This window comes from Erithacus rubecula, assembly GCF_903797595.1.
Source record: "Erithacus rubecula genome assembly, chromosome: 1".
NCBI classification, from domain to species: Eukaryota; Metazoa; Chordata; class Aves; order Passeriformes; family Muscicapidae; genus Erithacus; species Erithacus rubecula.
Window position 1 is genome coordinate 77,386,083 of NC_136658.1, and position 64,803 is coordinate 77,450,885.

At 36.6% G+C, this 64,803-nt stretch overlaps 1 protein-coding gene across 3 annotated transcripts; it reads right to left on the reverse strand.

Annotated features, from left to right (window-relative positions):
- Positions 1-637: 637 nt before the first annotated feature.
- TNFRSF19 (TNF receptor superfamily member 19) lies at positions 638-55,918 on the reverse strand. 3 transcript variants are annotated; one of them, XM_079309439.1, is made up of 11 exons: positions 55,613-55,918; positions 55,313-55,396; positions 44,192-44,280; positions 43,532-43,642; positions 34,125-34,303; positions 31,445-31,530; positions 9,322-9,486; positions 7,945-8,070; positions 7,119-7,221; positions 4,688-5,088; positions 638-2,859 (listed from the first exon to the last, which is right to left on the reverse strand). In XM_079309439.1, exons 3-10 carry the CDS (start codon positions 44,255-44,257, stop codon positions 4,695-4,697), a joined length of 1,230 nt encoding a protein of 409 aa, XP_079165565.1. In that variant the 5' UTR covers positions 44,258-44,280; positions 55,313-55,396; positions 55,613-55,918; the 3' UTR covers positions 638-2,859; positions 4,688-4,694. The 3 variants fall into 3 exon arrangements, with proteins under 3 accessions (XP_079165565.1, XP_079165567.1, XP_079165566.1); XM_079309441.1 differs by lacking the exons at positions 55,313-55,396; positions 55,613-55,918 and adding an exon at positions 50,284-50,497; XM_079309440.1 differs by lacking the exons at positions 55,313-55,396; positions 55,613-55,918 and adding an exon at positions 50,361-50,414.
- Positions 55,919-64,803: the final 8,885 nt, after the last annotated feature.

Consider the following 64,803-nt stretch of genomic DNA (forward strand, 5'->3'; position numbering starts at 1 on the left):
TGTGCCCCAAACTTTCCACCCAAAAATCAAGAGTGCTATCACACTCCAGCATAAGCACTCTGGTTTTATGTTATCTGCAATCCCTATCTGGATTCAGTTTCCAGTCATTGCTTATGGCTTTATCAAAATGACCAATTTTATGCAATTACCAAATTACTCTTTCTTCTCAGTCTTCTACTCTTGTCAGTCAGACTGTGCCACTCCTTTCTTAATCATTTAAATTGGGACCATGACTCCAATCCTGCTTCAAAAATACAGCTCCTCTCATTATTTGCTTATCTGTCTTGTCTGAAACAACCCTAGTGGTGTAGAGCACCAGGTTCTCTTTTCCAAGACATTGTAAGGACAGCAATCTGTCTTTTTTTCCCTCAGCTTTCCCCCACCCCTTTCTTGAGAAGCAGAATTTTTAAACAGGTTTGAAGTACTATGATTTTAAGCATGGATGTTTTCTTACTGCTTCTTCAGGGTCCTGAATGATGTTACTGCTAAACCTCAAACATCTCAAGACAAAGATGCTCCAAATTCTACCATAACCTTAATATAATTACACCATCATGGAATTCTAAAAGAATTAAAAGAATTCATCATTAAATTTGTACAGAAAGCTATTATTAATTTGAGGTCAACAAACCAAGACTGGTTCATGTAACATTTTATTCACAAGTAGAAAAAGTATTACAAAACAATTTATACAAGATTTTAATTTACATTTGTTAAAGGAGTATTTAAAATAGCACTGTAAGTCCCTAGACATGACATGTGGGCAGTCTAAATGCAGTGATAGTGGAGGTTTTCTATTGGCATGTACAACATTGCTTGCCACAGGCAATATACAAAAGACCAATTTGGTTAAATTAACAAAAAAAGTATATACAAAATATACACATATATTTAAAAAACACCCTCTTAATTTTTTTCATTCCAATTGCTCTCAAGCTTTCACTCATTAGAAAAAAAAAAAAAGAAATATCTTTCTCTAGAGTTGCTGGATAAGAAAATACAAAGTTTAAATTCCAATGGGAAAACATACTGTGGCAGATGCTGGCAAAATTTTTGAACATTGCTTTTCCAAGAACTTTATTAGTGAAAAGTTAAATTTCCATATGTTCTAAAACATTTTGCCATATACTGAAATGCACATTGGATTCATTTTCTATTTACAAACTATGTACAAAAAGCACCTCTATATGCACATGTAGTGAAAAATAATGTTTTGTAACTTCTTAAATTTATGAAAGTATACAAAGAAATTACTCAAAATTACTCATATTTAAACATTTATGTGAAAGAATTTATCTGAGTAATTGTACTGCATAACTGCTTATTATTTCATCAGTGATCAAAAGGTGTTATCTACTACTTTAAAACACCAAACCAAGCAACAGCAAAAAATTACTTGGGTAACTTGTTCACTTTGGTTTGGATTGGGGACTTGCTTTTGCACAAATGAATTATGTCAGTGGTGAAGAGCTGGAGCATCTCTCTGCCATGGCTGCCTGTACAGTTTTTAGCTATTTCTGTGCAGGTCCAACCTTCTTCTGTATGCTCCAAAGCAAAAGTCTTTTTCCATAATGGATTCTGAATACTGTCTCAACATTTCCATTGCCACACAAACCATCTGTGGAAAGTTGAGTAATATTTATTACCAATTTGCATGTTTCACTGATTGCTTTGCTTTAGTCAAGGCACATTGGGTACTTTAAGGAATAATTGCTAGAGTTCATCACAGACAAGTGTGAGCTTGTTGAATGTAATGAATCAGTAGAGGTTACTGGGATTATCCACAGAAGGAAACAATATTTTAGGCATGAAAATGGCTGAAAAAATATATTAAGGGATGGTGATAAGGCAAACCACTTTTTAAATTTTGTGTGGAAAATATGGATTGAGAGAATACTGTAGTGAGAAGGACAGTGTCCTGAATGAGACAACTAAACAAAGGAATTAGTTCCTCACAGAGCTTGACCCTTAAAAATAATGCATCAATAAGAAACCTTGGTAACAGTCTCACTGTGTAAATACTTTCATGGCACACCTGCTGTAATCTGACATTTTGATTTGACAGGTGATTACAATTATTTCAACATTCAAAATTATATGCTATAAAAAGAAGTGCTGTATTTCAATACTGAGACTACTGATTAAACACAACGTTCTTATCTATATGTCTGACCTTCATTAAACTAAATCTAATTTACAGCTAATCTCCTGCTACACTTATCAGAACAATGCCACCTCCCACAAATGCAATAATTGGATGGAGGGGACTTCAACCACACATACTGTAACATACTAATTCTCTAACTCCCCAAACTAGCTTATTGACTATAGTGTAATACATAGTAAGAGCTTCAGTTTATTAATAGGTGATCCTTTTATAAACAGAAATGGATTTTTTACGTCCTTCAATAGCAGGAATATTATTTAAAACTAGAACCAGCAGAAAAAAAATCCTAATGTATGCACAAATCTGCAGGCAAAGTAACTGGCCCCATGTTGTCCCACATCTTCTGACACCTGTAGCCATATTTGTAGCCCCTAAATACAGTGAAGTATTCTTATTTCTCACTGTATAAACTATTAAACTCACTCCATTAGACATTTTGAGATTGAGGAAATAGAGAGATTGAAAAGGTCATAAATCCACTTTCAGGGTCTTCATAGGATGCTCCTTGAAGTTTAACTCCACAGCTGTTACAGCTCAGACACAACTGCTCAGAAGGTGTGAAATGATGCCATTTTTTCCCAGCTGGTTTGAAAACCATGCAACACTGAAGACCAGACTATGTTTGATGAGAATCAGCAGGGGAGTGTAAGGGAAGCATTCAGCTTTAGTGCTGAGACAAATAGCTCCAGTCCCTAAAAAAAGTGACAGAAGAGTGGTTACATAAATTCATAAGAAATGTGCATGTACTTCTATATTTGACTAAACATTAAAAGAGTAGAGGTATACTTATTGCTTGAAGCAAAATTCACCTAAACTGAACATTAAACCTGCATTAAAACCCACATTAAAAAGCTTAGATTTGTGTGTATGTATATAAAAATATGCTCTATTCTGGTTTTATGTTATTCTTTTGAAATACAATAATAAAACATTAACCTGTAATACATTCACAGGCAGTACAAAGACTATCCCTTGCCTCAAAAATATTTCAGAAAGACATGAAAGATAAAGAGCAGGTGGGAAAAAATGCTATAGACTGAGATGAAATAATTGTCCTGGAGTTGTACAGCTGGCCAGTGTTCATTCTGAAAATACATGTCAAGCAAGCCTAGGCCTTGTCCTGTCCCATGAACACTACTGATATTTCTCTGCCAAAAATGCACACTTAATGATGCACCTTAGAGGCTGAATGGGGAGAAATTGTACAAAATGAATCAGTAGGGTCTATTACAGGAAAAAAAATGAAGAAAAACTTAACCCTCCTGAAAACCTTGATTATTCAAAATTATTCACAAATCTCAGTAGTAATAGATGACAGCAAAAAACTATCAAACCATACAGGATTTTGAGATGCTAGAAAAGCTGTCTCCATACACATAGGAATCAATAAGGAAATTTACAATTCAAATACCATAACAAGTATAGTGAAATAAAAGCTAATTCTGTAGTCATATTTTGAAATTCTATAGTTTTTTTGATCTAAGAAAACACTTAAATAATATTAATCACATACCTCTGAAGTTGAAGCATGGTGGGAAAACACCCACAAACATCTGATTTTTAAAATCTTGTTAGTATGGAAATGCATTCCCTTAAAACATCAAAAACTGCTGAGAACTAGCAGTGTTGAGATCTGAAGTCATATCAATGTCACTGTCCCTTCCTACATACATCTACAGAGTACAACTGTCACCAAATGATATTAGGCACAGGGAGAAATAACTTGCCATCAGCACACAAGCCATAATTTGGGATCCTTTAATAAATTAGTTACTTGGGGGTCCAGATTACTTCTAAAAGTAGAAAATTCCATTTTAAAAATATGAAGCAGTTAATACTAAAAATATATATAATGATGAAGCAGTTATCAGAGTGACTTTTTGCAACATTTCCTCTGTTACATAGTTGAGACAATGGTTTATCACATCTTTGCATTTTGACCCCAGACCTGCATTTCCCCCAAGCTTTTATAGATAATGTTGCATTTTATGGACTGAGTTTTGTTTTATCTGATGACATGGGAATATAAATGGCATTATAAGTCATTTGAGATTCTCTTGTGTTTCTACTACTACTGCAGTAGCCCACAGAAGGGCTTTGTACATATTTTTAGATGAACACTTGTACGTCCTTTATGTTTTGTTTGTAGTAAGCAAAGTTCTCACTCATAAACAAAGGCTAGCCTTACACAATGGTTTGGTCATAAGGCTATTAAGCTGAATTTTTCCCTTGAAATTGAATTAAAAAATTCTTTGATTAAGGCTGACTGATGTACAGACTTACCCCTGTATTCTGGTTAATATTATTTCAACACCACAGTTTGCATAATTACACCTTTCAAATTCAGTTAATGATTTAAAAATGTGAAACTGCTGGATCTCTTGTAGAGGTTTAATTTCAGCAATAGCTAGGTGTAACCTATAGAGAAATATCACCCTACAACTTCTTACAATTCTATTTTTATCTAGCTCTACATGCCTGGAGCACTCATTCTCATTCCTTTGTAGTTATGTTTTTTACCTCTTTATCAGTCTGTAGAGTCATTTGTTGTTCCATTACACTTTGTCTTTGGCTGGCATTCAGCAGTCACCGAGTTCTGAAGTGATGAAGCTTCTGTGCATGTTCTATGTTCGGAGATTTCAAAGGACTTTGCAACATTTCCATCAAGAGACTTAGCTGAAATAAGTATTTCACTTAGTTCCTGGTTACTATCCAATTCAACAGCAGCTGCATTTTCAGTCTCAGGGCTGCAGGATTTTGCAGATCCTCCAGCCAGTTCTGAATATGATTCACAGATAGAAATGCTGTCACAACAAGCTGAGTTTTGCATAAGAGGCCAAGCATCTGGAATGTCTCCACAGGTAGAGTGTGAAAGAGAACCAAGGAAAGCAGGAATCATTTCTCCAACAGAATCAGAAGCTCTGCAGAAAGACAAAAAGTACATGGTATACAAAGCATTCCAGAAAACATTATCAGTACTTTAATTACTTATCATTTGTAATTATAGGTATTTCAAGAAGGTTTAACAGTGTTATATTAATACTCTAGAGACATCCTGTACAAACAAATTCTATTGGGAAGGAATACAGTTTGTTCCTTGGCTTGTAATGACAAAAGCTCTGGTGAGCACCACTTTGGACAGTGAATCTGGGATGCCACTAAACATGAACTACAGCTGGGGTTATTTAGGGTCATACATGACAAAAAATACTATAGTAGTGTTCAGATATAAACACTGTCACAAAGAAAAAGGAATTTTTTTTCTCAGTGCATGGAGAGGGGAGTATTAAGATGTAGCAGATTAAACTGCAGCAACAAAGATGGTTGGGCAGAGTCTAAAATCTTCAGGACCAGGGAGGTTTGGTTGGTTTGGGCTTTTTTCTCTTCCAAACTGTAGATAGACAAATATCTAATGGAAGTAAAAGAAGTAAATTGGCTTCAAACTGGGATAATGGAATAGGCAACAAGCCTTCTTGAAACCTTGTGTTTGCTTTAAACCTGAAAACACATTCATTTTAGATTTTTCAGTTTGTTCTGTCTAGCCTTCAGAATGTGAGAAGTTTTTCTTCTATTCTCTTTTACATGGAAAGGACATAATATTAAAGAAGTGCAAGCATTATTTTTATTTTATGGAAAATGGAAGAAAGTAGAAGTGGAAACTCAGTATTATCTACTTCAAGTGTATTTAAAGTGCATGATAATAATGACATGTGCCAAACACTGTTGAAAGTCCAGCAGTGTTTTTCACTATATAAACAGCAAAATAAGTACTAAGAAAACCAGGAAGTTATATCAATGTGTCTCATTTCCAAAACTGTCTTCAGATTTTTAAAAATGCAGAGGCTATATTAAGTCTGATATGCAGTGTGAAAAAACTTGTCCCACATTTACACTCCTATAGGAGTTTTTAGTTAGCCTTACTAATTTCCAAAACATGATGCTTTAATAGCTTTGATGTACACACAAAGCATTTTCAGAGATGAGGCCAAAAGTCAGGACATTGCACCACAATTGAAGGAAATACATTATTCTGGCAAAGGAAATTGGCACAAGCTCCATTTCTACTGGAAGGAACCACAGGATCTTTGATGTCCCCATAGTATGGATATTACAGTTATTTTTAAAGCCTTAACCAAAAGATTCCTCAAAAAGTACACAACTCAATTTGCCAGCCTTGGTGGTATACAAGGATGAGTTGATCTTGTTGGTGTTTAAACAAGTTGTTAGAGAAAACTCAGATATTTGTACTTAGGTCACTAAGTCACCTTGCACAAACAACATTCATGAAGAAGCTGCCTCTACATTTTTAGTTACATGTGGCCATAAGAACAAAACAGCTGAAGATCAATTTACAACTCATATGGAAAATTATTCTAGCCAAAAGAAATAAATACATCCTGTGTTAAAATCTGTAACCAGGAAACTCTGAAGGACACCATAAATTTTATATATTTAGCTCATGCCCCTGCTGTAAAAATAACTACCCTACTACTGCACTTATACTCAGCTGATTGGGATAAAATAAAGATTAAAACCTGCTAGAAATTCAGAAATAATAGATATTTCTAATCTTGAAGTCCTAAAGAGTTTCTTAAAAAATCTCCTTGTCACTTGTGAACTGCACCTCACTCTCCCCAGATTCATGGGTTTATACAGCAACTTCCTAATCTCTAGCAGATGAGGAGGCCAAAGTCTCTAAGGTGCCACAGAATGAAAGGAACATTATTTGCTTGTGAGAGCAGCCACTTCTTCAGAGAAACCCATGAGTCAAGTCAGCATTTACTAAGTTATACTGAATTTTTTCCCCATGAACCTATTATTGCACAACATGGGATGATATGGATACAGTTCATCAAAATCCACTTCAAGCAGCTGTTGTCTTTGTATAAATATGGATGTGACTGCATTAAAAATACTTCATGTTTAATACACATTTGAAAAACTAAGTTACCTTTCATTGAGTGTGGTCTGTGAGTGGAAAGCACAACTGTGACTGCTGTGCTCCATGCTACAGGTCTCATCACAGCACAGTGAGGGAATCAAGTGAACTGGTCCTATGGAATGAAAGTTAATTTAATAGTGTTAAAACTGTCAAAGCTCTGTATAAACTTAGTCTCTGTTCTTTTTCAAACTTGAATATTAGTTTGCCAGTGACATTATAATACATGGATTGAGAAAAGAGTTTTCTTGCTGTAAAAATATTTTTTAAAAACATCTTTATTCCTTTGAAATTGAAATATTTATAAAAGCCAAGCCTTTCCTCCAGGAGCAATAGAGAAGTCAGTCATGAGTACCTATTTTTAAAATTAATTTTCTTCTCAGTTAAATACACTTAAGTGGAAGCATTCTCAAGCTATCAGGATGATATTTATATCTGTGCTTTTGAGTTAAATTATGTATTTCTTAATGTCATAACTGCATGTGTTCTGATATGACTTCACAAAATGGCAATAATTTGAATTGTCCAGGTTGTTAATGGCAAATTCTCTGGTAAATCCTTCACACTAATTTAAGTCTCAAAGTCAGATGCAGTACTATTTACATCAGAAATAAACAAGATAGACATCTTAATTTTTTTTTCAAGTGAAGTCACTAAAATGAATATAAGGAAAAAAAAAAAACCCAACCCAAATAGCTACTTAAAAACTCTTTCATCTTATTAAGAAATTAGCCTAGGATAAGAGCTAGTTTGACAGTGTTAGCTCTGCAGTTAAGTTTAATTGTCACAACTCTAGTGTTGGATAAAATAAAGTGACCTTTCAGTAGACCTAGCATACCACATGTCTGTGATGCACTTCTTTGGCACTGGCAGCATGTTCTGTGGTCATATTCACTGAGCTGTGGTCTATCGAAGCATGATAACTCAGAGCCATTGTAGTGAATGTCTTGTGATCTCAGGGACCCTTCAAACAGAGTGAATAAAAATCTGTGTCAGTAAGTGTTACACTTTCTCCTGCTCAGAACCCTCTCTTCACAGAATATGTAATTGTCATGCTATAAAGTATGCCCATACTTTTCCCAACTGAAAGATCCACAGTGACTATGTGGCTTCCAATAATGTAAACCACAGATTTTACAACAAATCTTAGAACAGCTGTTCAACTACAGCCTCTTCTAGGAAGACATCTGCTCTCATTTGGATGATTTGAGAGTATATCTTATTCACTGTTACATTTTTGCAGTGTTTAATGATTCTCAGTGATTCCCATCTGAAATTTTCCAGAGTCAGCTTTCAGCCACTGCGATTTTGTTTATATTATCTTAAAGAGCTTTATATTAACAGCAGACTTCCTTTAATCTCTATAATTGTAGGCCAAGGCAAACAAGTTACTGCACTTCACTAAATGAAGTCTGAATTCACTGTGTCAGATCTCTCAAAACTCATGTGTAAAGCAAATTCTACCTTAGGAACAATTCTTACAATGCTTCAGTAAAGCTTTTAATTTCTGCTTGTGCTGAAAGCAGCAGTAACATCAATTCATTCTATACAGTATTTTTGTTTAGCATCCGGGGTTCATTAGATGCTACAAACATATTTTAATAGAAGTTTTATAATACTATAAAAGGAACAAGAGTGCTTTTCACTTTCTTCTTCCTTAATTTAAATTAAGAGGCAGAAAAATGTTTATTACAAACCAATTGTGTTGAAGAGCCGTTATGGATTTTAAATAAAATTACAAATCTTAGTCATTTAATTAATCTTGATTATGGCCATAAAACCAAAACTGTTAAAGACAAATCTCTCATCTACACTGGCCACATTCATTATCTTGATGACCTAATCTGTGTTTCACAATAGCATTTGATGCAGAGGTGTTCCAAACTGGTATTTCCACATTGACATTGCAATTCTGTAATGCCCCATCTTGGATTGTGAACAGTCCAAATGTATCTGTGCAGCATCTAGCAGAGAATGGCATGGAATTGATGCAACTGGAGTATTTCTGGGCATTTACATAGCATTCTCTCAGTAGCAGCTGAAACTTCCACACTGAGCTGGCCAACATGGATGGGGTCCTGGGCTCTGCTACATCGACCATCTCATTGCTAAATTTGCTTAAAAAGACACTTCACTTCTTTATCTACCGAGAGATCTTCCAAACTAAAACCACTCTATAAATATTACCAAGAAACAGTGATAATTGGAAACTCACAGCTTGGTTTCTTCTCCATGAACTGCCTCTTGCAATAGATAACACAAAGGATGAGAAGAGCCAAGAGCACTGTTGCAAGTGCACTGCAGATAACAGCTGCTAGAGCAGTGTCTCGAGGACTGGAAGCAGTTGAAGGGATCTTCACAAGATTTACCTTGGTGGTACCTGAAATATAATCAAATAATAATTAAGGCAAACTGCAGCCATTTCCAGAATATAGGAATATAGGAATGTAAAGGAAAGTATGGGAAACAGAAGAGGTTTGTGGCACAGGGAAAAAAAAAAAAAAAAAAGAATGTATTTATTAGTTGCATGTATAGACAGATATGATTATCAGTACCCTCAGTAGGAAAAGCAATTTTAGAAAAGATAAATTGCAGAATGCACGATAATGAGCAGAGATGCACACAAACACTTTCACACTGTCCATGAGAATGGAATCAGATCCTCACCATGAAAACAAAGACATCTGAATGCTTAATATCACATGAACTTAATATGGAGAATGTTTCCTAGTGTAGAGTTGAGTGATCCACTAGAGGGAGTCACAAATACATGAACTTCCCTTAATAAGGAAACTTTCTGGGTACTAAGACACCCACAGAAGTTCAAATGCTGTCAAAATTATGATCCTGCTTTGTTGCATGTGTCATGACACCTTGGTCATTTCCAAGATCAAACCCAGGATTTTAACTCTGCCAATTCTTTTTCTTCAGAGATTTTTTTAAAATACTAGATAATACCTCTAGTCAACATTTAGAAGATTGACTTTATTCCCAAATTAGTGAAGACTTAACCAATGTTTCCAGCTACAAACATTTTTACCTTTAAGTGGAAAATGAAAAATACTTTTAAAGGATCAAAACTTTAACTACAACCGTTGAAATGGTCTTAAATTATGTATTTTTAAATTAAATTATTTTTAAACAACCTATGAATTTTGACAGCCCACCTATTTCAATCTACTTTGAAGTCCTCCTAAATTCAATGAGAAAAAGGAATAAAACATAGAGTACTTCTATGGCAACAAAATTTTAAGAAACCACAAATCATATTTTACTAACTTACAAAAATAAGTGGCTGTGCCTATTTGCCCCAGAAGACGTTTGGTTAAAGCCTAAAGACTATAATATCCTAAGAAATGGTCCATGCAGTCATAAGTTTAAATTGTGAGATAAATGTCTGCCAGAGTATATGAAAACCTCTAATCAAATTGTACATAAATACAATTGTTCAATATCGTTACTGCAATTTCATAATGGCAGGAGACAACTTCCAAGCTTAGTTAGTGCAATCAGTGGAATTGTATTACTCAGGAATAATTTTCTGCAATAGTTATGGTATTTCCTCTACACACATCAAATATGGGCACCAAATGATTTCTGGTACCTTATTGCTTTGTTACAATGCCTATAGGGATTGACAAAACCTAGGCACTTTGAAAAATCTACTTAATTCTAAGATTTTAGACCACTTTATGCCAAAGAAAACACCATATTCTATGAAATAAAGGATCCAGAAAATTAAAGAAATAACCCACCAAATGTATTGAATAAAAACAGAGAGAGAGATCAGATCATGGCCATTATTAAGAAGAAAGAAAGTTTAGTTGTTCATTTCCTGATTTCAGCATGAAGAGAAACAAGTGTTACTGCATTTGCATCTGCTTAAATATTTCCATTTACCTTCAATTTGTACTATTATGTTCCACTGCCACATCAAAATCTGAAGAGCAAATTTACAGCAGATCTTTTTCACATGCTTTCAACTCACCCAATTGCACTGAGTGGAGCAACTGCAGAAAGTGCAACAGAGAGCCACAAAAATGACTGAGGAACTGGAGATTCTCTCTCATGTGATCAAAGCTTCAGAGAGCTGGGATGGCTCAAGATCAAGAAGGCTCAATTTGTATAAATTTGTATAAATCCTTGGAGGGAGTGCAGAGAGGACAGAGCCAGGCTCTTTCCTCAGACCAGAGGTGATGGGCACAAACTAAACGCAGAGGGACCCTCTGAACATCAGGACACACTTTAATAACTCTGAGACTGGCACAGATACATTTCCTCTTACACAGTTATTACCTACCCTTCTCCTCATGGTCTCCTGTAATCCCTACTAGCCCCAGAGCTAAGTTCTATGGCCTCTTTTGCCAATCTCCAATGTTATTTTTAAAGAAAATGCAGTAAGTGTCACAATCATTTTGCTACAACTAGAATGCTCTTGGCAGAAGCACCTCAATTGTCCACAGAGAAAACTTTTCACTCAGTTATTAGGATCCTTGCAGCTGAAGTTTTAAGTTTACAGTTTTAGCAGACTGAAGAAATTTCTGCATGAAGTTCCAGGATATCTGTGAGAAGCAGTAAATCTGTATAAAAGCCTGTCTATATAGCAATGTGTGCTGGCTTTGGTGTGAAAGTTAAACTGTGCTTTGGTATCAGGTTTTCAATTTTAGTCAACTGCCTGGTTTAGTTTTTTTGAAGGTTAAGGACAGATTGGACAAGTATTTAAAAACCAGACAATAAAATCCTGATCAGAACATCTTCAAATATTTTTCATCTCAATACACATCTTTGCATTAATGTACATAAGAGCACAGTTCTTAATAATTAGGCCTTCATAATTTGTAGAAAAAAGAACTGTCAATTTTTTAGGACAAAAAAAGAAATAAAGCACTGGAGATGAAGCTTCTATACTTTTGTCCTATTTTCAAGTATGGCTACATGTTACATATTCTAGGGAAATATAAATTATATATTTATTTAATGCCAATGAGTTATATGCAAACTGGAAATACAGTGACTTCATTTTAAATAGGGATGGCAAAATTGAAAGTTTTTTTACCCATCTAGCTATTTAAGATTTATTTGGTTTTGTTTTTTTTTTTTTTTCACTTGAGAAAGCAATTTTCTATTCCTGAGAATGCCTACCACTCATCTTCACCTTCAAAGAACTTTTTGGAATAGCTGCTCTGAGCAGTCCATTGTAGTCTAGCTCTAATTATAATGATAGTGATCTTCCCTGCAGAGACCAACATTTCAGAAGTGGATTGCTATTGTGGAAGTGGCCCGTTGGGCATTGCTGAACTCTGCTTTCAGTGTTACTCAGACATGTATGCATTTTCATAAACTCTTTCTTTTCACAGACTTAATGGTCCCACTTCAGTAAAGCAAGGAGTTGCATTTTAAATTTAAACTTGTACTTACATCTATTAGATGATTACATGATTAAATTTAAATATGCAATTAAACACTTTGTGAACAAGATGAGATACATTCAGAAAGGAGGGAGAAGGTGCACACTCTTTTCTGATTCTGGAAAGCATGTGCATATTACCCATATTTCATTTAAGAAACTGATTTCCTTTTTTAAGTCTTAGTTCTAACATATTCTGAAAATGTGCTGATGTTGAAGAAGAATTACCCAAAAATTACCCAAACTGTCTCCTGCATAATTTTGAGCAGTAAACCTAAATACACATTCTTCCCTTAATTAACCAATATTACATTATAATGGCAGTATATGCAAAGGTGTGGTCCTTAAAAGCAAGTAAAATTTCTGTTAATCCAAGACAGTTAAACAGCAGTAACTCAGATAATATGGAACACACAAATCCCTGCAGTATCACTAAAATTTCTGCCAATAAGCAGAATAGCTGAATTTTTGGCCTATTATACCATACAACAAGAGGCAGGGCAAAATTTAAAAACACTTCCTTTGTCACTGATTTCATGTTTATTTGTTTATTTTATCCTTTTAGAACCATATTTAATTACACTCACTATTGGAATCAGCACACCTAAAAGAAAGCTTTTTATGGTAGATCTGCCATATGAAAACAGAACTTACAACACTGTGTTTTCTGCTATGCATGCAGGAAATATATACTAGCTGGTAAAGATGAGGAGAAAAAAATGTGGAATATTATGTTTGGGTTTCTCTCTTAACATGTCAAGTCCATGTTAACCTGAAGAGAGTTTACTCAAAATAACTGAACTAATCCAAACTGGGCTTCAAAAGCAGTAACATGGTAACATTGGACAGAATGCCATCTGTTACCATCAGGATTGGAAGTAAAATGAAAAGATTAACATGTTGCTAACTACTGGAATATGGGTATTCCTGGTCCACAGGGGAAAGGAATATTTGCCTATTACAAAAACTGTTTGCCCATTACCTTTACGTTGAATGGTCCGACTCAGTGGTATCAACTTTAATTTGACAAGAATTAAGGGCTCAGACATACCCTCAAGTTATGTAATTTAACAAGTTCCTGCCTGTCAGCAGAACTGCAGTGGCTATTTTTCTGTGTGCTCTTGATCCTCAGACAAAGCAAGCCAGTCTAAGGCAATGTGGCTCACTTTGAAATTCCTTCATTTTGAGGAAAAAGCAAAACAAAAAAAAAAATTTATATTAATTTAAAAGTAAGAAGGCAGTTTGTTTATCTAGCCCCACAGAAGCAAAAGCATGTATTATATATCCTTATATATGATATAGACAATTCAGATACCACATGTATAAGATCTGTATATATAGATACTTATGTTTTTTATACTACTGAGCATTAACACAGATGGAAAGCAAGCTTCCCCAAATATTTTTGAGTCTTTGCAAAGCAGCAGATTGTCTCCCTTCTCCTGATCATTCAAGTAGGTGGTAAGAAACTTTATTAAACATTACTGTTGGAGACTGTGGTAAACAGTGAGGACAGAGTCTCCCAACATCTGTAAAAAGCCTTTTGCATGCACAGCCTACACCCAAAAGTTCATTGTGTCAAACCACATTTTTCAAATGTGCTCCAAGTGCTGACTATAAAGGCTTTAGTTAATGGCCCACAATTTTTTTTTTCTTTTTGTTTGTTTTATTTTGCTGGTTTTGTCATTTTTAAAATAAATGTACCAAAAAGCCCTAGGGAAGAAAATGACTGTTCAAGTATTTATCCATTGTTTGGAAATCCTGAGAAATAAGCTTATAAATTAAAACCTTTGCAATTTGATTTATTCATTTCCAAGACTATTTCTCTTGCACTGTGTATTTTCACAAACTCCAGCTGCTGACAGCCTTTTATGTTTAAAATGGTAGAACAATTGCACTGTGTATGTGAATTTAAAATATATATGAACTCCACAGTACTGGGGACATACCACACTGTCTGTAAGGCATAGACAACCTCTGCTACACATTTTTCTTTTAGCAGTTCAGAGATGTGAAATCTTGGTATTACCATGGTCATCTAAATTGAACCACTATAGGAGCACAAAAATAACATTGTTTCATACACAAAACTTCCAACTTGGAGAACTGTCTAGCCTGTGAAAACAGAAGTCCATGAGAGTAAGGGTTCAGATCACTGCTACCCTCAAATAACCTGAAAAAACCTAAGAGGAAGAAAAAAAATAAAAATCAGAGGAAGTGGGATAAAATCTGTGTCACCACTGAACTACACATTCTACCTCCAACATAACTGGTTATCATTAAGAAAAGACAGATCTCTCCCCCATAAACTGGAAATACCCATTGTGATCTGATGGTACCAAGTCTATGTTGATATTAATGACTGTGGTGCTGTCAGCAAATGCCTTTCTGACTTTTGCTTCTATAAGCCAAGTTTACATCTCTGACAGTTTAGGGTGGGCAGCACCTATTTTCTTGAAAATTCAACTTCATTTTTAGGTGTTCCCATGTGTTAAAACAATGTCCCATAAAGCTTATGTCAGAACATATAAGATCGCTGGACACAGCAGAAAAATCTATTTTCTTACATCACCACTAACTTGTACTTTTAACCACATTCTTTGCCTGACATGTTCTGTGAAATAGAACACTATTTTAGGCTATTCTCTTGTTCAAGTCCAACTTTAGAATGCATCCATCCCACACAGGCTATGAAAGCTGTTTCATCCTTTCAACAGAAAATGAAAGCAGGAAGTGTTTTTTGTATTGTACTTGTATTCAGTATGTGCAGTCCCATTTAATCTTTAGGATTACCCAGTTAGAGAACAAAAATGTCCCTGTACAGAATTTGAGTCAGTTTGGTTTATGCCATTTTCTGCTCTATTCAGTCTCTGTACACACTGTATTGTTCTCAGTCCCAAAACACACACAAGACACCACCCACATAAGCAGAGGAGGAGCTTGCATTGCTGAGAAGCAAAGCATGTCCATGTGGGCAACTACTGCCATCCCCCATTTGCTAAGGGAGGAGAGGGGGCCTGAGCCCTTCAGAATCTACCTGTGTACTCACTAGTTGAATGACAATGGCATGCAGGCAAATGGAAGAACAGATATGTCTGAAGGTTGTCTCTTTCTCAATAGAGAGAAACCCACTTTCATTAATCAAAACTGTGAACATTGTGAATCCCATGCATACAGGTTGCAGATCTGTTCCAAAAGATTCAAACAAGCCCTTATAGATGATGTGTGATGAGGTTGCAGACTGGTGCATGGATTGGTTTTCAGTAGGTTGAAATATGACAGTGTGGAATGCTCTATCCTGTGACCATGACAGAGGGCTGGTAGAGCAGCTGAGCCTGCCCCTAGGCAGGGAACATACATGCCCTTCCATATATATCTATGTATTTATTTGTAAAAATCCCAGTAAGGCAAGAAATTAAATGTAAATCAGTCATAAAAGAATTTTTGTCCCTGTCTGATTCAACAAGAAGTAATTCCTAACAATTCACTTTCTAACACTTCACTTTCTAACCCAAATATTACTCTCCTTATTCTGGTTCAGCTGTGGTAACATCTAGGGAGTAAAGGAAAATATTTCATAATGATTGACAGCCTGTGTCCTAAGTTTCCTGAGACAAATTTCCATAAACATCACTAATAGTCTATGCAATAGATTTTCAAGAACTATGGTTTTGTCCTTGCTTTAAAAAAGCTTTGTAAATGTAACAGCACTCAGCTATGTCACTTCTGTTTGTAAGCTGTTTTGTAATCAGAATAACAGAGTATACTCTGATAGATTTCATTCATAAAGTATCTAAGGTTTTAGAAAATAGTGACTGTATATTCAAAACCAAATATATCAGTAAGTGATACATTAAGAAAAAACTACTCTATTTGAATATCAAATTAGGTGCAGGAATAATTTCCTTATTTTGCTCAAAATGCAACTTCTTGAATTGGCCAAATAACTTATCTAGTCCAGACAGCTAGATGTTGCAGCAGAAAATTCTATAAAGTTTTAGTACATTTCCCTTATTGCCTCCTGGCCTAAAATTAAAATCTGAAATAACAGGGGAAGGAAAATGAAATCTGGATAGTTAGAAACGTCTTCACTCTTCAAATTCTCTGTAGTGAACTAATACTTTTTATTACTGAACATGAAAAATATAAATGCTAAGCAAATTCTTCCAAGTATTAGAAATCCCATACAGAAAGATCTTTTATTAGATCAGTACTCAAAGAGATCTGGAAATACATGTGTGCATGCATGTGTGTTCAACACTGGACAATTTATTATGTTAAATTTTAAGCAGGTTATTTCCAAATTGAGAGAATATACAAGAAACAAAATACAGAAGACCCACAACTTTCAGATTGCAGATAACCCAGAGTAATGTAAAAATCAATATACATAAAATATTGATGCCATTGGTATCCATTTTGAAAAGTGACAAAGGGACAAGACTTAAGTACAAAAAAGTTAAGCTGTGAAATCTGCAATTTTAAAATCCAAACCTATCTGGCAAGCTAGAGGCCAGGTCACATATTTACTATTCAGAGTGAAGAAAAGGTAAAATACAGAACAGAATCTGAAATACCTGTCATATGAGTAACACATTTCCTTATGTCACCATGCTCAGCTTATAGATACAAAAACCTGGAGAAAGATAACATATTTTGCTCTTCTCACAAGTTACTCAGAGACAGAGAGGAGCTTCCACTTCTGTCTTGTTCTCTATGGAGAATAAAAATCTATGCTCTTATTTTAAAATTAAGAGACAAATCCCAAGCATGGCTTGTAATGCCTTTCGGATGCACCTCTTGAAAGAAGAGGTAGTGATGGGGTTTCTGCCTTCTGAGAAAGGTTAAGAGCTCTTTGCCAAGAGGTATGAAATGAAAACTCTTCTACACCTTCATGGAGATTGTTTTAGCCACTAGGCTAGAACCTGAGCTTGGTAAAAGCTTATTTCTTCTCTCCAGTTGAATTTACCCAGTTGTAAAGTTTGGGCAGAAGTAGTAAGATATGTAGACTGGAACAAAAGTAAATAAACTAGACCTAGGCTTGCTCAGCACTTATGCTTTTCCTGTTTACAATTATATTTAAATACCACTAAGTTACCTTAAATTCTCCACACAAGGCACATGTTGGGGGGAGAAATAAGTCTGCACTAGGGAAAACAAAAAGTATGTTTATGTAATTAAGACAGTTTCATAATACACTCTGCTGAGCTGAATTGCAATTCTGAATTAGGGTTAAAAGTTGCACAAGCAACACTGCAAAGTTAAAAACTTAAAAAATACTAGTAATCTCAGGACCTTTTAAAAACACTCTTTTTTGGATGGGGTAAGTAATATGAAATACATGGGATTAAATATAAATTTTCAAAATTTTGTATCATAGAGGTTAACACCTTTAGAAGTTGGCCATGCATCCCCAGCTTGTTCTATTACTGCAGATATCATAATGTTGTGATTTACTGCAAAGAAGTTACCTACAGTGAGTGTGCATTCACATGCAAACTGTATTACAAATGAAACAGCTGTAACTTTGACATCAGAAATAACAATAACTTATGTAATGCAGTTGTTAATTCACCACTTCAAGCTGCAGGGATAAAGTCAAGCTATACAGAACAAAAGGCTGCTGTATAAAAGATCCCTGCTCACTTATATAACTTAATCTGAACCAATAACATCTCCCGTCTTTAACAGAAGTCAGTAGGAATTAGGCATAGAATACAGAAGACATTCTGAAAAGTTATCTCTGAAAAGTCAAGCTCTGCAAGTGAGTTTCATCTGACCAAAGCAAAGATCTCCTTTGGGGGGAATCACCTGTACTTTTTCTACAGGAGATGGGGAGGGGGGAAGGAGAAAGTCTCTTTTAGGGTGTAATTAGTCTGATTTGTTTTGAGCACCATCCTTGATCTCTCCACTGAATATAGAATGTACTTCAGATCACCAGCTCACAGATGTAGCCATTACACATATTCACAGTCAATAAGGTTTCATCCCACTCTGGTTTTGGCAAGAAACAATGAAGGGTTTTGAGGGCCTTTTACTTCCTCTGTTTCAGTTTGTTAACAGATGTTGAACATTTTATGCCACTTTCATTGAGAGATAAAAGCCAGTCAGAACTGCAAAATCTGTAACAACTTCTTTACAGTGGCAGAGCCCCAGGAAAGTCCAGCAGTATTTAATACCTCACATTCTGCATGGGATATAAAATAGTATGCAGCAAATAAAGTGAGACTTAGAGAATTATAGGTTTTGCCTATCCTGTGCTTTAAATGAACAAAGGCCCAGTGAGAAATAATATGGAGCAACGTAAATAACTCTGTGTTAGAGAAACTGTACATGAGGAAATCTCATTATGGCTGCAGGCCTCGATTCTGGCATATTCTAACTCCAGCAAGTTCTCTTAGAATATGGGCTTTGGTTTGGAAGAGACTTTCTATCAAAAAGTAAGAAAAATATTTTTCTAAATTTTTTTATTTGTGTTTTTATTTATATAGCAGGAGTGAAAAAAATATACACTCTGAAAATTAATTTTCGCCTTAAAATTTATTAAAAAGAAAAAGGAATAGGGTTCACTTAATGTTGAATTGCAGTTTTCATCTAACCTGATATTAGCATCTAAGTGAGATTCATACCTATAGAAGTCTGAAGGTCTGAAGACAAAGCCAGAGCTAGACACCTTAGGCTCTATTTCTAAAGCAAAGCCAGGAACAGAATCTCCTGAGAAGTAATTATTATGAAAAGGCTTGAAAGACTGTTTAGTGTTAGTCACTGAAGCTTACCTTATCTGGCTTGCCTAAACCCTTGAGATACCTAATTCTCACCCCTGATTGGGAGTTTGGGCTGACAACTTCAGGGCTAAGCATTAACTTTTAGATGCCCAAATTAGGGTGCATTAATTCCATCTTAAATTTCCACATGTAGACGGGGTAACTATAATCACATTCAGTAATAGGCACATAGAACCATACCACTGGAGTGAAATGAAACTTTTTAAAAACTGTTGGACACTACCCTTTAGTTAAAAAAGCTCTAACAAAAAGCTCATGTTTTTAGGAAACAGTCACAGACTGTACCTTAAAGGCCCAAAATAACATGTGAGATTTTTCTATGATCTTTGTAAGAGAGGAGTTTGGCAGTACAAACTGCTTTAGCACAAGTGAACCAGTAAGACTGAGAATGTGTGAGGTCTATCACCCAAAAAATTAAAGGTGAGCAAAGTAGAGGACAATCCTGGGAATATAAGTGATCTGCAGGAACATTAGGCCCTTCTTCTACAAGGTTGCTCCCAGCTCAAAAGGTGTTGGTTTATAATGAATCATTACTGCTAAGGTCCCCAGCACAAAACCCTTGTTACAAGGCTATTGCATTTTACCCTACTTCCAATACATTCCAGTCCTCCAGGTAATTCCAGTCCTCTGGTGTGGTATTTTAGTGTTCTTTTGCTTGACAATGATTTTCTTAATAGAAAGTTGGCAGTATGGAAAGTTTGAGCCTAGACGGATTCCACGTTTTCTACTGTATTTTCTTAAAACTAAGAAATTTAAGTGGAAAACAGCCAAAGAATTTTGTAGCTTAGCAACTTAGATTCATAGAATCCTCAGAAGTTGAAAAAGACCTTTAAGATCATTGAGTCACTAAGTACCTACCAGCACCAAGTAGAACAAAAATTCCCAACACACTACTGGGCACTTGTTTAATAGTATTTTATATTCACATGCCAGTCACTGCTTGCACTCTGTACCCCAAGTCACAGCAGTCAGCATGGATTTATACCAGAGGTACCAAAACTCAGTGCTTCTGGAGTGGTGTTAGTGGAACCATTCCCTGTGTGATTATGAGAGCTAAATTTGAACTGGTATTTTCTGTCTGAATGCAGCTTAAAAGCATGCTATTAAATTAATACATTCAGAACAGTCTAATGCTTCTGCAATTGGAAATTGTTTTAAAAAGCACTGAAAAGTTGTAACCACTACTTATTTTTTTCAGATTACCCCTAAAAACAACAAAGTAAAAGTTTACTGAAAAAAAACCCAACATCTTGCAACTTTACTGCAATGCATGCAGTCCTGGAATAATTTTGAATAACCTAATGGTCAAGTTAAATAAGAACCTTGCAAATCCACTCCAAACAGAAAATAGATAATTGCTTATAGCCACTGCAAGCCTGGGCTGAAGGGCTGCCCACATTAGTAAGTGCACATAAGGAAAAAACCATAGGAAATAGTACTTATTCTCTACAGGTCACAGATTAGCCCCTTCTCTGAAACTCAGGAATTTCAAGTTCACTTTAATCTAGTGTAATTGAGCTAACCAGCTCTTACATTAAAAAGTAATGATTAAGTTAAATTTCTTGCAGACTTTCTGTACCTAAAACAAACATGCAGTATGCCTCTGGCAAAGAAGGATACTAATTATAGGATTGACTCATAAGATGAAAGGTTGCACAAGTTACTACTAGAAACTGAAGTATGGTAAGCTGCTTTGAAAAAACACATTGAAATTCTCATACTCTGCAGTTGAGAATTTAATGTTCTAACTGTACTTCAGAGTGTCAAGAAACAAAACTAAATGTGCTTGTAAAATGCTTGTTCATATTTTAGATGAACAAGCAAGAAGTGAATACAGTGATTACTTCATCATTCTATAATAAGGATTTTTTAAATGTAATAAAGAAGTGAGCTCTACAGTGAATTTTTATTACACGTAAACATGCAAAATTAAGTATTTTTGGTCATTCTTAACTTTCTTTTGTTATATAAAACATGGTCTTACAGTGGATATTTGAGGATTCATTGCTTGACTTCATTCTTAATACAACAATTAATTCCCTAATTTACAGGAATCATAAAAGAAACATATCTCCAAGGCTTCAGACATCTCTGGGGCAGAATATGCAAGTTCAAAAGTAGTTTTGCATTTCCAGCTGCAGCTTTCACTGGGATTAGCAGAGAGAGCTGCCAGCTGTGAGTTAGAACAAAGATGCAAAATAAGCCCTGTTTGTTGTCATGAGTTGATCAGATACAACCTGCTGAACACCAGATGGGCTCTGCTCATGTGAACTCCTATTATCAGCTGCATGAGCTTGTGATGGGAATTCAGGAAAGAAATGAAATTCGATTCAATTTATTTTAAAAATCACATGTTGACATTTCTGCTTTCATTTTAAGATATATACTTTCCATCATATTCTAGCAAGGAACATGGGAAGTATTTTCAAAGAACACTGTGAAATACTGTGTGCTCTCCAAAATGCATTAATACATGCTTTAGTAGATAAAAATGGATTATATATAATTAGTGCAATTCTCATGCTGAAACTAGACAGCTAAGGCTCTCTGTCCAATTCAGCTTGGTCAAACATCACATCAACTTATCCTACTTTAAATTTTACTGGATTATGACCATATATATTTTATATTTTACATTTCCAGAGATTATGAACAAGTAGTGTTAAAAAAAGACATTTCTATTCCTAATTTATTCTATGATTCCCATCTGTATTATGGAGCCATTTATATCTGCTCACTCTGAAATAATTTAATATTTATATTGCTAACAGCTTACTAAGTAGGAACTGCTAATACTAATCTAGATTTTATATTAGAGTAGATGCTTAAAGTTTCAAACTTTAGTATTCAAATTTTTCTGTTCTTTCCCCCCAATCATAGTAAATTAACAGTTCCAAGAGGCTCAGAAATTGTAATTTGTTTTCCATTATTTTCTTTTCTGTACATTTTCTGCCATCAACAAATGTGGTAGGAGCTTATGCCACAACCTTCTCATCTCAGTAAGTGCACTAACGTGGCACTTTCTTTATTACTCATTCATTTGTTTTTTGTAAAATTTGAAAATTCTTTGTCTGAGATCTGTGTTGGTCAGCACAGACAGAAATTAGTTGTCATGGTCAAAAGGGATAAATGACAACATTATGGATACACTGTGTTGACCTAGGAAAGCAAACTGAAATAAACCAATTCTATTCTTATCATGTATGTTAAAAAGTTTACAATAACACTTAAATTTACAATTCTGAAATTATAAAAATGACAACTGTCAAATCTATGGGCCACTGGCAACATCCATCACGCTCCAAATACACAACAGTTAAAAGCAATGGAAGTCAAATTCCCTTTTCTCAAAAATCTAACCTTCCATGGCAAGGAATAAAAAAAGCAGTTTCCACCTAAGGATACACAAGTGGCAAGAAGGAAAATTCTTGTACGGATCCAGAAATTGGTGTGATGCAGGCATTCAAGAATTGATCCATGTCCTCAATAATAACCACCAAGTGCTCTGATAGGTGTTCAATCAAAAAAGCCAACTCGGTTCTTAACTCAGAACTTGAAAGAGACTGATGTAGAACGACAGAGGAGAGGTTTGACTGTGAGCAGGAAAGCTTTTTATAACTGCAGGATGTCTGTGGGAGACAATCAGCACAAGTGTGGGACACAAGCTCTTCCAGTTCTGGAAGAGAAAACCTTATAGCTGCATCCCATTTGTTACCTCACAAGCCTGCACAAAGTAGCAGCAGGAAAGAACTAGGGAAGAACTAGGCTTTTCCAGTTTGGAGTTTTTCCTCTGTTGCAAGAGCTACAGCATTCCTTCATATATAAAAACTCTTCAGTATGAAACATTTAAAGTATATTTTGATCCAGAATATATCACAATCCATGTCACATGGAAATCTGTATGAAATCAATCTAACAAACCATATTTTGTCAAAAGAAAAATCATATATTATAATTATCATGGTTAGTTAGGAAAGGTTTAACAATTTGCTTGGAAAATGACACATAGAAAAGGGGGATTCAGAGCAAGTTCTCTAAAGCCCCCCAAAAGAAAAATTACCAAAATATATCTTTTAAAATCCAAATTTTGTTTGGCTTTGTATTCCTGCTGCAAACTCTGTTACTGGACCATTCCCTGGTATTGCAGACTTCACAGAAATATTTTCTGTGTATATCAAGTGTATTTTTTATTTTTACACAGAAAATATTTGCATTTCAGAAGTGTAAATACAATTATAATGAAGGAAAGGCAAGAACTTATGAATTAAAAGAGGCTAAACCCACAGCAATTAACACAGCAGAATGTCTTCTAGTGATTCTTTTGTGCAGGTTTATTCTCTGATGTAAAGGATTACTCATTATAGTGATGAAGCAATGCATTAAACCTTTGCAGAGCCTTTACAGTGCCATATTCAGCTTTTTAAGTTTCCATTGGATGTTATCAACAGACTTCCTTTATGATTTCCTGATCGGTCTCAATGCATCTGATAATACCAAGGTGATGACAACCGAAACAGAGAACTTCCCATTATTTGAGATTAAAGAGCGAAATAATTGAAAAAGAAAGTCTGACCCAATCACCTGTACCTTACACACATAAAGCAGAAAGTAGGGAATAGAGTTAACTAGTCAGATAATAATTTAAATGGAAATTCACTAATTTTTAGCCTGAACATTACTCCAAAAAGACAACTCAAATTCTTAACAATTTGAACAATTTCTATTCAAGAAAAGAATAGTCTTACTGGTATACCTTCATCAGGATATCCAAACAGGAAACATAGCAGATATGATTTTCCCTCACTTTTGAAGAGTTGTGAGTAGTAAATTAGACTCTATCATTTAACCAAGACTGGGTTGCAGTCAGAATGTGAAAACTATAAACAGTGCAATTATCTCAAAAAGCAATCTCAGAGCCATTGAGCTGTATTGCCACTTGCTGATTTGAGAAGGCATGAGAAACCAGGATCACAAAGGGGCCTGGGCCCTGCAGTGCCAGGCACAGCAACACCTGGGCTGCATCCTCAGGGAACCCATTCAGGGAACACAGGAACACTTGTGGTGGAACAATCAGAGCAACAGCAGGGAGCCAACACACAACAGTCAGCACACGTGGCAAGGGAAGGATTCCAGACTCAAGGAAGGCACCAAGAAAAGGACTCCCAGACATTATCCCAACCAGCTCTGCAGTTTTGGCATCAGGAGGCACCACAGAACCCTGGTTAGGGATGAGCAGCAGAGCACTTGGCTCATGGATCCTGATGGCTTCAGTGCCAGCTGCACAAGCAGCTGCTCAGGGCTGCAAAAGGCTTTGGATGGCCACTGAAGGGTACAGAGAAATTTGGAGGTGCCTCCTTAACCTCCAATTCCATTAGCTCTGGATCAACTGTGATAGAGAAAGGAGTCAGTATTGTCCATGTATACACCTGGGCAGAGCACCCTGCCCAGTCCAGGCTTATGTGCTTCCTTCCAGAGCAGTCAGGGCAAAGCAGGTGAATCACAAACTTTTGGCCTAAACTAAAGCTGCAACACATCCAAGCCACCTGGATCCAGGATTAGTGGAATACTCCTGGAGACCAAAGGAAATGTTGTAAATCCCTTGAATTTTCACATGTTTGTACAGTTAGGTACCTGTCAAACAGGACAGTTGATGAAATTTTGGAGTCAGAATCCTGGGTCTGTTTGAATATTTACACCTTACATACCCCTGGATTCTTGACAGGGTTAATGTTACCTATACCAAGATAGCCCCTAAAGAATTCACTACTAGCCTGGTTCTTTCAGTTTGTAGCTTGAACTGGGCTACATGAAACACACAAGTGAAATAAAATTTCACTGTGCTACGAAATTTAAGTTTGACTTTAGGTAGCAGGCACAAAATAAGGAGCCTGCTTATTATCATTGTAAGAGATTCAAAGAAGACCAAGAAATTTCAAACACTCATTACTTGAGGTTACTGTTTTTGGGTGGGTTTTTTTTTTGTTTTTTTAAGAAGAGTAGACAGGATAGCAGATAGAAATGAGAGAAACACTTCTGATAATTTCTGTCTACTAACCATAATACATATGTAGTGGTACATAATGAAGTCCTTCCATACATACAGGCATAGAAATGAGAGGTACATGCAAGGAAAGTTGATGAGTTGGGGAAGTTTTAGAACATGATTAAACTGCAATGTCCTTAAATTTTCATTAAGTAATGCTTCAGAACAATTTTAACTCATTTTAGTCATAATACCTCTGTTATTAAAAAAAGAAAACCTGTCCTCTCTTTTTTTGCAACTTTTTTTAGAAGAGAAGCCCTACATATAAAGTAAATTCAGAACAGAAAGAAAAGGAGCTGTGTGACTAAGTTATACATGAATCCCCATCTCAATCATCAAGGACAAAGAATTGAAAGCATGTAGGTTTCCTAGGTTAACTCTATGATGAAAAATTGTAATAAGACTTTTAAAGACATTAATAGCAATTCTCATCTCTCTGAAACACCTTGTGGAATTTGTTTTTTGACTTTCTGAAGATAAGTTACTCTACCATCAGGTCACATGTGGAAAATACCAGACTGACTTCTACATTTTTACAAAAGTCTATATTTCCATTTTGAAATAATAGGAAGGCAATGTCTCTGTAATAAAACAGTATTGATATTTATCAGATAATGATATTATCTGTACTTAAATTAACTGTCACTGCTTATGAATTTTGTGAAAGGTTTACACAACATTCCAGCTGCTTTCTATCACTGTGTTCAAAATGGCAAAGAGGATTATGAGAGATGCTGTTAGGTAACCTCAAATCAGAACAAATACTGAAATAAGAAGGAGATATATGTTGGAGCAGAACCAAATAATTAAGAATAATTTCACTTGCTATATATTTTCAGATGCCAGTTGCCTCATGTGCATGGAAGCAGTGTTCCTTCAAAGGCTGCTTTGCATTAGTAATACAAAGTTTACTGTACAAGCAACCAAATAAAATTACAGAAAAAACTTAATTGAGGGAAAAACATTATCTGGAGTCTGACAGCTTTAAAATCACAAAACTCTCTAAACAGAAAGAAGAAAGTGACACAAACTAAAATTCCACTATATAAACAGTGGAACTAATGTGGAATTGAATATCATCCAAAAATTACTCTCAAGTTAAAAATCTGTATTTATGTTTAATGAAATAATATAAAAAGTTACAGCAAAGCTGAGACAGTGCAATTTTTTCTGTTTTACCACTAGTGAAAGGATTTTACAGAATACACATGTAGCCAGCAAGCTTCCAGCTCTCCCCTTACAAAACTATGTAAGTTATAACCTTGCAGGCTGAAGTTTTTAGCTTTGTCTGTTCTGATGTTTAGTCCTTGCATAACCCCAATACCCATTACACTTACATGAAAGTTTACAAAGTCACAGATTCTAATCTTGTTAATGTAAATAAGTAGCTTTATATGGAATCTTACTTTTCTACACCATCTACTTTTAAAACCAGAAAGCAGGAAATAACACTAGATTTTGTCCCTTTAATAGTACTTTTCATTGGTGAAACAACATACCTTGTAGATTTGAGGAGTGACACTCAGCTCCAGGACACATATTTAGTTCCCAGAAAAAATAATACTGTAAACATACAGAAAGTAACTAATAAAAAAAGCTACACAAGAAAACTCTAAAGAATGCTTTATGATCAATCTTAGGTAAGGCAATCAAAATGTCATAGGAGCTCCTTAAAGGAGCAAAATTTAAAGCAGGTAAGATATGGATGCCTCACATTTAATAATCTTCTTCATGTATTTTGTCTCAACAAGTCTCTACTTTTATTCCTCACCTTAGTAAAAAACTGTTTATTTCCTAGTTTGAGACATTCCTTGTAATTGACATCAATATGGTACATGTCAAAAAAAAAGCAGCAATTTTAGACCTGAGTATTTCAAATTCACATGATGTTACAATCAAACTGCAGATATGTCTACTGCTGTGACTTATTCAACAACCATTTCTGCTTCAATGAAGCAAAGAATGTGTTTATTTCCTGGAACATGTAGAGGCTAGTTTCCCAAGCTCCACACAGAATGGTGTCCCTCCCCCATCCTGTCCCCCCACAGCTTCCCATGCTCCTTGATCTATGCCATGAGGACAAGCAGAAATAGCCCTGGAGAAGGAAGAATTAATTGGGTTGGACAACCTGTGCAATTTTTCATGATGTAAAAGAAAGTTCCATGTCACAGGCTCTTCTGCTTAGTAGAAAGTCTGTCCAGAAACTAAAGGATTCTTGTGACTCTAAGGCTTTTCTGCATTTTGAGGTGAACAATACAAATTAAACCACTTGTAAGAATAGCTGACATAATAATTCTCTTTCTTCAATTTTAATCTGCCATATTCTTATTGCTGAAAGAAGATAAGTATGGTTTCTAATGGTGTTCTTTTTGTTTATTTGCTAAGACAGACTAGCTGAAAACATAATGGCTGTTCCAAGAAAGCAATGGTATCTTCAGAAAATCTGCTCATGACCTGAACCATTCTCACATATCTCCTTAACTTGTGCCACAAGCATTTTGAGGTCAATGATCTCATTAGATTTAAAAATAACCTTAAGAAGGGAGATATTTTAATTCTTTTTCTATCACAGACAGATTAATAATCTGGCTCATTGAGCAGTTTCAGCAGCAGTTTCAGCATAACCATGGGGAAAGCACAACAATGGCCTGAGTAGACAGGAGACTGAACTCTGCAAATCTAACTTGTTACTAAGAGACAAGAATCACTGAACCATATCAATGTTACTGTGTCAACACTTTTGGACAGTGCATATTATCTTCTATTTCAGAATTTACATCTTTCATAAATTCTAATTCCACTCTAATTCCAAGTTCAAAGAATTCATATTCTGTCATTCAGGTGACACAAAAAAGTCTTCAGGTGAAAAAAATATCTTGAGTTTACGAAGTGAGCATAAATCACAATTTAAAAAACATGCTTTCATTTCTAATGTTTAGATGCTGACCCTATACATAAGATTGGTATTTACAGTTTATTTACCTGAACTAATTAAAATATAACTATATCATTGTGTATTTAATTTTCTGACATTTTAAAAACACACATAAGTCATTGTGTCCCCCTTTAAAGTTTGCACAAAGGTGATAGCAATTCTCCTGGCCTGTAATACTCTCTTTACTTGTTCATTATAGAATCCTTTCAACTTTGCCTCTAGCAATCCACAAACTCATTTTTTCATGAGTAAATATTTAAACCAGATCTGTTTTAAAATGTCTACAGAAAGGAGATAAAAGCAAGTATTTAGATTTATAGCTAACTGGGTAATAATCAACTGCTACTAGAAAGAATTTGATCCATGTCTCAGCTTTAACATGTAGTCCAGGTAGGGGGCTGTGAGCCTTTGTGCCCTTATGGTAATGTTCTTAAGCAAACAAAAGATTGCCACACACCTTGGAGGACAATTAATTCATTGAAACAGGACATTTAAACTTTTCCTTTTCATCTGTAACGTAAGAGCTAGCTGCACTAATATTTGACTTTCTGTTTCAGTGGAAAGAGAGAAGGATAAGAAAGGCAGAGAATCAGAACTTAGCTCTCTGGTCATTGAGAGCTTGTCCCACACACTTAAAGGTCTGTCTCCACTCAGCTTCAAGTAATGCACTCTTAACTATCAAAATATATCCATTATTGAAATAGACCACTAACTTTTTCAGCATTACATGGAAAATGTTCTACAGACCAGTATTTATGTGTCTTTACAGAACCATGTTTTTTACTTGGACTTAAATTTCTCCCTGTTTGATGCTAAGTAAAACTCAAAAGTGCTTCAGTTCATTTAGCTGCTGTTGTAAGAAAAATTTCCTAGGCTTGAGAAAGGCATGCACATTTTCCAAAATTGAGGCAATTGCTGCTAGAACCTGAAGAGCCAACACAAAAATTCTGAACAAAAGCCTTCTGAAAAACCACAGTGACATATGGCAACCATACTTCATGGTGGGATTTTATTTAGGATTTTAATGGGCAGTTAGTATGCAAATAAACTTTTTAATTACTTCAAACCTTTTATTATTGCTTCTGTAAAAGCTAGAAGTAATTCCCAATTCTCACAACTTGGCTGTTACCACTTCTGTTATTTAACCAAAGGTGTTGGACCAGCCATGAGAGTAGGGAAAAATAAGTCTCTAATCTTGATTTACCACTGCAGCTTGTGCCAGAGAAAATTCTGTTTTCCATGGGGTTGTCTGTTGTCCACTTAAAATGAGTAATAGCTTTCTAATTGTTCAATTTAGGATCCAAGCTTAGACTCAATTACTATAAAGCCAAATCACTGTAAACTAAACAATCTGAGGTATTTCAGAAGACTTGGCAACTGTTCTTTCATCACCTTTTCAAAATAATAATACGTGACTTTGAAAAATATGAAACACACAAGTCACTAATTACAGTCAGAGTGGAATGTTAAGGGAGATAATTTCTTCTTCCCTGCCTTTGATTATGCTAGAGAGCAGAATTCATGTTTGAAGAGCATACTTGCTTGGAAGGGAACAAGCAAGAGAAGAGAAAAAGCACATAAAATGAATTTACGAGTTAGAGGTCCTTCATTAGAGTAACATTGTCGCACTTTACATTTCACTAACTTTTTTTCTTGCAGATAAAAAAAGAGTAAAAAAACAGATGAAGTGGATAATACTGAAGGAATTAAAAACTTGAAGGAATTATAATACATTCATATATGAAATGGCCTGTGTTCATACTCTATCTAGAAATAACTTCTGCAACTTTTTGAAATTAAATTATTTACTTCAGTAAGTTGAGATCAGCATTTCACTCTTGGCATGAAACCCAACACTGTTTGATATGAAGAACATTCTTTCTAAACACTAAAATGTTGTCTAGACTACAAGAAGACTTGGACATTTTTGAGTTTACTTTCTAGGCTTATGTTATACATGGGCATGAGTTACTGCTGCAAACATTAGAACTTATTTGACTTATTCTCTGATTTACTGGCTTTGTATGTTGCAGTCTTTGAAAGTAAAAGTTTTTATAAATGTGGAAAATGTTTGAAAATCTTGTTTTATAGGTTTATTACCCAACAGGCACTGAAACTAGGATGGAAACAAAAGAAGAAAGTTTGGTTTATGTGAAAAAAGACTGGGTAAGCAATACATGAAATGCTGAAGAAGAATTATTTAATTGAAGTTACTACAATATAAAACTATTGAAAAGTATGGGTTTAATGCCCAATAGTATACTCTTGGTTCTACTTTAATTTTACACAATTAAAAAAATAAAGAAAAGAAAGGATATTTATAAGAAACAATGTGTATTTCTTAAAGTAGCATAAAGTATTTCAGGAACCTGACAATTTATTCTTTCTATTAGCAAATGTTTCTGTTTAAACTAGACTCCTAAAACATAACTTCACAGTTACAGAAACAAACAAGTAAACCCAAGATTTTCCACATAATTATCTTGAATTGTTCATATGTGTTTTTCATTTTATAAAATAGAACAGCAGCAAACACAAAAAGAATACTTCACTCTTTTCATTGAATTAAAAACATGATGTGATGTAGACCCCAACAGTCTTGGAAGAAGTGGTAACAAGGCTTCTGCTACAGAATAAAGAGGTTCTCTCCTTTGGAAGATATTCTAATTCTCTCATTGGCAAAAAAATAGAGAAACCAATTACTTATTTACTTTCAACAGTATACAGGAATATAAAGTTATTATCTATATCATTCTCTTTCACTGTAACTTCTTTAATAAAAGTTATTTTTAAAGGTATCAACAAATACGTTTTTGTGTGCCAGGAAAAGATACTACCCTACCTGACAGTTGGCAGAGAGTCTAGGAAGATTGCCTTTCTTTTGAGATTAGCACAGAAATCAGAAGTTTATAAGACAAGATCAGAAGTGGAGTCAAGACTCCCTGACCACATGGTGTGACAGGAATGTTTAGCAGCAAGGGACTGGCTATTTGTGGGAAATTCTCAATGATAGTACTGGACCTGCTGAAATGCATGAACAAAATCATTTACTAACAAGAAAATGAGTTTGAAAAAGAGTTTGTAACTGTATATATATATATATTTTTTTTTTTTTGTCAGGCTTTAAAGTTAAAAGAGAAAACCCTCTGAAGGAAAACCAGCACTTACAGTGAGGCTCATAGGGAGGAGGAGGATCACCACAAGGAACACATTCCATGTCTTGAAAGCCTCCAAGCTTAGTCTTCCTATAAAATCTAGAAGATAGAAGAATGTGAAAAAATGGTTAATCAAAACCAGTTATTATTACTCACAAAATTAATCAGGTGTTCTAAAAAAAAAATCTTCTATAATTGCAAGTTTTGCCAATCTGTGTCTTAATGCAAACAATCAGGAAATAGAAGAAAATAAAAGTAAACAAAAGTACAGTCTTTATTAATTAATAGTACAAGACAGATGTAAAATAAACTGAGGAAAACTTCTAGATCTCTGTTAGTGAAAATGCACAGTCCCTATAATCTTATATTCACAGAAGAAATAAACAATTCTGGAGATTTCACACAAATCAATATCCCATTTTCCACACAGATCACAACATACATGGCACGCATTAAGAACTTACCTTATGCAAGCTTACTTACATGTCTAAAAAAATAAAAGTGAAGTGATTTATCTATATATTACAAGGTAATTATCACCTCTAAAATTATACAGCAGGCGGGATATCAGTGACACTTTATTTAAAGACCCTTCAAGAGCTTTTTAACTGAGCTTATGTTTGAAGAGTGTCCTGACTTCAGTGACTGGCAAAACCCTACAGTCCCAATCAGGGCACAAGAGTAGCACCAAAGGAAAAAACCAGAACTTTAGAATGCTGTATTTCAAATTTTTATGTATGATATCCTCTAAAGAACTTGCCTACAGCTCCTAATCAAGTAGGTCTGTCTGTCTTTCAGCCATCCAGTGGTACTAAGACAGAATCAGCAGCAGTGGCCTGTTCACGATGAGTGCATGAGGTGTTTTCTGTAGCAGTAATGGCTCATTAAATAAAAGGTGCTAACTCTAGTGATGTTGTATTCCTAGCTCTGCAAATGCCATTAAAGTATGAAGCTTTTATCAGCTAAAGCAAACAGCTTTCCAACTGCTCCAGAAACTCATGCCTTAATGTGAACAGAAACAGATCCACAGGCTGCAAGGCCTAAGGGGTCACTGTGATCATTCACTCTGAACAAAATGTGTTAATATTTGTTTTTAGCTCAATGCAATGTCTTGAAGCTGAACAATAGAGAATGGCATGTTGGAAACCCAAGCAAAACAGAAATAAACAAGACTGCTGAGAGGTGAAACATCAGCTAAACTATTTGGTTAGGTGGCTGTATCCTCCATTGGCTTGGGCAGCATCTAAACTGAAGGACAGGTGTGAGTGGTGGTGTGTTCTACAGTTCTGCTTCCCAAAACATCCAGAGCAGATGTCCCATGACTACCCTTCCATGGCCATGACTGCTCCCTCCTCCTGCTTCCAACTTCACCGCCAGAAAACTCTGGTTGTGGAAGCAGCTCTCATTTTAACACTTTATCTAGGATGCATTCTAGACCAGAATACTGAGAAGCATTCCCAGACCCTCCAGTTTAACTTTACCCTTAATTCATGTCATAATGTGGCTTTTTTTTAATCTTCAAAAATTCAGCTTATATTGTTTACAGAAGAAGAAAATCATCTCCCTGCTGACAGCCAAGGAAGCCCTACAGTACATATATATTAATATGCCATAAGAGCATAAATCAATTCACCACATAGCTGCAAGCAGTATCAAAAGTGGTTGTGAGTAACATCTATAATGCCTGGGGCTGCACCTTCTTATACAGTGACTTAAGCTAAAATTAGTTACCAAACATTTACTGAGTGCTTTTAAACAAAGATATTTCACCTCTGGCTCTAAAAGGAATAATGGCAGAAGCTTCAACAGGGTTCAGGTATTTGATAGTTGGTATTTTAAAAAAAAATTAAAATAAATATGTAAATAAAATAGAATGGCTGAAATATAGATACTAAGCAAATGCATGAACTTCTAAGCATGTCTGAAAATACACTCTTAAAATAAAAAATCTGTTACAATTGCAAATCAGTTCTCATACACTACTTCTATTAGTTGAATTACTAGTTCAAAAAACCAAATTTTTACAAATTCATGGCAGGTGGTTATAATATGAGGATTTGGAAACAATGTAAAAAACAGCCTTTTAGACATCTTAAGATTTAATGCTATAAACAGATAAAATTAGCAACAGAGGTTTGGGATGATAGCACAAAAAAACTAGGAACTGGTCTTTATTTATAAAAGCAGTTTTAGCAAACAATTATATCAGATTTATTTATGATTCTCAGCCAGGATCATGCTTTATGAATTTTTAAAGAAGGAAAGGTGAAGCAAATTTCAGACAGTAAACCACAGCCACTGCTTTTGACCTAAGAACATATGTGCATGAGAATTATTAGGCATTGACCTAAGGAGGGGAAATAATCCAAACAAATAATGTGATCATTTTTGAAGGAGGTAGCTGTGCATGTTTCTAAATGTTTAATACTTTATAACAATGAAGTAAGTCACCAATAACACTGAGGTATTTTGCTCAGGTGCTGTACAGACAATACTCTCACAGACCAAGCAGATAATTATAAAACCATTTTTTTTGTAGGTAATTACTACAGCAATTCAGAAATTACATGCTCAGATAATACAGCAAGGCCAAGATTAGAGCATACACACAGGGTACCAACATTTATCCAGAAAACATGAACAAGCAATTAGGCTAGAATTTGTTCCAGTCTCATCTTCAGAAATGGTCTTACCCTGGTAAGCAGTCCCCACACAGAGCATTGCTGGTGGCAGAGCAGTTGGCCTTCTGAAAGCGGTTAACCAGAGCACAGTCCAGACAGGGCTTGCACTTCTGAAAGCCCCAGTCCTCCTTGAATCTGTTTGGCCTGCATGTCATGCACTGTGCATCCTCCCCATATCCAAAGCCGCATTCCTGCAGGGATTAACAAGCAAGAGAGAGCTATTCAGGCACTGAAAGAGGGAACAAGAAGGGAATGCTGGGATGAAATGAAGACCTAGTGTAATTATTGCTGAGAGTAGGTCTTTCTGGAGACAAAAGCCATCCTTTCAGCAAGTTCAAATGTGTCTTCCACTGCTAATAATCTCCCTTACTTCTAGAAGTAATACTTAGTCATCCACTTTATTCATGAAACCACTGTGTATTTGAATGATAAAGGGCTTCAAGGACTCCCACAGTTTCTTTATTACTAGCTTATGGTAGAATTATTGAGCTGTCTGTTTTTTAATTAGGTCAGTCATGTGAAAGCGAAGAAACTGGGACAAGTGAAGTATAAAGGCACTTACTCAGTTACAAAAACAGCAAAGAAGCACTTTGATATCAAGGTTCATAGCTAAGGTGAACAAAGTTAATTGCCAAAAAGAGTGCACTGATCTTCATAAGCTTAGGACTTCTGTTACCAAATAAACCAGAGATGGTTAATGACCATCAGCTGGGCATGAAATGTTGATTAGCCACTGAGAATCTCAAAAACTCAAGCCACTAGAGTTCTAACAGTTTTCAAACTGCTGGAAAAGTTTAATAGATCTGCAGATCACAGGGAGAAACAATATTTTACTATACAAGCAATACTGTTATGGTTGGTTACTTCTGCCAAATTTAGTGGTTTAAAGGCATTATTTTCATTAATTTGCCAAAGCACACCTAATACAATGGACAAACTGCAAAGATAAACACGAAGCCACGTGTGGTAATTTGGGGACTGAATCCTATGAACTGATTACCAAGAGCTATCAATCAGCTTCTTAGGAATTATCAAGTTACTAGGAGTTGCTATTCCCTCTTATCATCCAAATATTCTATCAATTTTGTCCAGTACCTTGAAGTTTGATTTGATGCATTAGTGATACACCACAAAACCACAAGGGGTGTACAACAAATTGCCAGAAATAACTTATTAGGAAAGGCACTATTTGGGGATCTTGTTCCCCAGATTCTTGTTCCCCAGAATGTATTTTCAGTGGAAGAATAGGGCATTTTCCCAGTGGGAAACTTCAGAGAAGGTTTCCATCAGTTTGATGCATATAAACAGGCATGATGCAGGTGTTTTGATGCATATAAAAACTTTTTCCAAAGTCACCAACCTAACCATATTGCTGCAATAAAAAACTTCTAAACATTAGAAACACACTCAGACTCCAAGATCCAACACATTTGGATTCTCCAAGGCTTTGTGCTGAGAAAGCATCTATGGAACCAGCTCAGTGATCAAGCTGGCCAACATGCATTTTACAATGCCTCTAACTTGCAATGATAAAGTAACAGTAAACAACTACAGACACATTTTACAGGACATTCTAAGAATTTTTATTTTTCCTTTATGTTAAGAATAAACTTTCCCCTGAAGAATAAGCCCTCAAGTATGCAGAAAAGGAACAATTTATGAAACTAGCTACAAAAAGATACCAGAAATAATCTTCTTTTGTCTCTAGATCCACAAATGTAATAATTTTTAGTTTGTTTTGCTTTCTTTTAGCTGAAATGTAGTTTATTACTGAGTGAGTGAGTATTTTTCAGATCAAGGAGCAGGCAGGCAAATCATTGCAGTCAGTAGCAGCAAAAAACATCCTACAGTTTCATGCATTGTACAGCATGGTCCTTCTGTGATATACTGGGACCATATTAAAACTGGTAGGCAAAAAGTTTTAAAAAAATATTTATTTTCTTTTTTTACTTTCTTCAGATGTAGAACATTTTATACCATTTTATTTCAAATTGATAAGTTTCTACTAGGAATCAATGCCAAAGCCATGTCAGTCGTAGTTGTACATTCCTGTGTTAATTTTTAGACTCCATTTCATTTCTGTAATTGTAAGACTATATACAAAGCTACATGATTACCACCAGAGACTGGAACCAGACTAACTTGTGTTAGATTTTGCTCCCCATAACTCTAAATAAACTTTTACTTGAATATCATTAATCTTTAACATACTCTTTCTAAAAACCTACCCTTTCTAGTTAGCTTGTCCAAATAGCAGTGTTATGGAATATATTATACCACTCTGTTAAATCATATATATTCAGATCTTTTGATAAATCACTTGGAATCAATCCCTCCCATGTCCTATCAAACTTTCAAATATAAGGCTTGAATTAATTACAAGTTTTCCTTTCCAGACTACCTTTGAAGCTTTGGATAAAAAAAAAAAAAAACAAACCAAAAAACAAAAAACCAAAAAACCAAACCAAAACGAAAAAAACCCACAAAAAACCAAGCAGGAAATAAAAGTTAGAATCAAATGCTTTCACTCACTGGCCTGAACTACCAAAGCTGAGTAAGTTGTTTCTAGATCAGATCTGCTCTGCTATAGCTGGTTGTATGGACACATCCCAGTGATCTTTTGCATCATGGAATGCTTTGCTTTAAAGCTATAAAAATAGTGGATGCAATATAAAGAAATCTTCTGCCCAAGGAATTTACAGTCTCCCATCTTTTCAAAGATGACTTCTAAGCTCTTGCCAGGAATTCCACAGATACCAATTCATAACAACTAAAACTTCATGTATGTGCTTTTTATGTTCGCATAATATTTGAGGTAGTTAACTGCCTGGCAGGTGCAAATAAATATTTAAGCTTCTAAACCAGGCAGAACTTCAAACAGATCTGTACTCATAATTAAGCACATTCCCCAAACTGAAGGATATGATTTAGATGATGGATTCAAACCCTTTGAAATCTTGGACATTATAATTTAGCAGTCCAGCAAAGACACAAACAATTGACTGTTCATCTTTTATCACTACATGTGCAAAACTGATGTGCACCAGTTTTCTTACTGTTCTGTTTACAAAGCTGTCAAGTTATATGGCTGATGAGAACTGAATAGTTACCAACTCCCCCTCAGCCTTTCTATCCTCCCACTCTTAACTTTAAAAGAGAGCTCATCTCCTGTAGCATTTGACCTTAGGCCTACAAAAAAGAGAAATAAAATTTGTAATATCAATTAGCTAGATTTCAAAAAAGCATTCTTTTTTTGTGTGCCATAAAAACCCCACAAATATTTGCTGTCCTTATTTTTGCTGTCGCACAGCTTTCTGTGAAGAACACTTAGCACAGTCCTCCCTTTCCACTTTCCCTTTTCAATTATTGAAAATTTTCTCTCTCGAAAGATACACAGTACAATCTGTAAATACTGAAACATTTCTTTAGAAAACTGTATTCAAGCTAGTTACAAAGAATCTTCAAAATTCAAATGTACCTAAATTTTCTTGATACCTATACAGCTTTCACTATCACAGTAATGGTCCATCTCTTTAGTTCTGTATCTCTACAACAGCTCTGTTCAGAAGAGTTTCACTGAGTATCAAAAGGGGTGACTGGTCAATCTGTAGCAAATTAGTTAACCAAACTCATAATTTTGTTTCTGGCTAAAAATATTTAATGCACAGAATAATGCATCTCTTCAAGAACTACTAGGCCACTGTTAAAAATTTCTTTCACTATGTACTACCCAAACACTGATCCAGACAGAGCAGCCATAAGTCTAGCACACTATAAAGGGTACTGGAGTTAAGTGGTATGGTTTTTCCCTAAAAGTTGAATCCAGCACAGACAGCAAAAGAACAGAAAATTAGATTTTAAACATTATTTCAATTAAAATAACCTCAAATTTCATTTTAAAAAATGCTTTCAGGCATCATTAAGATCATAATCTGCAAGCACATTTCAGAATTGTCTCTAGTTGCACCGATTACCCACAACCTATGTGAGTTCTTAGACAACACAGCCAGAGCAGTTCCACTTATTACATGATGATTACAAGAATACTTGGGTATTCACAAGAAAAAGTTTTCCAAGCATTAAGACACTTTTAATTGATGTCAGGTCACATAACAGGTTGTGGCACTACACTGGTGCTGGGAAATGAAGTTTTCCTAATACCATTGAGTACATGGCCTTGTTAAATAGCACACAGGTTTAGCTTCCTAAAGCACCTCAGGCTGTGGGTCAGCCTTGTCTAGAATCCAAAAAAGAGCTGGATCTACCAGCAGAAGTCTCTGAGCAGGACAGGCTGCAACAGCATGCTGCAAATATCAGACTTAGCTGCTGTCAAAGTGCACAGCTAGGGTCAGGAAGGTTTCATTCCCAGTGAAGATGATTTGACATGCCTACATGCAGCTGCTCCAGTTTCCAGAGACATGTTGGCCTCTCCTGAGCTGAGATCTGGCAGGCTTCCTCACAAGCAGCTCTCTTGCTTTGGAAAGTTAGGAGTGGCTGCTGAACATGGCAGCAGCTCTTGGTGGCTTCTCTGTGACAGCACATGAGCAGAGCACTCTGATGTTCTTGTGTGAGTAGCTCCAAACACCACCTGCCTGTTTAACTCACAGTTCCTTTTGCTGACACAGGATGCAGGTCTCCTCTTTCTCCACCATATACCTGGTAGAAGGAAGCAAGCTGTGACACACAGCCCCATCTCAGCAGCCTCCAGGCTGCCTCTCTGCTCAGCAGCTGTCTCTCAGTGACAGGATTTATCATGGCTCACTTGATGGCAGTGCTGGCTCCAGGCATTCTCACCTCTTGGTGATTCCTCTCTTTCTACTCCTTCACCTTGGCATTCCTTTCTATTCCTTCCTTGCCATATATTGTCCTCAGTGTAGTGGCTCAGCTGATAACTTAAAAAAAATTATGGTGAAAGGACTGGAAGGACTCTTATTTCTGTACTTGAACATTTTTAAGAAAAATGCTGAAACTCAAACTACATCATGAGTTTCTTTTTTTTTCCTGCATTAATTGTGATTTGTATAAATTTCAATAATATGTAAGGACTGATTTATTTCAGGAACATATAATATATATGATAAGATGAAAGGCTGCTACTATCAAGCCAAACCAATGACTATTCAGGCACTGGCAAACTGAAGCCATCCAAAGAATGAAAGATACTAAATTATTTGTGCTTAACTACATGAGCTTTGCTATCCTCCAAATGAATGAGAAATGCAATGATGCTGAGCCACATGAGGCAAACACTTCTTTATGAATCAACACAACCATTTCAGTCTCCTACCCAGAAGAAAGCACTGTTTAACAAAAAGAAGAAAAAAACCAAGAAACCTAACAAAAACCCCAAACAAAAAAAACCAGCCTGAAACAAAGACTGCACACACTGAAAACTAAGTTAATTCAGTGATTCAAAGGCTTCACAAACATTCCAAAGACCCATGCTTATGAGAAAAGACTATACAGAGATTGTTTTAAAAAATTAACAAATAGAATCAAAAAACATGAGAAGCAGCTTTCAGTCTCTTCCCCATCAATTCCATTGATAAAATAATAAAGCTTCCTTTCTTGTGATGGCAATGTTAGATGTCCTTAACAAAAATACAGTTAATATAAGTGATCAATGGATTTTAGTTCTAAGCTAACTAATGTAACACTGCAGCATTGTTGTTAGAACAGTATATAGGCAATCAGACAGGAAAAGCTGAGAGTGGTACTATTTTCTTTCTTACTTTAGGGAAGAAAAAGTTACTTTGAAAACATTTTTGAAAAGAGCTGTATTTAACTGTGACAGCAAAAGCTGAAAAGAATGGTCTAGATTCAAAATTAGTTACATGAAATAAGGCTGGGTTTTTTGCTGTTTTTCTTTGTTTCATGCTATCAAGGATTTCTGAAGTTGTTTACCTGTACAGGAAGGTCAATCCAATAGACTGAGCACTGGTTTGCAACCAAAATTAAAACACTCCCCATGGAAACACAGAGCAGGCAGGTTAGAGGGAACCTTGAAAGAACATCTGATTCAAACTTCCATGGGTCAGGGACTGAGCTGATCTAGCACCCTGCCCAGTTGCATCCTAAAAGCTCCCAGTGATGGGGACTCTAGGGAAATTGCTTCAGGGAATCAATGTTTGTACTGTAAAAAGAAACTCTCGTGGTACAAAAATCAGCCTTTGTCTTGTTCATATGGTGCCTTGAGAAGAGAAAGCCAAGAGAAGAGAAAGCTTCTGTTCCACTCTATGGCCTCTGTCCACTCTGCTCTATGGAAAGATTCCTGCATTACCATGGGCAAGTTGATTTCTGTTAGTGTCTTATGTATAAATTCATGGGTTTAAAAGAAGGGCAACAGCATTTCCCTAATTTAGAAAGATGAAATGCTCATACAGTATAGCAACAAAGATAAATATATATAACTGAAGTTGTAAATAATAGTTGTAAAAATAAGTGTATACACACCCTCACACATACATATGCACTCTGTACAGCTGGATTTTTGCCCTGTATTTTGGTATAGTCAGTCAGGAAAAGAAAGAAAACTACATATTTAGGTTGTAACTGTGATAAAGTAAATTCTCATACCCAAGATGATAAAAGCTGGTCTTTTGCATTCAACACTATAGGCTGATGTGTTTTGTTACAAACAAAAAAGAAACCTATCTGTCAATTGCTTAAAAACACACAGGGGGAACTGTACCAAAAACCCCACCACTAACAGTGTATTTTACTCTACACTTAGACACACAATCGTGCTCACACATCCAGCAGTATATTTAGTTTTATCCATGAGCACTAAATATTTAATAGCAAAACTGACACGTTATTTAGTGTTAAGAAACTGTTATTAAACTACAGCATTAATATATCATTGCTTTCCCATATGTAAAAAAAACCAAGCAAACAAAACTGCTCCTGGGCTGCAAATTACTTCAAGTGTATGATTAAATGCCTCTTCCCTTTGTGTTCTGACCTTTGACTTCATGTATTTGTTGCTTCAAGCTGTAGTTCTACATGACTACTTTCTACCACATTTCAGTCACAGCCACAGCATCACATCCTTCACTATGATTCACAGAAAATGGTGTCTCTATTTATGGAGGAAATGATGATTCGTTTAGATTTGAGCAAAATCTGTTATTTCATTTCTAGCATAGAAGAAAAAATATTTTTGAAAGTCTATTACTGTCAGTGAGAAGTAATTGCTTACGTAGTGAAATGAATCAAGCATTCATATTTTCAAAAACACCAAACTAGTCCTAATAATCAGGACTATTAGACTGTAAACAAAACTAGGTGAAGCAAAACCATAACTTGAATAGTGTACTATTGCAAACTATAACCTTGTTGTTTTAGTTTAGTGTTACTTTATTAAATTGAATGCAATTACTGAGGGCCTTAGTTTTATTAGCTTTTGGGTTTTATTTGCCAGCTAGATAAGTATATTTTTTGGCTATATAAATGCACATAGTACTGGCCCACTGTTATAAAGTGCCATGTTTACAAGTGTTTTTACAAATTAAACACCCCCCAGAACCTAATTTAAGGCCAATCTGAAAAAATCCAAACTAAACCACATCCATGTCCTAAGTCATCAAATCCCTGCTTTAACAGCATTGCTTGTATGACTAAACCTTAACTAATACTGCTTAACATACAAAGGGACTCCAACTAAAGTGTGACACTAAGTATTTCTGTTAATACACTGGACACTCACCACAGGGGGTCAAGAGATAGAGAAAATGTGTCACTCAGCTTCAGTAAATCCCTTCAAATCACACACAAGCCACAATACTTAAGTTGTGCTTTTTTTCAGAGCTGAACATCGTAGGAACTATAGAGCCATAAACTGAAAGCTTCTTTTTCCTCCTGCAGTTTCAACAGTTTGGTGTGAATACCAAACTTACTAACGATTTATGTTAATAATTTTTCCAAAGAAACATTTCCAATTCCCCTAAACACCCTAAATTCCACCTTCACCATCCTTTCTACACCATCAGTAGAAGCACAAGGCAGAGTTTGCCCTTCTGCAAAGGCCATGCTCTTTTTGGCCTCACCTCCCAGGTATGGATCTGACTGCACAGTTGTGTCAGGGTCACAGATCACACTCCAACAATGGGAAAGATGTGGATTTAGAGTAGGACACTGAAGAAAGAGTCTGGATAGGTCTACTCACCCTTCCTGACACCTCCCTGCACCCCTTTTTGCCTTACCATCCTCATGTCTCCGGCAGGACACACTTGCTCCCTCAAGACACCCAGTCTGCCAAAACCCATAACTCATTTTGTTCTCTTTCCTCTCCAGTAACTGAGTTAGTGAATCCCAACATATCCCTGCCTACTTCTTCTTTCAGCTGTGTCTTCCTTCACTGTTCTCTATCCCTGTTCATGCACAGCACCTGCTTTATCTGAACTGAAAACAACTAAGATCCCCCTCATGACATGCATGCAGACTTGGAATATTGTTGAAAATTTTGCCAAGTGAACTTTCTAATTCTACTGAATCCCAGCCCATAATCCCAGCCAGCATTCATATCCATTGATTCATTTCCACTGTCCTAAAAACCTGGTAATTAAAAAAACTTTCATGGGGAATTTTTTTGGAAGCCATGCAATTGTTATAAAAGCAAAATACAATTATATAAGACTCACAATAGTATTTCTCTCTCCATGATATTAACAAGAATTTCTTATGTGTTTTCTAAATATTATAATGTATTTTTCTGTCCTCAACTTTTTCAATTACTTTACATAGCATAAAGATAAGAATTAGGTTTATAGCATTTTTAATGAACTGTAAAACAGAAATTGAGCCTGACTTGAATCTGGCTTCCTAAAGTGTTCCAACCACAGACCTAGTGAAAACACAACAATCATCTATCTCCCTCCTGCTCTAAGGAAATACATTTGCTCTCATTTGAATCTTATTCTGTATTTATGTACTTGCAATCTTTTCATTGTAAACCATTCTGTTAAGAAAAGAGGTCATGTATAAAATATTTAAACTTTGTCACCTAAAATCCAGAACCGATTGTGAATGTCAGCATTGTAAAAATTTAGCCCCTCCAATTCAGCAATCTCTACCAATCACTGGTTTGAAATTAATTTTTCACATTGTCTTCTACAGAGTAAGGTTATTTAGCCTTAACTCCTTGTTGGTTTTTTCCCCCTTTGTAGTTTCGTCCCTCCTTTGTTGCATTAACTCACCTTTAAAATAATAATTTGAGAGCCCATCCAGATGGTACTGCCTACTTTATTAATGGCATCATCGTTTTCTGAACTGGGCATTTTATATAAAATGAAATAGATAACATGGTTCTTGAAAAACAGTAAATATTTTCATGTAAGTGCAGCTATCCATTATTTTAGATCACATATAAATGCACTTATCAGAAATAAAGTGAATTCAAGAAATAATGTTTTCCTTACCTTTGAGAGTTCCATTCCAGGCCCACATTGTTTGCAGAGGACACAGTTTCCAGTCTGGTCCCTGAATTCTTGTTCTCTGCAGTCTCCAGTCTCACAAATTACCTTACTCAGCTAAAACACAAAAACCACCAACAAAACCAAAATAGGGTAAACTCATCAAAATAAATCTGAGAAATAAGCCCATGTTTTTGTCTTAAAAATAACGTTCTGAATTATTAATTACCCTTAGTTCTACAGCAAGCCAGAGCTAAATACACTGAGCAGGCATTGTGTGCCATGCTACATTCTGTCCATAAACTGAATATTCCAAACACCCAAACTATGTATACAGCACACTGCAGTAAGAGATGGCCACCTCTGAAGTGATGCAGTATCACCTCCACAGCACCATATTCACCTATATTTTCTTTCCTAGTCCACTCCTTTGTCCATGAAGAGGCTCACACAAGGTAAAATTTTGTAATTGTGTGTGGGGAGCAGCCAAAAATTATATGAACCAGTGGACCAAGCTTAAGTGCAAATCAATAAAATGTGTAAGCAATTGTCTGCATGCAGCATCTGAAGACCTTTGGTGTCAGCAGTAATGTGTAAAACAAAAGACAGTTTCTGTGCTCAGTACAATTTTTTCAACATGGGGGAAAATATTAATCTTTAACTTACCAAATATGCTAGGAAAATGACAAGCACCTTCAGTTTATCATCTCCTTGTAATCCTTTAGCATCCATTTCTTGTGATTAAACCTTTCTACCTGGAAAAATATAAAAGGAGAAAAAAAGAAAAAAATAATTATATTTGCATTGTATTTTGACATGCCAAGTGTCATGAAGCACGATGGATATGTGACCTGCAATTCAAACAATCTGTCAATGCCATTAACATTTTCAGATGGATTCCTGGAAGCTGCTAAACAACAAACATATGCTTTAAAAATCATATGCCTTTTGAAGACAAGACAAACACAAAGTTTCTGTAATTTTAAATCTTACAAGAAGAGATGGCAATCAGTCTAGTAGAAAACATCAACATTTATTAATCTAACATCCCTAACATAAGTTTCTTGCTTGTTAAACTCTCAGTTAAGTACATGATCAACAGACAAAAATAAATTTCTTCAAATATGCCATGTAGTTTTTATCATTTAAGAGTAGAGACTGACAAATGAAAGGATGGAACAAAAGGAAAATAACAGAGAAAAACATTAAGAATAATTGCAAAATGCTTTTCAGCATGGAATTACTGCAAGCATAATATGCTTTCCAAAATAAATAACCAGAATGAACATAGACTATAATTAATACACAATTCCACATTTTACTGCATGAATACCCTAGTTAATGAATTCTAATCAATAAGAAGGATGTACACTTCAGTGTCACTATTGATATTTTTGAAGATAAGCTGTATTTTAAAGTGTAAAAAGAGCCAAGTCTACTAGAAAGAGCAGAGCAGGTAAAGATGTGGCAGACAGCACTCCATGGAAAAGCCAAGATAAGATTTTTATGGTTATTTCTCACTTTGTGATGGTAATGTTCTATGAGCCAATGACAATTATCAGATTAAATGCATGTCAACATGGGTAAAAAAAGAAGACATAGTCTCAAGGAATATGAATACATACAGATATAGTGTTTGACACAGGTTTCTTTTTTAAGTTGGAGGGGAAAAATTAAGGCAAGAAACATTAAATAAAAAAAAATCTCAGAAATAATTCTGGAGGACCAAAACACAGCTTCATATAAAAAGTACTGTAGAACAACTAGAAAAATTGAAAAGGAGAGTCAGATTTTAAAAGTTTTGAAATCATGAGAAGCGAACAATTCTAATTGAAAAAAATAATAGGTATGCAAAATCAAAACAATTTCTAGTAATAGCAAAGGGCAAACAGTAGATAGAGACAGTAAAAACACTGTTAAGGGAACTCAGAAATTTCAAGAAACATTTACCTTCTGCTTTTTGAAACATACAAAATGAGCAAATACACACACCATACATTATATCTTCTGGCCAAAAAGTAACTGAATATCTTCTAAGTAAAACCTGATTAGATAAGAGACAAACTGTGAGACTTTGCACCTCAGTAACCTTGAAATAAGGATCAAGAAAGTCTTAGTTTTGATCCTGTTCAATTTTGCTGTTAATTTCCTTTGGAATGCTACAGAAATTCAAAAGTAATATACGAAGAAATTAAAAACTAACTAAGAATTGTAATACAATAAACAACTCCATGCTGTGTTACAGAAAAGCAGTCCTGTAAAACAAGCTTGACTTCACTTGATTCAGAGAAGACACCAAAGCTAAAAGTCTAAGAGTTAAATGAAATAAACTGATTAAATATTGATTCAAAGAATCATGCTGAAATTAATGGATTTGGGGAAAAAAAAAATCCCCATCAACTTTTTGATTTCGTGTAATATTGTTTAGTGGAAAAAAAAATTCATGTGCTTTCTTAATCACTGTAGGAATTAAAACTTTACAGAAGTGTTCAAGGGAAATAAAGTCATAAATATAATTAAATTTCTTAGATTTGAATGCCAAGTGATTATTCCAAGTCATATATATTCCTTAATAATTAAAAAATAGCTAAATCATAGTACAATTCTAATGCAATTATGACCATTTATAGAATACCACCAAAACTTCAAAACCAAGATTCTTCCTAAGGTTAAAAGTAAGTTTTATTTTAAGTTTCAATGTTTACTTTTGCTTCTGAAAATAGATGTGCAACATATCAAAAATAAACTGAAGAGTGTAATAGTTATATACTTTTGTGTCAGGTTTCACATAAAATATTCAATACAAAAAATACTGAGAAGCGGTACTAAGCCTAATGATCTAAAATATGGAGCTGTAACATAATTTAAGAAGTCTATTTTTTCTGTGAAAGTCACCTGAAGCATGGAAAAAATAAAGAAAATTAAGAACAGCCCAATTAACTGCCCTGCAGACTAATTATTTTCAACAGAAATACATTAGCGTAATGTAATCCAGGTATATTAACTCTATTCCTTTCCTCCAATACATAATAACTTGAATTTTTAATATCATTTAAAAATCAGTACATATACAACTTACCAAAATCAACACTGATACAAAGCTAATTACATATTTTCATCTTTTAGTATTCTGGAGTCACAAATGGAATAAAAATCAAATGCCAGTGCAGGACAAAAGGCAATATTAAAAAACCCTGCTCCTCATGCTGACGTCTTGTATTTCAGTTTTGAAGTTGCCCTATCTATTATAAGATAATCTTCTTATAGCAAGTACCTCAAAGACTTCTAGAACATAAACAACACATGGTAAACCTTCTAGCACCACAGCATATTTTGTTCACTTAGGTGTGAAATTTGATTGCAGCTCTGAAATTTTCTTCATTTAAAAGAAAATCTATTGCCTTTATAACGGTCTTGGCAAGGCCAATCACCAGGAGTTCCACAACCCAGAGTAAATTTTCAAAACCAAGTGTTTTACAACTGCCATCAAACTATCAAGGACTTCTCCAATTTATCCTACACTTAAATAAGTTTCAGATTTTTGACTGATTGTTACAACTTTCATGAGATCTTACGGCTTTAGGCCTGGGATATGAGATACCTTCTGTATAATATGTCTTCTATAATCAACAAAGATTCCAAAAGAAACTTGCAGGTCTATGGACCTTAAACTTCAGAGCACCTCAGTAGCACCAAAACACATTTAAGTAATTTCAGCAGATGTGTATGAATGTCTGTGGTACTCTGTCATGCCATCACTGTGCCCATTGTCACCACTCCTACCAAAACAACACCAAAGACCACATGCAAACTAATGTGTGAGGAAGAAATGGCCTACTGTACAATAAACAACCATTGTTATGAGGACAAATAAAATGTTTCTTTCACAACAACGTTTTGATTAAGATAATTGAAAGGCACCTCAATGATTAGGGCACACTAATAACTCATTGTATTGAATGCAATCCCAAAGGAGAGATAAGTGTGTCAGCTGCATTTTTCCTGTTTCAATCTCCAGCTTGGTCAAATGTCCTGCTTAAAAAGCAGAGACTGCAGCACTTAATAACAGGTTGCCATTGGGCAAATTTCTTCTCTTATATCAAGTGGCATTATACTGATGTCTGTTGGACACCAGCCATTCACCTCATGCTTTCAAGTAAGAAGTTATTAGAAGATTTTGCCCTCTAAAACGTGTAAGTAAACAGCGGTTCCATACCTTTAAAGACTATTTGCTCTCGTCCAGATACTGATATTTAAAATACCAAGTTCAGTTATACTCCATTTTATTGGAAGAAAAAAACCTGTAGACAGAGTTTTTTGAGGTCACTAAATCATTCCAAATACATCTTATTAGGTTAACAGTAATATGCTTGCCTAAAATACTCAGGGCAAAGCAATCATTACTCGTAATGTACTGAACTCAGGATAGAGAACTTGCATTAGAAAATGTGGTTGCATAATTTAAGGTCACTTGGGGCCCACTATGCATATGCAAAAAAGAGGGCAATATCAAAAAATAAATCAGAAATATGGTGGAAGTATGATCTTCCAGCCTTTAGGATTCTAGAATCCATTGCCCTCTAAAATCTACTCTTACATTTACCAGTTTGCTTGAATAGTATTCATCATTTTGTTTCAAAGTCAGAAAAATATTCCTTTTTTCTCTCCAAAAAACTTAAAAGTTCCACCTTAAAAGACACACCACCTCAAGAATCAAAGCAGCATGACTAAATTATGGCTCACTGGCAGGATTCTCAGACACGGAAGCACCAAAACTTTGAAGTCAACATCATCCATCTTCTAAGGGAAACTAGAAATAGTGAAGAGTCCCAACCTCCCATTCACTTAACTTGAAGTTGTGAATTCCGTTAATTCACAACCAGGTCTTGGAAATTTCCCATATTTGATGTGATATTTTTACTTGACCACCGCTTTTCACACGGCCTGTAACACTGGCAGAGTACTCTGAGAAGTTCTGGGTAAAAAAGAGGGATGGAAATATAATCATCTTATCTTGCCAACAGAGGTCTCCGGTATCCAACAAATAGGGTCTCAGCTCCTTTCTAACCACCTACTTCCCACCCGCAGCTGTCAACTGCAGGCAATAAAACAAGGAGTGGCAGATGGCTTTAGCAGAGTCAGTGCCCCAGGGGCAAGAAACAAGAGAAGGGAAAGTACTCACACTGCTGCAATGACAAAGACAAAGAAAGGGAGCAAGTTAGGGACAAGAACTTCCACTACAGCACTGCACATCGTTATTTCTGTCTCACAGGTCTAGAGCACCTTCCCTTTATAACCTGCCCACAACCCTTGTAGTCTTCCCCTTTGTGAAGTAAATGAGGTCCTGTCTGACCACATTCGCTCCAACTTTTCTGAGAAACGTGGGGGAAAAAATCTCCATACTGTCAGCTAGGGCACGTTCATCACATTAAAATAATAAAATTCATCACATGTTGAAAAGATCTGTATTTTATGAACCTGCCATATATGAAATTGTACGACATTAGACAGCTATGGAGTTATTTCTAATTTTGTAAAGACAACTGTAGGAGATTAAAGTTAGAACCTTGCTGGTGATCAAAGACACTTAGATGTATTTTAGGGGCTGAGGGAGATGAGAAGAAGACAGGACCACAACATACAGCCAGGAAATACTTGTGGCCCTTCTGAGTACCACACACTTCAAGTTAAGTTAATTGAAGTACTTGTCTTTACAGGAATAATGGTGATAAAGCAGTTTATCATTGTGTTCTTCAACATACCCAGCTTATCATTAACTAGACATTAGAGTGAAATATTGTAACAAAGGTGCAATGTGGCAACATTTTTCCTACACATAAACAAAGCTTTTTAGAAGATCAGAGCCTGTGATTCGCACAAGAACTCCCACTCTCACCAAAGTTGATGAGCCTACTCATATAACATCAAAACTGTGGTGAAAAAAAAAATGTTGCTCCTTCTGTTTAATACATCTTACCCACCTCAAATTCGTACTTCATTTACACCAAAATATACTAATAGTTGTTTTTCAATGTAGTTTTTCGGGATCATGAATTATAAAGCATTGGACTGGTTAATACAGTTAATACATCTTGCAATGGTGCAATGCCAATATGCTACATTTATCCAGCCACCCTTGAGCAGTTTTGGATGGCATGCAATGTGTTAAAAACCACAGACATGAGTTACTGTCATTCCCATCATTCTCTTTTCTTAGGATTGCAAGCTGTTGAAAGTAAGAAGAAGTGACTTATTGCCTCCTAAACTGACATTTTAAGCATCTTACTAGTAAACTAATAAAGGAGCTTACTTCTGAGTCTAAAAGAAACAAACAAAAAACCCCAACAAACCAACCAACCAAAAACAACAACAAAAAACCCACCCAAAACCCCAACCCCTTTTCTCTTATGGTAACAAGCTCCCAGGTAACATACATGAGTAACTTGCTTTACACCGGATGGTGAAAGTGCGCTTGAAAGAGATTATGCAGTAGTTAAAAAAAGTACTGACAGTTTGAATCAATTTGCCACTTACTCATGTTAAATGCCACTGGACCACTTAATAAACTTAATAAAAGCATCCATCTAAAGTAGTTGTAAATATAAAGGTGGTAAATAAGTATTTAAGCTTTTATGAGCATCAGGTAAAGCTTTCAGTCCAAGGTCAGATTAAATGGGGACAGCCATCAGGAAAGTAAATCAAATAATCAAAACCTTTTCAATAAGCCCAACTGTAATTGGGGCTTTTAAACCTCTTACCAGCCAAAAGAAAAAGTTAGGAGCTCCTATTCCTTCAACTCCAGCTCTGCAATCGTTTGAAGCAAACAGCAGCTTACTTACGCAGCAGACACGAGAAGCGCCGGAGAACATGAAAGCCCAGCTTTCAAGGGCTTTTTGTTCGCCGCGCTCCGGGGCGGGGAGCAGCCGCTCCGGGGCTGCCGAGACCTGCAGGACGCGCCCGCAGCCCCGCGCCCCCACGGGCGGCACAGCGGAGCGGCGGCGGGGAGCGGGCCCGGCCAGCCCTGCCCGCCGCCCGCGGAGCTCGCTGCCATCCCTCCCTCGCCCACCGCGGGCAGGCGGGTCGGTGCCGGACGGGTCGGTGCCCGGCCAGCCCGCGGTGCCCCGGCAGTGCCGCTGCTCGCCCCGCCGCACCGCGCTCCGCACGCTGTCGCTCGCACCCACCTGCCACAACGCGGCTCGGCCGCCCCGGCAGCAGCGGAGCGCTCGCCCGCACCGCCCCCGCCGCCTGCCCGCCCGTCTCCGCGGCAACACCGCCCGCCCCGGGAGCGTCAGCGGGCAGGGCAGCCAATGGGAGGATGGAGGGATGGAGGGATGGAGGGATGGAGGGATGGATGGATGGATGGATGGATGGATGGATGGATGGATGGATGGATGGATGGATGGATGGCACTGTGTGTCCACGCTCCGGGGGATGAGTGAGGCTGTGTGCCTCGTACCAATAGTGTGAAGCCAGGGTGAATCACAAATGAGGAGCTGGTGTCCCTTTTATCCCACCAGGAGGACAGGATAGCAGGGCACTCCTTGCCTCCAAACCCTGCCCAGCTTTGGGACTGCAGCCTTTCGCATTGCTGATCCACCTCAGAGGGATCTCAGACTTATCGTTGCTGGGCTGTTCTAAAGAGACCGGCCCTTGGCCTCTGTAGAATGAGTCTTTGTAACTAAGGAAACCCCTTTCCACCTCTCCCACACAAAAAAACATGACAGAGGCTTTCTGACAACACACTGCAAATTCTCCTTTCTGCAAGCTCTCCTTCCCAAAGTACTTGAGTAGCTTTTTTCCCTGCTAGCCCAGAGCCTGAAATATTTTATCCATTTTGCAGGTAATAAGTTACCCAGCTGTAAGCATGTAAATGCAAGTATCCCTGTAGAAATGGAGAGATCCACCCCTTCATAGATAGTAAACTTTTTGCCATCGCTAGGTTGAGTGTTACTGCTACTTACTGTGACACAAATTAGGAGTTGTTCTGAAGTTAGTGATGCTCCCACATTGGTGAAACCAGTCTTGGACACCTTGGTAAAAGAACTGCTGCTGCAGGGATTTCAGGTTTTTAGTTTTACTTCTAATGAAAAGGTTAATGATCCACTTACAGTCTAGACAACTGTATGGACACACAAGGAACTGGGTTCGTCTCTGAAAAAAATGAACAAATGCTTATACTGGGAGGTAAAGCATTTTCAAATAAACAATTTTTGGAGCTCCTCACAGAAAAAATTTTGAAGATCACCAGCCACACAGACTTCTCTAAAAACAAGGAGTGCTTATTGAAATCCAGCAAGTTGTATGCAAAGAGAGAAATGATTGCTGTGAAACCAGTTATTTTCAATTATAAAACCCAAACAACCCAGAATGTACAGGGGTTTTCATGCAATTATCTTCTGAAGGCCCTTCAAAGAAGAGCTTTGCTTCAGGACCCTTGCCAGGAGGAGCTCTGCAAGAGGCTGGAATTTCAGTGAGGAATGGCACACTGCAGCGCAACAGCAGCGCATCTGCTGTGAATAGCAGCTGCTGCACAGCACTGAGCATAGGACACAGCCTCACTATTTACAGACAACCTTTTGTAGATTATCTGCTTTCTGGAGCCACCAGTGAAACTACTGAGTGAGCTTTTCTTAGTAGAATCATCGTGTATGTTTCAGATACTTGTCTTAAAGTAGTATAGTTAGACAAAGGTATTAAAATATCCCAGAGTTCTTGAGGTGTTGACTAAACACTCGGGATTACCATATAAAAAAACATTACGACTTTCATCAGAGAGTGGATTACTATGCTAATGAACTCAGAGAACGTGTTTTCTGTAACACTGAAGCTTAAAAGTTTAAATCTTTGTTGTAGCATGTAAAATCTTTCCTCTGATTGTAAAATGGATGATTTAGTTTCACTCATCACTGAAAGATGTTGAAAATTTTGCTGTGTACTTTGTTTTAAATCATGATGCTTCTCAGGAAATTCAAGAAGTGAATTGTTAGAACTAGTACAGAGATTCTCACTACAACAGAGAAAGCAAAAAAGAAATATTTGGAAAGCAGTTTCATCTGACCCCTTTGATAAGACAAAGTTGCGTGACATATCTGATGTGGAAGCAGAAATTGTACAGCAATAGGAAGTTGTTATCTCCATATCTCAAATGCTAACACAGTTCCCCCAGTCAACTGTGAGATAGATCTACTCTTGTTATGACAGCTGTTGGAAACTGATGTCAGTATAACTGTGCAATGTCTTTTGATAATCTTAGCTATTACAAACCTTAAAATATGTTTATGATGTTATCTAAGGCACACTGTTTGGAAATGGCTCCATTTATAATCAGAAATTGCTCAAGCTATTTTTATAAATAAATCATATACTCGTGAGTTTCCTAGTCAGATTTGCTTGAAAAAGCATTGTGAACTTTTTGTTTCTGAAGGCTTAAGCCTGAGGATTAATTAATGTTTATACAGCTCTTAGTAAAAGCAAAGTTACTAGTGCCAAGAATTATTACTATTTAATCTTTAAAAGTCAGATCAATGACAGGCTAAACTGTCAGAGAACTGCTATTTAAAACAACAAAAATGTTGAAAATCCTCTTCCCACCATGCTTGAATGTGTTCAAGTGCGTTTTCATTTCAGCCTCATTTACATACAGGCAAGCAAAGATATTTTTCAGTTTAATTGGGTTGACGCCCATCTTTGTTTAAATAACTGGGGAGATTACCTAAAATCCTAGGGACTTTTTACAAAATGAAAAAAAACTTTGTTTTCTAAATGCATTTTCAGGGCCCAAATGTTGCAAATAATTATCTATGCAAATCCTACTCAACAGTGTAATCTATCTGATTAACTGGAGTTCCTTCTGTGTGCAACTTCACCCATTTGTGTGATAGGTCAGATCTTTGTAGTGATAGTTTCATTCTATTAGACTTGCACAGCTGTTTTGACTTCTGAGGAAAAGGGTTCCTTGTGTTATTTCTTGAAATTTGCTTCCCTTGCTACTTTACACCAAGCAGAGGTAAGGTTTAGAAAAAAAATTTTCTCAGAAAATAAATGTACAAAACAAGCAACAAGCAAGAGGGGAGTGGAAAGGCAGAGAAGCTCATCAGTGAAGCATATAATTAATAAATAAAGCTATCTTTTCAGGATTACAGGAACATGTACATCATGAGAATTGCTAAATTTTGCTTTGGCTATGCCTTAAATGACATTCTTCCTTGACAGCTATGCACATATTATTCATATAGTGCTAATTACTTTCCTTATAATATAATTGACTTGTTAAGTAAGAATGTGAATTAATTGGTGGCATAGAAAACAAAATGATACCAAGTCAGGCCTAGTTAATCTGTGTCTGGCCTATTATCTCTTGATATTCAGTAAACTGAAGTTTTATATATACAAATATAGTTTTAATTGGAAGAAACAAAATTTGCAGACTGACTAAGAAAGCCAACTACATTTATCTGTAAGTGTTGATAATTTGATCTTACTCAGATGCAAGCAGACTTAAAATTTGGGTTGGCATGTTGCACTATGGTGTATACTGAAATAGGAGCATCTTGAAGGTACTGTGGCCTGGTAGACCTCTCAAAGAATAGTTTTCAAGTGATGCTTAACAGCTATAATTTATGCTGAGTTTTAGTTGCAATTTGTTAATAAACATATTTAAACATATTTATAAACACCTAAATATAGACTTAAAAATATATGTCAGTATTACTAGCCACCATTAAGACTAGATCTTCAAAGACCTCAGTGTCTGGAATGTTTGCAAGTCTGGTCCCAATTATGAGTTCTAAGTTCTTCTGAAAATCTAAATTATATTTAAATACTACAGAAGGAGCTTGAGTCCTATTTTAACAATCTGACTCCAGCTGCAGGCATAGAACACTCATGGATTTGGCCCAAACTCACTCAAGTATCTGGCCCTTTAAAACTGCAAATGTGTGAGTAGTCCTTCAAAAGGTTGATCCCTTATAATGAATTTCTGGAGTAGATGTCTTAAAATTTCTTCAGCACAACACTTTTCATAAATATGGGTTCGAGAAACAGAATTCAAAACACTGTGAATGGAAATAGCATCACTTAAATGCAGCAAAACTATGAAGTTCAGCAAAACTAGCTGTTAGCTCTAGACAAACCTAAGATTTCTTTAATATATTTATTAAAATGCCTTAGAGAAAACCTCTATCTTTAGGTTAAAAGATTACTTTTACTTCAAGATTTCATATAGCTGGACTATAATCTCTTCAATCTTAAAATAAAACCATTTCCTTTTGTGTATAAGGCTCTTATGTTTATAAATTTAGTTCTAATATCTTCTGGAAATGGAGACATTTTTACATCACAAGTATGGAACTATTAGGCTTAAAAGCGTTGTTAAAAAAGACATAGTTTAATAAACACACTGGGAGCAAACAAAGTATTACAGAGTGTATGAGATGAGGCTGATCTTTCCTTAGAAAATAACTACTCCCCTTAGTCATGTAATGCATGGATTCAAATATAAATTTACAAACCTATAGATGGTATGAATGAGCAGTGCAACTCAAAATCTTACATACCCCCAAATCATTGAAAACTACTGCATTTGCTTCACTTTTCTATCTATTATTCCAGATAGTCTGTTCTCAACATAATTCTGCCCAAGAGCTGCAAACAAAATACTGCATAAATTACAAACAATCTTTTGAACTCTGTACACACAATGATGTGCAGTATTATTAGTTATGTGAACTTTATAATTTCTTAAAATCTTGCAACACAAAACTGAAAAAAAACCCCGAAATTCAGTACCTGTTATCTGATGAAGTTTCCCAGTGCCAGAGTTTCTGCAGCTTAATTTCACACTGCCGGAGCTTCTGTATTAAATGCTTTTACCTCCAAAGAAAAAAAAAAAAAAAAAAAAAAAAAAAAAAAAAAAAAAAAAAAAAAAAAAAGAGAAAAGAAAAAAAAAGAAAAGAAAAAAAAAAAGTATGTCGGCACAAGCCCAGACGAAACTCCAAATCCGGGAAAATAAAATTAACCATGCAGATCAAAGGCAGACGAGCACTGAGACCAAATGCCTGTAATCTGATCAGTGATCAGTTGCCGTACATCAAAGGCAGTGCTTTGGCGAGGAAAAAGAGCTCCTTTTCCAGCAGGTAGTTGCACTCAAATCCTGCCTTTCAGTGCTCTGCACTAGCTCCTTCCCCCCTTTCGTTCCTTGTGCTGGGAGAATGCACACGATTCTGAAATGCTTGGGGTTGAGTGGCTGGATCTGTAGCTTTTGAGTTCCCAAGCTGTGTTGTGGATTGTGTGTTGGAAGCTTTCCCCAGTGCCAGCGGGTTCCGCTTTATCCCTTTCATCTCGCTGAGCTGCAGATCCCATGACATCATTCAATGCTGTGGGACTGGTTAGAGAGCTGTAATACAGCCTGTGGGGGAATGCAGCTAAAGAGCAGCAAGAGTTTGCATGATTTCTAATCAGGTTAGCCCATTGTAACAAACCCAAGGCTCACTTCAAAGTCTTCACTACATTTACGTTTCCTCCCGAGAAGGGAAAATAGTGTAGTTAATAAAGTTTTCTTTGAAAGATGCATTATAATTTTGTCTGCAAAAAGAAGTTGCAATCTTCCATAAAGTTCTGAAAGTCAGACTTGAAGGTCGGTTTGCTAGACATGAGAGAAAACTACTTTTGTTCGTCTCTTTGTCGAGATTTGGAGCAGAGAAAATGGTGTATTTTGCAGGCTGGCACTGGGTTTTTGCACTGGCAAAATCAAGCACAATAGAGCATGCTCTTAGTCCTGGCTCACGTCCTCCCTGCTGCTTACTGTGTGGCCTTTTGCAAATCATTTTCCTTGAGCCTGATTCATCTGTGGCTCATGATTCCTTTACGTAAATGAGCTGTGAAGCTGCCCTAAGTAACTCACAGAAGTGGTTTTCAGTGTAAAGGCATTTTTTAGCCATAAGTAACTCACAGAAGTGTTTTTCAGTGAAAAGGCATTTTTAAGCTAGGTTTGAAGTGGTCACCACTGCGCTTCCACAGAGGGAAGTTTTTGGGGGCATGAAAGTATATTGAGAGACATTCTCTGTGCTGCTGGTCCCAGGATTGCTGGAGGGTCCTGTGTAGCCCTAGAGAGCAGGGGAATCCTCAAGGCTGCTGTGACTTTCTCTCTTGCAGTGCAGAGGAAATGCAGAAGAAATGTACTCCTGAATTTCATATTCTGCCATCTGAGGCTAAGTTAGCTTTTGGCACAGAGATCAATTCAGCTCTCTGTACTTCAGCTGTTAGTAAAACATACAACTATCAAGCAGGATGGATTTTAGGAAGATGCCACCTAAGTTCCCATCCGCGCACACCCCAATATTTTGGGCACACCACATGTGCAGATGAAAGCGATACGAGCCTGTCAACTGGCAGACGCATGCAAATATTTGCACACCGAGTAACCGAGAATTCATTTAAAAGGCAAAAGTAAAAAGAGGCAATGCGCTAGACCCGGTTGCCTTAGCGTTGAAACAAAAGCAAAGCAATCGGGCGGATAATGGTCTGGATAGCCGGTCTGGGAGCGATGGAGGCCGTATGGAGGCTTCGAGGGAGTGCTCGGTCGCATCCCCGTGTGTGGCTGCAAGCCTCCGTCGCCCTCGCGCCCTCGCACCTCCCGGCCTCTGCCTTGCGCATGGCCCGCCCTCTTCCCTCTCTCCCTCTCCTCGTCCGCTCCTCTCTCCCTCTCCCTTCATCCCTCCTCTCACTCTCCTCTCCTCTCCCTCTCCCTCTCCTCTACCTCTACTCTCCCTCTCCCTCTCCCTCTCCCTCATCCCTCTCCCTCTCCCTCTCCCTCTCTCCCTCTACCTCCCCTCTCCCTCTCCTCTCTTCCCTCTCCCTCTCCCTCTCCCTCTCCCTCTCCCTCTCCCTCCCTCTCCTCTCCCTCTCCCTCTCCCTCTCCTCTCCTCTCCCTCTCCCTCTCCCTCTCCCTCTGCCGGGGATGATGCTCCCGCCGCACTCGGCGGGATAGGGAGCCTTCTGGTGGTGGGATGGCGCACTGTGGGCAGTGCAAGCAGCGCTCTGCTTCCCGGGGATGACAAGGAATATTTCCACAAAGACTCGAGAAAACCTCATAAAGGGTCCTGCACAATGTAATTTTGTTGCTAGCTGGAGGAATTTTAAATATTGGTTTGGATCACCTATGCAGGCAGGCCTTTGAGGGATGTTCTGGTAACTGAGAAGAAGAGATGATGCACATACAAAGGAGTATGGTGCAGGTCATGAATCTGACTTTATATTCTCTAATTTCCACTTCCATCTATTGCAAATAAAAGAAAATTATCCAGGTGCTCACTTCTCTTTCAAGACTAATTTGTGCTCTTCTGACATACAACCCTCTATCACCAGAAAGTTTTTTGATAAGACTCCATTTTCAGCTTTTGTGGTAAAACTGGAAATGCTTGTATTGAAATAAAATCTGTGGGTGGGCTGTGTGGAATTAAAATAACCCCTTTAATTTCAATGGTGCTTTAATAACAATGCTTTTCACAGAAAGTACCTCTTATTTCTCTGGATTTCAAGCAAAAGCAAGTTCTGATGGCTTATTAGAGTTCTTTGATCTTTTTCATACATATGAAAACGAGAAGCAAGATTAATTATTACTAATTTAACCTTCTACAGCTTAAGCATTGCATTTTGCATTTAAATACTGCTTTTCACTGGGGAGCCTGTCAGCCTGAACTGCTATTTCCTATTCTATGGCTTCTCAAAATTTGGCCAGATGTTTGTAATAATAACAACAGTTGTCATCGTCTCTATAGTTCAATTTCAATATTTTTCCAAAAGCTGATAAAGATTTTTTTCTATTTACATAAAATGAAGATAATATTGTGATTTGTGTAAAGCACAGGGCAGACGAGTCAGAAACAGAACCTACCTAAGATGACACTTTACTTTTATACTTTTTGATCATCAGCTCATGCTTTCTCTTGTAGCCAATAACCTAGCAAGGCATTCCAGCACAAGTGGTCTGAAATCCTTTAGGTTCCTCTCTAGATACTTGATTCTAATCACTGAAATTACTGGGGCATGAACAGATATAACTAAAACTGAGGACTCAACTTTTACTCAATCTTTAGGTATCTGAAAAGCTTTTCTGGAAGAAGCACTTGTGATTCCTGCTTGAAACCAGAGAAGTGTCTCCATCTCCAAAGTCCTGCAGAGGGAGATGCTCTCTTCCTAATTAATTGCTTAAATTTTTCTAAATTTAGACAGAATCTTCCTTGAGCAGCATTTAGTGGGTTTTTACCACATGAGGATCTTGGGCTCTGAAATTCTGCTTTAAGGATTTTTAGGGAAACAGTAAAAAGTCTAGGGCTGCTATTCATAGCCAGGGCTTAACTGGGTCAAAGCCATAAAAGATAGTTGATAGAAACAAGAATTTTCTGGAGATGTTTCTTAAATATAACTGCATCTTGGGAAAAAATTATTTGTGGAAGAAACAATGAAACCAAATAAAGGGTTTTGTACCCCTGCTCCATTCTTAGCATGTCTAATATTCAAGCTGTGCCTTATACACTTGTATCATATACATCAAATGATTTATCATGTTGCTTTATACACGTGCTGTCTGTACCTCTTTGCTGCACCTCTTCCCTTTGTTTTCCCTCAGTACATAGGAACCCCAACAGACTTTCAGAGAGGAGGAATCATCAGAGAGGAGGAAAGGCAGTGCCATTGTTACAGCCCACTCACTGGCCATGCAGCCATTGTTTGTGCCAGCTGCAGCCTTTCTAAATGTGGTATAAATGCTGGATATCCTATTATAAAAATCACCAACCAGCATTGCTGCAGTTACAAGTTTTCACACTGGACATCTACTGTGGCTGCTGTCTCCTGGTGGTAAGTGGTGAGATGCTGATTTATAGAGGTGGAAGATCTTTTCCAGAAGCTTTTATGGCAGATCAGCACTATCTCTGAAGCAATGCTTATCTATCCTTGTCCCAGTTGATGTCAGAAGTGCTGATCATCGCTCTCCTAAAACATCAGGGGGATATTGTTCCGTGAGGCTAGCCAGTCCTGTGGTCAGGAGAGATGCTTTAGAATACCCAAATCCAACCTCCTGCATTATTTGCACTGCCTCCCTGATAAAAGGTAACATCCTGTTTCTGCACTATCACATGGGTGTTGTTATTCCAGGTGTTGCTGATACCTACTCCCACTTCCTGCTTCAGCACTTGCAAACTCCTTGAGAGTAATGATGTTTAAGAACTTCAGATATGGCACCTTTAGGCAGAAAAATCAAGATCCTTTGGCATTTCCTGAAAAACTGGCTCACTGTTATCACCTGGTGTGTCATCAGACTCACCCTAATCTGCAACACTCTGCACAGCCAATTGCAGTGCAACTTGCTCTAGTTAATACTAGCTTTAGATGTAGTTCCATTAGTTCTTGACTTTCAGGGAGAAAAATTCTGTCTGCCATTTAGGTGCTCCACAATTGCAGGTCTCTGACCTCATGACTTGGGTGAAGAAAACAGCTTTGTTTGCCTGTCTTTGGTCCTCGATTTTTATTGCAGTTTGCCTGAGGTTTTTCCCCCCGTGGTCTTCATAGGAGACAGCTTTGACTTGTTCCTTTATGAGTACCTTGAGATCTAAGCAAAATGGAGATTTTTAGTTCTTGGCTCATCAGGTGGATCACTCTAAGGGAAGCCTCACGGGCATTGCCACATCTAGATAAGGTGGTAGGTTGGGAATTTGGCTTTGAGGTTGTCCTCAAGGATAATGTAGATGCATGCTGTAGGAAGTAATAGCTAATTTACCTGTGATTGGGAGTCAGAAACTGTGGTTTTATTCCCCATTCTATTACATGGCTATGACTGGAGGCAAGTTACTTTTTTTCACTGTGTTAGATCTTCAGTTGTGTAAGTTTTAGGTAAAATTAAATCAAAGGAATAGTGTCAGTTTACGGTCCATGACCATCCAGTTTGCCCCAGTACATTTTCCTATCCCTTTAGAATAATGTAAAAATAATTGTTTGTAATACCATACCTGAAATAATGCAAAGCAATTCTTCATGAATTCCAAACCAGAATAATCTGGTTCTGAAACTTCAAAAATTTCTGTATTGAAAGTGTTCTTAAAGATTAACAAGAGTAACAAACATCCTTAGGGCAATAGTGTGCTTCTCACTTTACTGTGCACTGAAGTTTCACAGCCTTACCTGTCCTCACACACATCCAGGAACTGGAGAAAGAAGGTTCTGTCATGTATTTGTTCTTTATTGTTCCATTAAATGAAAACACAAAGTTTCTTCCTTCTTCTACATTGAGTTTTTCACTTGTACTGAAATGTTCTACTGTGATTTTCTAAGTTTTAGGATTGGTGAAATTCTGCCCCAGCCTGCAAACTTTAATAACCTAGCACTCTTTCCAGAGGTGCTGGTGGAGTTGTGCCAGTGAATTGACTTCCCCAAGGCTGCTGAACTTGATTAGAAGTATTGCTCATGCAGCTGAAATGGGAGATTCAATGATTTTGTAATTTGTATTTCAGAAGCCAGTGGACATTTTTGAAGCACTGTATTCTCATCCTAATTGAAAAAAAAATTATGTACCTTGAAGCACACACTTTTCTCCAAAGCATTTTATTATCCAACCTTTACTCTTAAAGCATACTGAGGTTTCACCCATGAGATGCCATGTTTTGCAGAAAACAATATAAAACCTACAAAATTCCTAAACCAATTCTAACAGCTCAATAGAAGATGCAATGAAATCAGGCTAAGTGGAATGAAAGGGAATGGAGAAACAAATCTGAGATGTGCAATTCAGTGATCCAGAGTAGAGATCATAGCTGGCCATCTGCCTACTTGCCATCAAAACACAGTCTCAGAAGCATTTCCTTAAGGAAACTCTAGCAAAATAATTTCTAAAAGATCATTAAGTTAGTTGCAACTAAAAAGAATGTTCTTATGTTAGAAAAAATGTTGTTTGTAAATACATATGTCTCATCATAGAGACACTGCAATCACACCACCACACTTCTGTCTTCAAGGATTTGTTCAGTTTTCCTCTTTATTCTCACTTCACAGTTCAAAATTTTCTGCATTTAAATAAAACATTCTCAGTCTATTTCATAGACTTTACACTACTTCTCCCTTCCTTTTCCTGTGTTTCTTAAGCAGAATTGGCCCTCTCTCCCAATCTTTATTTCCCCCACAACTAATCAAGAACAAACTGAGAACAAATCTAATGACTTCTTTCTGGTCAGTGTTTTATTTTATTTTTTTATTTTTTTTTGGTCAGTGCTTTACTTTAAATTGTTTTCTAAAACACTCTTTTATACCAGAACTTGGATTCAGTGCCTATTTAGGTAAAGCATGAACCTGTACGAATGCAGTAATCAAGATGCTCAAATAATACTCATAGTTTCCTGTGAATTATATTAGTACAGACTTTAACAATACAATTCTAGTTTCCCTTATTTGTCATTATTTTGGCATCTGGGAGTTCACTTTACTAGTTCATATGAAAAATCCTGCACTGCCTGTATCAAATCCTATATTCCAAAGTGCTCATGCTGCAAACAAACATCCAAGTTTCTGTGCAGAGCAATTCAAGTTCCTTATGGAATGACTGCAAACTGTAGGCACTTACTCCCTCTGCAGTCAAGAGCTTAATCTTAATTGCTCAAAAACTTATAATCATAATCAAAAGTCAGAAGGGGGAGAGACTTGAGATTTCTTTGATTCCATCCATATATCTGTATAGCAAAGTGCTTATATGTTCATATCTTTGAGTGGGAGAGAGTCAATGGGACATAAAAAAAAGCATATTTCTGAGCTGAGGCCTGGCTTCTGTGTTGTTTTTGGGTATTCAGACATAAAGAACCAGACCTCAGATGATGATATAGTAACTGACTCATAGAGTAGCATTAGTGTAATTTTTGGCTGAGTTTCCCATCCCAGAGCAGAGTAGGTTTATTTGTAGAAATTAAAGACAAGAAGATATACAGATTGTCACCACTCTTAAATTGGCAGCTTTGATAAATAGCACTATCATTAAAAGACATCTGAACAAAATCAATGTCTCAGAAGAAATAGTAACTAGATCTAATCCCTAAGCAATTGTCTGCAGTCCCAGTTGCAATACATCATTTTTTTCACATATTCTGCTTTGAAAGAGTTGATAGATTAGCTCTTTTTCTTTTTTTTCCCAGTTTCCTGGTTATAGATGATAAACTATACTTTTCCTGTATGAAGCATTCACTGCTTTATCCCACTGTCCTTAAGAAATCTTCCAGATTAACTACAGCCATAAAAATACCAAGTGAATAAGGAAAAATATAAACAAAAGAGCAGAGGTTATACAAGAGATCAGGCTCAGCTGATGTGCTGCCAATTTTTTCAAAACAAATGTTCTTCTTCTGACATTCATCTGTTTTTACTCTGGAGTTCTGTATCTAGTTTAACACGCATTTCCTAGCTCATGATTTGCAAAGTTTCAGTATATTTTCCCTAGATATATTTTTGCACTCTTCCTCACCTTAAAGTTCTTCGTGTTCTTCTAAAACACAATGAGCTATGAAAAAAATAGTTAAAAACAATGGAAAGAACAAGAGACTATAATGACTTAGTGAAGATGACTCAAGCAAAGCAGTCATAAGTTCTAATAATATCTTCAAAGTCATATTGTAAGTGAGGAGAGGGCAGCTTTTTTTAGATTCATTACCAAATTTCCACAGAAAAGTAATTTCTTAAAAGATTGTTTATTCTGTGGAGCATACCCTTGCATGTGTTTTATTTCTTGATTTATTTTTGAGTGATGTACTTGCTCTCACTCAAAATGTTGAGCTGGAGGAATGTGGATCCATTATTTATGTGATATATCCCAGCTTCTGACTTATTCTATGCACTTGTTTATTAAACACACACTTCTGTCAAGGAATGAACTGAACTTCGTAGCATGGCCAAAACCATCAGTAAAGTGAAAATGCCTCCATTTCTCTGCAACTTAACATCATGCTGGATGAAGCAATTCCTTCTTTTTTTTATTCTGGACCTCGTGACTTGTTTTATTTGGTACCCACAAATTCTTATACTGAAATAAAAGGGAAATTTGTTCCATGTCAACACTTGGGATTTTGTTTGAAGTTTTAGTATTAATAACTAGCAACTGAAGGGTGCCATGATCTATGAGGTATTGGCTTCCTGTGTGCTCCCCAAGATCACAGCAAACATTTAGACTAAGCCCTCTGCCCTGTTGGACTCCTTTGGTAAACAAGAACAGTGTGAAGACACAGTCTACAAGAAGCTGCAGAGTGGGAGTAGAGAGGGAATAGATCTATAGGGTAATTATGGATATATACTGAGGTGACCATCATCAGTAGCAAGTGTTTTCAGAATTTTACGGTGCTGTTGCTATGTCAGTGCAACAGTTTGCAATGATCACAATGCAGATATTTGATTCTGTTCCTCCTGAACCTGCAGCATCTGGCCCTACACTGCCCCTTCCGTTCTCCTGCAAGCCAGCACAGATGTTGCTTCTCTAGTACAAGAAGGAGCAGAGCCTTGAAACTCTCAGAGTTTTCACATCCTTTTCTCTGTCTTTTAAAGCACTTGCTTCGTCTCAGAGCAGACTGGAGTGTTCAGTAGAGAATCTGCATGTCCTAAAAGAGGAAGAGGATGACAAAATGGGTCCCTATGAGACAGGAGAGATGAACACAGAGGAGACCTCAGGTCTCTGAGAGCCAGTCTGCTTTGTGGCACCCATTGTCAGAAGTAATTTTCAATCATAGAGTCAGTCATAAAATACCAGGTTAGAAGGGACCTCAAGGATCATCTGGTCCATAATTTCTTTGCAAAAGCATGGCCCAGCACCCTTTTTAGCCAAATCATGAAACTGTCCGATGTTGGGTGATCCTCCACTTCCCTGGAGACATTATTCCAGTGATTCATTTCTCTCATTGTGAAAAACGTTCCTCCTGTGTCCAACTGGAATCTCCCCAGAAGTAACTTGTGCCATTACCTCTTATCTTTTTCATTTGACTCCTTGTAAAAAGGCAGCCTCTATTTTCTTTGTAGCCACGTTTTAAATATGGGAACATGATGATAAGGTCTCCCCTAAGCCTTCTTTTCTCAGGGCTGAACGAGTCCTGTTCTCTCAATCTTTCCTCAAATGGCAGGTTTCCCAGTCCTTTGATCACCTTTGTGGCCCTTCTCCACCCTGTTCATATCTCTTTTTTTGTGTGTAGTGGGGTTCAAAACAGAGCACATTGTTTTAGAAGAAGACATCCTGCATCCTCCATGGTACAGAAGTGTCAGTT

Bases quoted from the DNA above. Each gene is read 5' to 3' on its own strand.
- TNFRSF19 (XM_079309439.1), bottom strand. From the start codon at position 44,257: ATGGATGCTAAAGGATTACAAGGAGATGATAAACTGAAGGTGCTTGTC. The intron at 43,643-44,191 runs GTAAGTTAAAGA...TTTGTGTTTTAG, and splicing joins TCATTTTCCTAGCATATTTG to CTGAGTAAGGTAATTTGTGA. The intron at 31,531-34,124 runs GTAAGACCATTT...TCTATCTTCTAG, and splicing joins TGTGGGGACTGCTTACCAGG to ATTTTATAGGAAGACTAAGC.